Source organism: Capra hircus, chromosome 4 (genome assembly GCF_001704415.2).
Source record: "Capra hircus breed San Clemente chromosome 4, ASM170441v1, whole genome shotgun sequence".
Lineage (NCBI taxonomy): Eukaryota > Metazoa > Chordata > Mammalia > Artiodactyla > Bovidae > Capra > Capra hircus.
The window spans coordinates 60597671-60669759 of record NC_030811.1 but is presented as its reverse complement, the minus strand read 5'-3'; the positions used below and the strand labels follow the sequence as shown (position 1 = coordinate 60669759).

At 39.8% G+C, this 72089-nt stretch overlaps 2 protein-coding genes across 9 annotated transcripts; one reads left to right on the top strand and one right to left on the bottom strand.

Moving 5' to 3' along the window:
* DNAJB9 (DnaJ heat shock protein family (Hsp40) member B9) lies at nt 52202-57969 on the bottom strand. The gene is made up of 3 exons (XM_018047171.1): nt 57791-57969; nt 55491-55716; nt 52202-54555 (listed from the first exon to the last, which is right to left on the bottom strand). The coding sequence occupies exons 2-3, from the start codon at nt 55705-55707 to the stop codon at nt 54101-54103; spliced, it is 672 nt and encodes a 223-aa protein (XP_017902660.1). The 5' UTR covers nt 55708-55716; nt 57791-57969; the 3' UTR covers nt 52202-54100.
* Nucleotides 58125-64258, top strand: THAP5 (THAP domain containing 5). 8 transcript variants are annotated; one of them, XM_018047165.1, is made up of 4 exons: nt 58160-58299; nt 58636-58828; nt 61623-61815; nt 62326-63347. In XM_018047165.1, the coding sequence occupies exons 2-4, from the start codon at nt 58821-58823 to the stop codon at nt 63238-63240; spliced, it is 1116 nt and encodes a 371-aa protein (XP_017902654.1). In that variant the 5' UTR covers nt 58160-58299; nt 58636-58820; the 3' UTR covers nt 63241-63347. The 8 variants fall into 8 exon arrangements, with proteins under 8 accessions (XP_005679238.1, XP_017902659.1, XP_017902654.1 ...); XM_018047167.1 differs by having other exon boundaries at nt 58160-58351; nt 58636-58802; XM_018047164.1 differs by having other exon boundaries at nt 58160-58351.

Sequence of the window (72089 nt, the reverse complement as noted above, 5' to 3'; positions counted from 1 at the left end):
TTAAAATGGGCTCTCTAGACTCTTGGACTGCACATTAGCTGGAGATCTAAAATTAAAATTGTCTTGGGAAGTTCCTCCCCAGAAGCTGATGGCATCCTAAGGCAGACAGCTCTCCCAAAATTCAGGGGTCAAGATCCTCATTCAATATAAAAGCTTGATTCCTTTTGCCTTTTCACAACTTAGTCTTTCTGTTAATGCATGAGAAAACAGAGCTCCTTAAATTTGGCAACTATTGCTGAATCTACTGCTAAGCCCATAGCTGCACAACAAAAGTGCCTATATTTTCTTGCGAAAGTGGTTTTAGGTAATAGAATTGCTTTTGGCTGAACAAAGAAGAGCCTGTGCCATAGCAAATACCTTCTGCTCTACCTGGATCAACACCTCTGGTATTGTAGAAAATAGAGGAAATAAATAAACTGCCTGACTAAAACAGGCTGTTGCCCCTTCAGGTACATTCCTTAATTTAATCGCTAACAACTGGTTTGGTTCATGGGGGCTCTGTCTAAGGAGTATATATCAGTGTCTTGGTATTATCCTCCTAATAGCTATCCTTGAAGTGTCCCTGGTGCACTATGTTCTCCCAAAAGGCTTAAATGAATGTCCACAGTCACCAAGAGTTCATTAGATGGTCTCAGTATGCTTGAGAACCATCAAGATGAACAGTAGAAACAATCTCTTCCACAGATCTGACACCATAACCTATGAGTTTCACAATGAGACAAGAGCAGCTTAGATCTGATGGTGACTGAGAGTGACACTAACACTACATTTTTGGTCAATATCTCATGTATCAGAGGATGACCAAAAGGGAAGAATTGTTTAATTAATTAAACATGGAGGCCATTAGACTGATGTAGCTGTAATGCCTTAGTGGGCTGTTTAAGCAAACCAAAATCTAAGCTTGTAAATGCCTCAAGGTAATGAAATCAAAACACTAAGGACACCAATTATAAGCAGTCAAATAAGCTTTTTGCTGTAACCAATCAATAATTTCTTTAACTTCTCCCTTTTCCCTAGAAAACTATCTCCCTGAGCTCCAAACCACTTTTCATTTGACACTTGTTTTTCAGTCATTCAGTCATGTCTGACTCTTTATGACCCCATGTACTGCAGCACCCCAGGCTTCCTTGTTCTTCAGCTCCTGGAGTTTGCTCAAACTCATGTACATTGAATCAGTGATGCCATCCATCTCATCCTCTATTGTCCCCTTCTCCTGCCATCAATCTTTCCCAGTATCAGGGTCTTTTGTAATGAGCCAGGTCTTTGCATCATGTGGCCAAAGTATTGGAGCCTTAGCTTCAGCATCAGTCTTTCCAATGAATATTCAGGATGGATTTTTTTCCTTTAGGATTGGCTGGTTTGATTTCCTTGCAGTCCAAGGGACTATCAAGAGTCTTCTCTAACATCACAGTTCAAAAGCATCAATTCTTTGGTGCTCAGCTTTCCTTATGGTCCAACTCTCATCCTTACATGACTACTGGCCAAAACTGTAGCTTTGACTAGATGGGCCTTTGTTGGCAAAGTAGTATCTGCTTTTTATTACACTATCTGGGTTTGTAGTAGCTTTTCTTCTAAGGAATAAGCATCTTTTAATTTCATGGCTACAGTCACCATCTGCAGTGATTTTGGAGCCCAAGTCTGTCATTGTTTCCATTGTTTCTCCATCTATTTGCCATGAAGTGATGAGACTGGATGCCATGATCTTCGACATTTGAATGTTGAGTTTTAAGCCAGCTTTTTCACTCTACTCTTTCACCTTCATCAAGAGGCTGTTTGGTTCTTCAGTTTATCTTCACTTTCTGCCATTAGAGTGGTATCATCTACATATCTGAAGTTATTGATATTTCTCCCAGCAATCTTGATTCCAGCTTGTGCTGGAAAAAACGCAACTAGCTATTGAACAACCATCAACTGGAAAATGTTGGATCCCACCAAAAAAAGATACCCTGCATCCAGCCCCAACAAGATGGTAGGAGGGGCGAAATCACATTTAGAATCAAACCTCATTCCTGTCAGAGATGCTCAGAGGGTGCAAACAAATCCTTGTGGACAACCAGAATCCAGGGAAAGGAGCAGTGACCTCCACAAGAGACTAAGCCAGGCCTGCCTTTGAGTGTCTGAGTGTCTCCTGAGGAGACACGTATCAGCAGTAGCCTACTGCAGGGACGGGGCTCTGGCTGCAGCAGACCTGGGATGTGCGGCGTGTGGCATAAGCTCTCTTGGAGGAGGTTGCCATTAGCCCCACCATAGAGCCACCGAGCACACATTCTACAAACTGGAAAACAACCAAAGAAGGCAAAAGTTCTAGGGCCCACAGCAGATTTCCCAACCTGGGGATCCAGCAAAGGGACTAAGAATCCCCAGGGAATTTGAAGGTCAGTGGGATTTGATTACAGAACTTCCACAGACTAGGGAAACCAACTCTTGGAGGGCACAAACAAAACATTGGGCACACCAGGACCCACAAGAGATGAGCCAGACTTGCCTGTGAGGGTCCAGGAGTCTCCAGCAGAGGCATGGGTTGACAGCGGCATGCTGTGGGGTCAGGGGCACTGAATACAACAGTCCTGGGAGCTTCGGCATGCTCCTTTTGAAGGAGGTCTCCATTACTGCCATTATCCCTACCATACCCCTACCACCCCTACAGGGTGGTAACACAGCCCCACCCATCAGCAGAAAATTGGGTTAAAGATTTTCTGAGCATAGTCCCGCCCACCAGAGCAAGACCCAGTTTACCCCACAGCCAGTCCCTCCCATCTGGAAGCTTCCACAACCCTCTTCATCCATCAGAAGGTAGACAGGATGGAAACCACAATCACAGAAAACTAACCAAAACTGATCACATGGATCACAGCCTTGTCTAACTCAATGAAACTATAAGCCATACAGTGTAGGGCCACCCAAGTCAGACAGGTCTTGGAGAGTTCTGACAAAATGTGGTCCACTGGAAAAGGGAATGGCAAACCACTTCAGCATTCTTGCCTTGAGAACCCCATGAACAGTAGGAAAAGGTTTGACACTGCCCAATTCCAATTGATTCATTTTGCTCAAATAAATTCTTAAAATTCTTAGAAAAAGAAAGTAATAAGGCAAACCAGGTCATAAACTAACTTTTAAGCAATTCTGACACTGGATTTTTAAAAATATTTTTGAAAAATATTTATTTTTTCAAATTTGTCTGTAGCTTCCCAAAATAATTCCTTAAACTAACAAGCCTAAACTGAATGATTGCTTCTATATTAATTTTTAAAGTCACACTTATTCTCATCTATTTCATATACCATGTTCATGGATTGGAAGAATAAATATAGTGAAAATGAGGATACTACCCAAAGCAATCTACAGATTGAATGCAATCCCTATCAAGCTACCAGTGGCATTTTTCACAGAGCTAGAACAAATAATTTCACAATTTGTATGGAAATACAAAAAACTTCGAATAGCCAAAGCAATCTTGAAAAAGAAGAATGGAACTGGAGGAATTAATTTGCCTGACTTCAGACTCTACCACAAAGCCGCAGTCATCAAGACAGTATGGTACTGGCACAAAGACAGACATATAGATCAATGGAACAAAATAGAAAGCCCAGAGATAAATCCACACACCTATGGACACCTTATCTTCAATAAAGGAGGCAAGAATATACAATGGATTAAAGACAATCTCTTTAACAAGTGGTGCTGGGAAAACTGGTCAACCACTTGTAAAAGAATGAAACTAGAACACTTTCTAACACCATTCACAAAAATAAACTCAAAATGGATTAAAGATCTAAATGTAAGACCAGAAACTATAAAACTCCTAGAGAAGAACATAGGCAAAACACTCTCCTACATAAATCACAGCAGGATCCTCTATGATCCACCTCCCAGAATACTGGAAATAAAAGCAAAAATAAACAAATGGAACTGGAGGAATCTAATTAAAATTAAAAGCTTCTGCACAACAAAGGAAACTATAAGCAAGGTGAAAAGACAGCCCTCTGAATGGGAGAAAATAATAGCAATTGAAGCAACTGAAAACTAACCTCAAAAATATACAAGCAACTTATGCAGCTCAATTCCAGAAAAATCAATGACCCAATCAAAATATGGGCCAAAGAACTAAATAGACATTTCTCCAAAGAAGACATACGGATGGCTAACAAACACATGAAAAGATGCTCAACATCACTCATTATCAGAGAAATGCAAATCAAGACCACAATGAGGTACCATTCCACACCAGTCAGAATGTCTGCGATCCAAAAGTCTACAAGCAATAAATGCTGGAGAAGGTGTGGAGAAAAGGGAACCCTCTTACACTGTTGGTGGGAATGCAAACTAGTACAGCCACTATGGAGAACAGTGTGGAGATTCCTTAAAATTTGCAAATAGAACTGCCATATGACCCAGCAATCCCACTGCTGGGCATACACACCGAGGAAACCAGAATTGAAAGAGACAAGTGTACCCCAATGTTCATCGCAGCACTGTTTATAATAGCCAGGACATGGAAGCAACCTAGATGTCCATCAGCAGATGAATGGATAAGAAAGCTGTGGTACCTATACACAATGGAGTATTACTCAGCCATTAAAAAGAATACATTTGAATCAGTTCTAATGAGGTGGATGAAACTGGAGCCGATTATACAGAGTGAAGTAAGCCAGAAAGAAAAACACCAATACAGTATACTAACATATGTAAATGGAATTTAGAAAGATGGTAATGATAACCCTGTATGCGAGACAGCAAAAGAGACACAAATGTAAAGAACAGACTTTTGGACTCTGAGGGAGAGGGAGAGGGTGAGATGTTTTGGGAGAATGGCATTGAAACATGTATATTATCATGTAAGAAACGAATCGCCAGTCTAGGTTCAATACAGGATACAGGATGCTTGGGGCTGGTGCACTGGGATGACCCAGAGAGATGATATGGGGAGGGTGGTGGGAGGGGGGTTCAGGGTTGGGAACTCATGTACACCTGTGGCGGATTCATGTCAATGTATGGCAAAACCAATACAGTATTGTAAAGTAAAAAAATTAAATAAAATAAAATGATTTTTTAAAAAATTAATTCTAGGTTCAGACACCAATTTAGATATTCTAGTCATCATTGATGTTTGATATGTCATAAATCAAACCTGAAAATTATTTCTTGTATCAGGTTAATCTCAAGAAATAATTTTTATCTTTGGTTTATTTTGTAGATCTGAGCTGTTATATACAGAATGGATTAACAACAAAGTCTTACTGTGTAGCAAAATAGCCTGTGATAAACCATAATGGTAAAGGATATGAAAAAGAATGTGTGTATATATATGTGTATAAGAAGTAAAGTCGCTCAGTCATGTCCAACTCTTTGCGACCCCATGGACTGTAGCCTACCAGACTCCTCTGTCCATAGGATTTTCCAGGAGATAGTACTAGAATGGATAGCCATTTCCTTCTCCAGGGCATCTTCCCAACCCGGGGATCGAACCTGGGTCTCCCACATTGTAGACAGACACTTTACTGTCTGAGGTACCAGAGAAGTCCATATGTGTGTGTGTGTGTGTGTGTGTGTGTGTGTGTGTGTATTTGAGTCATTTTGTTGTATAGCAGCAGTTAACACAATACTGTAATTCAACTATACTTAAATAAAAATAAATTTTTTTAAAAATCTGCAAAATGCATGGAAAATTATTTCTTGTCATGTACATTCTTCAGGGTTTACATAATAAGGAACAAGTGTATAAGGAATAAGCATATAACATGTAAGAGTACATATGGTACTTTTTTAAAAATTTTTTTAATTGGAGAATAATTGCTCTGCAATATTGCATATGGTACTCTTGATGATTGCTACATGAAGGGCAGATTTCCATAGCCAGAATGAAGGAGAGATTTGTGTTTCTCACCTTGACATTGAGAACAAAATACTCACATAAACGTGTTAAAAATCTTTTGGCTTCAGTGTGATTAAAATAAAATGCTTGCATCAATATCTATTCACTTTGCTGTGAACTCTTGGCCTCAATGAACATTATCAGAAACATGAGACAGGTTTTCTTATTTCTCAAAGTAAGAGGTTTTTCTCCTAGTTCTGACTGCCGTAACTGTCTCCAAGGGGAAAAAAAAAAAAATATATGCCCTCAGCCACAAAGATAAATTATAGAAGAACTAAAAAAAAAAAGGTTTACTGATTTAAGAGGCACTTGGTGAGCTTTCAGACCTCAATTAAGGCTGTGATTTGAGAAAAAGAAAATGAATTTTCCAAGCAATTAGGTGGTAATAGATCTAATGGCTTTGGGGTGGGGAGAAATGGGTATATTTAATTTTGACAAGTGGCTGCCATGCATGTGTTATATAACCTCTTTTGATAAGTATTTTTGCTCCAAATACCTTTTTTAATTATCTGCAAATGCCTTTTACAGGGAATTATAAAGAGTAACAGCCACAAAGAAGACAGGCATTCTGCCCTACTGAGTCAATAGCATTCACTTTTCTAGAAATATCTCATATTAATTTCATAATACTTATTTTAAAAGGTCCAAAAATATGTGCTTACCAGTAAACCATATGGTCTCAGAAGGATATTTTACAAGAAAATGTGTCAGCTTTCATAAACTTCCACAGGGGACCCTTTTCCTTTTGAAAGAAAAAAATCTGACGTTGAAAACACAGTGGAATTTGAACATGAAAAGACTTTTTAACAGCAAGAGAATGCAATAGGATCCAACAAAATCGGTACATTTTATATTGAAGTAAGGTTCTGTGTTCAGCTCATTCGTGGGACAAAAGAACAAACTATTGGTTACAGTGATATAGCACAGGTATTCACATTAATGTAGATTGAAGTTCCTCATTTACTTATTGTTGAAGGACAAGCTAAGATTGAGTCATCTGAAAATAGAACCGCATCACTATACCTTATTCCATAGGTAAAAATCTTTTTTTAAGCTCTTTTGTTCACAGTGTACAATTTTCTTCATTATTTGACCCTACTTTTATCCCTGCCAATTCTTTAGAGTGCCAAAATTTGTCCTCACAAGGAGGAAATCCTCCATCCATTAGTTTTGTATGAGCAGGAAATTAATTCTCTGAGCTTTGGCGCCTGCCTATTCCAGACCCCAGAAGCCTGATCTCTCTGACCTACAGAGTAGCAAAATGAGCTGGCTTTAGGGCACAGAAAATATTTCAAGCTGAATGAGGTTTCTCTAAAAGAAGGCATACAATTAAAACACATAATGCTAAAACACATAATGGTTACACCTAAAATTTGCCTGGAGACAAAAGAAGTTTGTGTCTACTTTGCTGGGGTTGAAATAATTGTTCACAAAATAGGAATTCTGAGGTTATACCAGCAACTAATCAATGAGTGGTGAGTGGGACAATAGCCAATCCATTCAGTCACTTTAACCACAGTGATAGGGAATATTGGTTACTTCTTTTTTAAATTTTATTATTATTATTTGACTGTGCTGGTTCTTCACTGTGGTGCAACAGCTTTTCTTATTGCAGCCCACAGGCTCTCTAGAGGAGCTGGGCTCAGTAGTTGCAGTGCACAAGTTTAGTTGCCTCACAACATATGGGATCTTAGTTCCCCAACCAGAGGTTGGACTCACATCCTCTACATTAGAACATAGATTCTTTGCCACTGGATCACCAGGGAAATCCCATGAATAATGATTTCTAAAGCCAAATCTTTCAGGAGGTGATCATCTGTTTATTCAGATGACAAAACCAATGGGTCAATTCCACTGCCCATTTGGTCCTTTATGTGATGAAATCTGAGGAATGCTTGCTGTTATCTGAGATGGAAGCATAGTGATATTGGTGATAATAGGAAAGCAGAGGCTCTCCTAACCCCAAGAGAGGAAGCACGGGGACTATAAGACAAGCAGAGGATGCACTCAGCTCAAGAAAAGCTGGACAGGACATCAGTGCCACAGAATTAAGCAGGAGAAAGCAGCACAGATCATGCAGCCAAAGTAACAGAGGGTGGAGCTAAAAACAACAATACCTAATTAGTCATAACAACAACTGGCATATGGTGAGCACAAGTATTTGCCAAGAATTGTGTTTAGCTCAGCAAATATTTTTTAACATTAAAAAAAATTATTTATTTGGCTGCACCAGGTCTTAGTTGCATTATGTGGGATCTTTGATCTTTGGGCATGTGGAATCCTTACTTGTGGTACGTGAGATCTAGTTCCCTGACCAGAGATTGAACGTGGGCTCTCTTCATTGGGAGAGCAGAGTCTTAGCCTCTGGACCCCCAGGAAAGTCCCCTATCTCAGCAAATCTTGACAACGACCTTTGATTGTGAGCTTCCCATGTGGCACACTAGTGGTAAAGAACCCACCTGCCAATGCAGGAGACATAAGAGACATGAGTTCCATCCCTGGGTCAGGAAGATCCCCTGCAGGAAGGCATAGCAACCCACTCCAGTATTCTCGCCTAAAGAATCCCATGGACAAGAGGAGCCTGGCGAACTATGGTCCAAATAGTCGGAAAGAGACAGAAATAGCAAAAATGAGCATGAAACTGAAATGAATCAGCCAAACATCAAGGGAGGGGCAAAAGCAGCCAGTGGACAGTGTTTAAGCTGTGGAACCCTACAGCCAGGACAGCAGGTAGGTGTGTGATGCTGCTTCAGAAGCCTGTGCTCAGCCTCACCCAGCAGCTTTAAGCACCTGTATTTACAAGCCACCATCAGAAAGGGGTAACTGGAAATAGCCATTTTGGTAAGCATGGATCATTCAACAGCAAATTCTGCACGTCAAACAGAACTCTTCACTTGAAAAAAAAAATCCAAAATCTTGCTTGAAGAACATACCAGCATGTGGAATATCAGGCCTTCATTTGAGGAGCTCAAAACATTTTATAAACACTCTCACAGTGGCCCTCACAAAAGAATCCTTTTTATTCTGCGCCCTGAAGCTAGAATTGGAATATTAGAGAATCCAGTACCTTCATACAACCTGTGGGATATCCTGTACTTTCACCAAGGCTAGAGAGAAGACAGTGATGATTTAGAAACTGGAATCTCAGTTTGTTTTGCAGGGATTACACATACTTCTAGAACCTCTGAAGGATGTGTTACTTACTGTGAATCAAAGCATCTGTGGTAGAGTGTACCTACCAGATTAATCGCATTTCCTGTGTTGATTTGTTAAGCAATTAGAACATGTGCCATATAAAGTCTTACACCCATTATGCCATGCTGGTAAATAGCCAGCTTTAATCTTCAGTATCTTTAAGCAGTTGCCATTGTGTTATATTGTCCTCAGTGGATCAATGCATTTCTACTTACAATTCCTCTATTTCTAGAAGTGTGGTTTGTAAAACAGCACTGACCTGTCAAATCTATAATATGGAATTGATTCTCTTTACTAAATATATTTATAGCACTTTATATTTAAAAATGGATCTGTTTAGGTAAATGTGGCTATTTCTTTTTTTTTTTTAACTGAAGTAGAATTGCTTTACAATGTTGTGTTTATTTCTGCTTTACAATAAAGTGAATCAGAAGTGTGACTATTTTCATCTTACTCTGGAAGGCTAAAGACGACATGGCTATAATTTACCCACTAAACCCATGATCAAAACAATTAGAAGTCTACTGATACTCAGCACAGTTTTGGCTTATGTTTTTCTTTCACTGAGGCAAAAAAAAAAAAAAAGAAATATGGACAATTAAGGATTTTCACTTAACTAATGATTATAGATAGAAAAGCTGAAAGACTCAGACTAAATCCTTCCCTAATTCTCACTTTATATCAGTATTAGTGTTTCTGGCAAGAATTACTGTCTAAGTAGCCTATGAACTGATATTTCAACTTCTCTTCAGTTATTAAGGTTTAGGTAGACATATGCTTGGACTGTGAAGAAGGCAGAGCACCAAAAAATTGATGCTTTTGAACTGCAGTGTTGGAGAAGACTCTTGAGAGTCCCTTGGACTGCAAGGAGATCTAACCAGTCCATTCTGAAGGAGATCAGCCCTGGGATTTCTTTGGAAGGAATGATGCTAAAGCTGAAACTCCAGTACTTTGGCCACCTCATGCAAAGAGTTGACTCATTGGAAAAGACTCTGATGCTGGGAGGGATTGGGGGCAGGAGGAGAAAGTGACGACAGAGGATGAGATGGCTGGGTGGCATCACTGACTCGATGGACGTGAGTCTGAGTGAACTCCAGGTGTTGGTGATGGACAGGGAGGTCTGGTGTGCTGCGATTCATGGGGTTGCAAAAAGTCGGACACGACTGAGCAACTGAACTGAACTGAGCTGAGACATATGCTATAGAACAAACACTGTAATTAGCTTTAGGGGCCTCTAAGGGCAATCACAGGACAAAAGGCAGGTCCAGCCCTCTTCAAGTGACTTCAAGTGTGCTCAGAAAAACACAGCATAGACACACAAAATATCTCGATTAACCAGTATGCCCAAAGATGTGGGACAGTATTCACATCAAATCCTAATAAATATATCCAACTGCAGAGCTGAGAAAACTTCCTGAGCCACTGTCAACAGCCACTTGGTTTCAAACAATATTGAGCCAAACCAAATTCCAGCATAACAAATGGGTAACATTCTTTAGGCTTTGCTGTGACAATATTTGAAAGCATAAACCGAATGAATACATGCTGAACTATGGTTCCCCAAGTGTGATCTCAGACTCGCAACATCAGCACCACCTGGCACTTGCTGGACGTACATATTCTCCAGGCCCTGCCCAGACTTACCAAACCAGAAACTCTGGGGGAAGAACCCTACAATCTGTTTTCAGAACTTTTCCAGGGGATTCTGAGGCACACTAAAGAAAAGTCATCTGTTTCAGGTGGAATGAGATCAGAAATGTTTCTTGAAGGAAGAGAATCTGTAATCAGATTTGACAAGAATTAGAAAGCTTGCCTGAACTACAAGCAAGACCAGAAAAACAGATTAAACATTACTTTTTCAAAGAAATGTAGGCTCTGTTTAAACACTAAACCATATTATTCAGCCACTTTGGCTGATCTATTTTCCATTGATGTTGCAACCTCAAAAATATATACTTCCCAGCGAGCCATTAAAAAAAAAAAAATCGATCATCATCCCCAAAATATTTGAGAATTTACATGCTATCATTCAAGATGAAAAGTGAAGTATTTCCCATTGCTGATAATTATTATTTCTTTTCTTTGTCCATTTCACAAGCCATATATTTAGCTCAAAGGTGAAATTTGTAGAAAATTTACAAAATAGAAAGAGACTAAGGCTTCTGTAGTGGCTCAGTGGTGAAGAATCCACCTACCAAGGCAAGAGACAGAGGTTCAATCCCTGGTCTGGGGATATCCCACATGCCAAGGAGCAATTATGCCCAGTGGGCCACAACTACTGAGCCTGCGCTCTAAAGCCTGGAAACCACAATTACTGAAGCCTGTGTGTCTATTAGAGCCTGTGCTCCTCCATAAGAGATGCCTCCACAATAAGCGAAGTCCACACACCACGACTAGAGAGTAGCCCCCAACTGCCGCAACTAGAGACAAGCCCACTGCAGTGAAGACTCAGCACAACCACAACTAAAACTACATAAAGTTTTTGAAAAAGAGATTTCAGCTTTCAAAATATTCTTAAAAAATATTATATATATATATACACACACATATATATGAAGGGGCTGAAATTAATGTGAATATGAAGCCACAAAGATTACTAAATTCTAGTCAACTTTTTTTTTAAGTTCTCAGTTTTTGTGCAACAGATTATGTTTCTTCTCAACACAAATGCACTACATTTTTCATTAGCCGCCATTTCATTACAATTTTAGTGTTCTACTTCCCCCTTGTGGTGAAAACTAAAATTTTACTGTTTTTGACATCAAAAAGAATCCCCGATAGTCAACAGCAAAAGCTTATTAATACCCAGTATCAAGTTTAGTAGAAATTGACAGATTCATTCCTCTCATTGTTTCTGTATCCTTTCGAAATACCTGATAGTTTGTAGAATTTGTACTTTTCACCTAGATATAAGTTGTTATCTAGATACAGACAAAAACAACTGATAGGAGCAGCCAATCAATAAATTTTTTCAACCATTCAATTGTTAGTTTTTCAAAGTGCCTGAAAAAAAGAAATTCAATAGTTCAGAATAATATGATTGTTACAGTTAAAAATGATGTCACTAAAACTACACAGAGAAGGTGTGTACACAGAGAATGGCTTCTCACCATTTACTTTGTAAATACTGTACTACTTAACAGACAGCTATCGCTAGGGGGGGAGAAAGCCCAGTTTAATCAAAATTTCATTATAAAATCTAAAATTTGCAGCTCTAGAGCTGTGGCAGTTTAAGTGCCACGACAGCAACGCATTTCATTCACCCATCAGAATGAACTTGGGCTAAATTACTGGGGTTATGAGAGTGGTTTCAAGACTGAGAACTTAAAAATGAAAAAGGGAAAGAACAAAAAAGAGAGAGAGAGAGAGAAATGACAATTTCAACACCTAAGTGTGTTGGCATCTATAATACATCCAGTTTTCAACTCCTATCTTCCTTTGGTATCTGTATGATAACCTAAGGAACCTTGATGATGTGATCAAATTACGCCACACTAGAACCACACAGGGGTTCCATGAATGAGATGAACTGGTTCAACCTCAGTCCAACCAAAAACTGAGAGAACCAACAACGAACTCGACTTTCAAGGAATTCTAGTTTCCTCCGTCTCGGAGACTGTTAGACAATGACATTTATTAAACTGCTATATTCAGGATGCTGAGCTAATGAGATACTCAGAAACCTTCTTGTCCTTGAAGGACCAGCTCAAATGCCAGAGTGTGTCTAAAGCTAGACAAAATTAGTTCTTTCTCTTCAATATATGAGCAATTTACTTTTGCAGCTAAGAATGCACTTCACATATCGTTTTAAAACTATTGTGTGCCCATCTGTCTCTTTCACTAGACTCTGAGCTCTCTAAGCAGAGGAACTATAACTTAATCATATAGAATCATTAACATCTAGCATAGTGCCTGGCAAATAGTTCAGTTCAGTCGCTCAGTCATGTCCGACTCCTTGCTACCCAATGGACCACAGCACGCCATGCCTCCCTGTCCATCACCAACTCCCAGAGTTTACTCAAAATCATGTCCATTGAGTCAGTGATGCCATCCAACTATCTCATCCTCTGTCATCCCCTTCTCCTCCTGCCTTCAAACTTTCCCAGATTCAGGGTCTTTTCAAATGAGACAGCTCTTCGCATCAGGTAACCGAAGTACTGGAGTTTCAGCTTTAACACAAGTATTTACAAGGAATATTCAGGACTGATTTCCTTTAGGATGGACTGATTGGATCTCCTTGCTGTCCAAAGGACTCTCAAGAGTCTTCTCCAACACCACAGTTCAAAAGCATCAATTCTTCAGCACTCAGCTTTCTTCACAGTCCAACTCTCACATCCAAACATGACCACTGGAAAAACCATAACCTTGACTAGATGGACCTTTGTTGGAAAAGTAATGTCTCTGCTTTTGAATATGCTATCTAGGTTGGTCATAACTTTCCTTCTAAGGAGTAAGCGTCTTTTAATTTCATTGCAGTCACCATCTGCAGTGATTTTGGAGCCCCCCAAAATAAAGTCTGACACTGTTTCCACTGTTTCCCCATCTATTTCCCATGAAGTGATGGGACTGGATAACATGATCTTAGTTTTCTGAGTGTTGAGTTTTAAGCCAACTTTTTCACTCTCCTCTTTCACTTTCATCAAGAGGCTCTTTAGTTCTTCTTCACTTTCTGCCATAAGGGTGGTGTCATCTGCATATCTGAGGTTATTGATATTTCTTCCAGCAATCTTGATTCCAGCTTGTGCTTCTTCCAGCCCAACGTTTCTCATGATGTACTCTGCATATAAGTTAAATAAGCAGGGCAACAATATGCAGCCTTGACATACTCCTTTTCCTGTTTGGAACAAGTCTGTTGTTCCTTGTCCAGTTCTAACTGTTGATTCCTGACCTACATACACATTTCTCAAGAGGCAGGTCAGGTAGTCTGGTATTCCCATCTCTCTCAGAACTTTCCACAGTTTATTGTAATCCACACAGTCAAAGGCTTTGGCATAGTCAATAAAGCAGAAATAGATGTTTTTCTGGAACTCTGTTACTTTTTTGATGATCCAGCAGATGTTGGCAAATAGTAGGCACTCAATAAATGTTTGCTAAAAGAATTGAATAAGTGAAGGTGGGTTATACTTCAACAAATAAGTTGAAGTATAATCATTGCCCTTAGCTAGTTTTTATGGCTAATCTTGATAGGTTTTCTAAGATTATATTGATGGTTTGGTCTGTTGTATGATTATAAAAAGTGTGATCTCTCCTGGGATTAAGGAGAGGTAAGAAAGATGTTTTGTTAGCTAAATGCCATTCAAACCAGCTTTTTCAGGTTTTCTTCCACTAGCCCTTCCCTTGAAGCACAGAACTTGTTTGCAGCCAAAGTGAGCTGGGAACCATTTTCTTTCATTCTTTCTTTTTTTAATTCATTTTTGGCTGGCCTGGGTCTTTGTTGTGGAGCACAGGTTTCTTATTGTGGTGGCTTTTCTTGTGGAGCACAAGCTCTAGGGTGCACGGGAATCAGTAGCTGAGGCTCACGGGTCCAGAGCGCAGGTTCAGTAGTGGTGCACACAAGCTTAGTTTCTTTGCGGCATGTGGGATCTCCCCAGACCAGGGATGGGACCTGTGTCCCTTGTGTTGCAAGGCAGATTTTTAACCACTGGACCACCAGGGAAGCCCTGGGCCCCTTTTCTTGATCAGTGTTATTTTCCTCTCTTCACAATAGCTACATGGCCCCCAGCTAAAGGTGCACATGTTCAGAATCAGGAAAAGGTCAATAAGGTACGTTTCTAAAGATAGAAAGAAGACCCCCATTTTCCAGTGATATTTTCCCCACTGCTGCTGCTAAGTCACTTCAGTCATGTCCAACTCTGTGCCACCCCATAGACGGGCTCCCACCAGGCTCCCCCATCCTTGGGATTCTCCAGGCAAGAACACTGGAGTGGGTTGCCATTTCCTTCTCAAATGCATGAAAGTGAAAAGTGAAAGTGAAGTCGCTCAGTCGTGTCCGACTCTTCGCGACCCCATGGACTGCAGCCTACCAGGCTCCCCCGTCCATGGGATTTTCCAGGCAAGAGTACTGGAGTGGGGTGCCATTGCCTTCTCCGCTACTATGTTAATTAAATTCCACAGAAAGAACTGATTCCATTGTGTTATAAATCTCTCTACCATTTAAAAATGCAGTTTCCCCTTGGAAGAGCAGTTCACCCAGTTCTTAGCACTTGGTATGTGTTGGTGTTTATTAAGCTATCTTTTGTCTGCTCTAACAGGAACTGAAAAAGAGCATGAGGATTCTGGATACTTATTAAGGGAGGTGTAACGCTGATGGGTGAGAATGAACATAAAACTGACAGTGACGAGAGGAAGCCCTACCATTCCAGACCCCTGCATTCCTGGGGCTGCTCAGGGACCTGTGAAGGCAGCCTTCCTGGACACTTCCTGCTAGTACCTAGCCACCCACAGTTTATCACTACTGTGCCTCCCCTCCCTTCAAAGTGACAGCTAATCAATTTGACTAAAATCATTCCTAGGAGTACTATGAACTCTCAGAATCTTCTTCCTTCTCTAAGTAACATCTGCTAGCCTTCATGATGTGGGCAGGCTGTGACTAAGCCAGAACTAAATTCCATTCCCAGCAAGAGGAGTTGAAAACTCTGTCACCTAGCCCTGGGGCAGAGTAGTCTCATTGTCCAACAGGAGAGCAGCCAGCTGCAAGTCCACAGACACAAGGTAAGATGCAGAGCGGCAGCTTCATGGAGCCCTGCTTCCTTCCTTCACAGCCTAGCAAAGTAGGCTTCCAGTGCAGTGGGGAAGACAGTAATGAGACACTGTGCCCTGGGGAACTGGCCTGGGTTTCCAGAGGTTATGACTCTTCACTTCAAATGCAGAGGGTACAGATTCCAACTCTGATGGAGGAGCTAAGATCCCACATGCTGCTCAGAGCAGCTGGAAAAAAAGGCACTATGCCCTGAACATCAGCTGATGGTAGTTAAGTCCTCAAAGTTATGCTCTGGGCCAGAGCTTAAATAACGCTAACAACTCTACATGATCAGGTATGCAGATTTCAAAGCAAGAGGTATTCATCATCTCTCAGACAGGGTGCCAAGAACAGCCTTAAATACATTGGAAGGGAGTCACCCTGGATGGATCCCCAGCTCTGAAGAAGCAAGAAGGATTTAGAAGCTAGTTGACATTTGTTGTCATTATTGTTATTATTGTTCTGCTAAAAAGGATTCATTCCCTCTTTCTTATGTTAGCCTAACTCCTTTTAGAAAAATTACTTCTTCACCTCTTTGTAAAGTCTTAGTCAAACTGTACCTTACCCCAATCAGAAGTGGCACCAACTCATGAAATGCAACCCTCTCTCCATGGACTTTGAACACTGAGAAGAGTAATTCAAAGATAGTTCAAATAAATAAATTAATTAAGTTTGGGTCACATTCATACCAGGAGCAGAGCCTGTAAAAGATAGCTAGACAGTTTCCATTGCCTGGAGACCTACCTGCCTGCCCTGCTTTATGTTTCTACCCTGTTATTGTGTAGAAGCCATCACATGTCTAAGTCAGTATATTCTGTAATGAATCCCTCCAATAAATTCTCATTTCTCTCTCTCATTCCCTCTCTTTCTTTCTATACTATATATATAATAAATCTTTATATATACTAAATAATAAATACATATAGCTAAATAATGAGTCTAAGTATGATTATACTTAAATACCTATATCAAGTGGGGCTTTCCAGGAGGCTCAGTGGCAAAGAATACACCTGCCAATGCAGGAGACACAGGAGACATGCATTCAGTCCCTGGGTCAGAAAGATCCCCTGGGATAGGAAATGGCAACCCACTCCAGTATTCTTGCATGGAAAATTCCATGGACAGAGGAGCTTGGTGGGCTACAGTCCATGGGATCACAAAGAGTCAGGACTGAGCATGCATGCACCTATATCAGATATCTCACTTGACTGACTGAAGACACCTGTAGTAGGCAGAATTAGGTACACAATTCTGTCTTAGAGCTTATTTTTCTCTGGATAAGCCACATGCTACATTTTAATTCTATCAACTTATTTCCAGCCTCTCACTCTGGATGATCTCTGCATGAGCCAGGAGACATGAAGCAAGGATAAAATGTTGAGCATAATCCTTTTTACCCTCATCACATAAACCTACTGAATTGAGAATTCAATCTCAGTCTCTTGAAAGGGGGAAAGATATTTCTCAGATGAAGTGAAAGAATCAATAAGCAGTACCAAGCCTGAAGTCTATCTAATCTTCAATTCTCCCAGTCCCAAAGAAGATTTTTCTAGTGATTGAGACACTCTGGCTCAGGGTGGATGTGGCTGGCAACAGATTCACACTAAAACAAGTCTTTTTGGATTATCCCTGGCTGGCTCATGGCTAAGGTTCCCGTGCATGAGTTGAAGAAGCTAAGTTCAGGCAGTTCCTGTGTGCCTTAGTTTGGGCTGCTGTAACAAAGTACTGTAGGCTATGTGGCTTGGCTTATAAACAACAGATAATTATTTCTCACAGTTCTGGAGGTTGGAAGCCCTAGATCAGCGGACCATTATGGGTGGGTTCTAATGAGAGACTTTGTCCAGGCTGCAGACTGCCAACTGCTCCTTGCATCCTCACATGGCTAAAAAGAGAGCAAAAGCCTCTTTTATGAGGACACTCACCCCATTCATAAGGGCTTGAGACCCAATTATTCCCCAAAGATGCCACCTCCTTATGCCACTACACTGAGGGTTAGGATTTCAACATACTAATCTGGGGAAACACAAATATTCAGCCCATTGCACTGAATGGCAGAAAAACCCCAAACACAGCAGTGCCCAGGGGGAGCTCAGACTCAGTTTTCTGGTCCATCTGCCCTATTCTTCTTAAAAGCAGGATTCATTTCCATTGACTTTACTCCTAAGCCCCACTCAGAGAAACAAAGGCAGAATTTAATTATGAGCAGAATTTAACTTTCTCATAGTTCTTGAGGCTTGACATTCAAGATCAAGGTGCCATCAGAACTGGTTTCTGGTAGGGCCTGTCTTCCTGGCTTTGGGGGGCATAATTTAGTCCATAAGAGGCAGACATAAGCACCACAGATTGGAAGGTTTAAACCACAGAAATTTACTTTCTCACAACTCAGATTACTTTCTCCTTATTTGGCTTATAGATGGCCATCTTCTCTCTGTGAACTTGACATGGTCTTCCTTCTATACATGTTTGTGTAAAAATTTCCTCTTAAAAGGACACCAGTCGTATTGGATTGGGGACCACCCTAATGACCTCATTTTAAGTTAATTACCTCTTTAAAGATTCTCTCTTCAGACGTAGTCCCAGTCTGAGGTACAAGTTATGATGTCAACATACAAATTTTAGTCGGAGAAGGCAATGGCACCCCACTCCAGTACTCTTGTCTGGAAAATCCCATGGACAGAGAAGCCTGGTAGGCTGCAGTCCATAGGGTCGCTAAGAGTCAGACACGACTAAAGCAACTTGGCAGTGGCAGCAGCAATTCAGCCCATAACAGTAAAATAATAGATAAGTCAAGAAACTGAACAAACATTAAGAATAGGGAAGACGGTAAGAGAATAAAGAGCAACATTTGTTAAGGCTGGGTTAGAACTCTGAGATTCCCAGGCGCCAACACAGGGAGGGAAATGTGATCAGTTACAAGACACTCACCATGCTCTGCACATGGATTTTTTTTAGTTTTGTTTTTTTTTTTTTAACTGTGGCCCATTTTCAAAGTCTTTATTGAATTTGTTACAATACTGCTTCTGTCTTTGCTTTGTTTTTTCTGCTGCGAGTCATGTGGGATCTTAGCTCCCTGGCCAGGGAGTGAACCTGCATCCCCTGCATCGGGAGGTGAAGTCTTAAACACTGAACCGCTAAAGAAGTCCTTGCACAAGGGTTTGGATGAAGATGCTCTTTCAGAGGCAGTGTGCTTCTTTTGTCTAATAAAAAGTCCTGACTCATGGTGGGAGACTCAAGATGGGAAGGAAAGCAGAATAGAACCATGGCAGCCCAGGATTCTTTGATACAATTTTATTGATTCCTTCGCAACACTGTCATGGGGTCAACTATCTGTACTTCGCAATTCCAGGGTGACAAAGAGTGTCTGCAAAGAAACCAATGTTTCATAAATTATACATGCTTATGTATGCTTGCTTGGAGTGTTTCAAAAATTGTATTACTTCAATTACTTTTAATAACACTCTAAAATTAACTAGTTTTAATTTCTCAACTCAATGACTAAAGTCACAGGGATATTTTGATCTATATAGGCTCTTCACAGTCTCCGGCATGTTTATGTCTCTGGAAGACCATTGCAGCTCCGTGGGCCAAGATGACAACGATCCAGGTGCTGGAGCACAAACTTTAATCTTTGGCTTATATCTTGGCAGACCATTTGGATCACCTTTGGAAGGGGAACCGCATATTTGGGAGTGAGCTGACACACGGGCATACATGAGGATGAATGTCATAGGCTGGGCCTAGATTGTCAGTCTTTCCAGTCCAGTTCAGAGATAAGGTTTATCTGTCAAACTGATAGGAATTATGAAGTAAGCCTCCTTTTCTACCCGCCGACAGAAGTTCTGTGTAGTGCTAAAAGGACATGAACTTGGGGGACAACCTTCCTGGGTTTGAATTCCAGAATCACCACTTATTAACATTTATGACTTTGGGATATTTCATTAAGCTCTGCACCCTGGCTTCCCCATCCAACAAGGAGAACAATTGCACTTATTTGGGGGGCCATGAGGATTTAGTTAAATATGTACAGTGCTCACAACAATGCCTGGTATTTAGTAAATGCTATTATTCTTACACAGTTTCTTAAGTTCTGAAAATTATAGGTTGGTATATTCAAATTTCTGTTGAATTGTTTGGCTAGAAATGATAGAATCAGAACAGTTCTGGCCACGTGTGCATATTCACAAGACCCCAGTGCACTCTGCACCGTGAACAAGGTTCATTTGGTCAGCTGTGTAGTGAAGACCTCGCTCTGTTAGTAAAGAGGGACATAAGCTCTTTTGTCAATGCTTCATAATGAGACACCTCTACATTAAAAACCCCAAGAGGGAACTCTCACCTTTTGGAGCTGTTGTAATACCTTGCAATTCTAATAGTGTTTGCTAACTGCTTTCACGCCACATCCAGGCTTTACACAGGTTTTCTCCAAATAGGCATCTTTACTTAAGATTTTGTTCCCCAGGTGTGTTTGTGTTCACTTTGTTCAGTTGTATCCTGTATTCTTTTTCCTGTTTTTTGGTTCAAGCCTCTGAGCTCCCTTAAGCCTTTGTAAACTATCTCAGTCTGTAGGGTTCTCAGCATCACTATTTGGTGCTAGACTGTAAGCCTTATTGGAACATCTCTCTGCTGGATCATTAATGATGTTTTCAAATTTACATCCCAGTTCTTCTTGGTCTTTTGCTTACATCCCACAAGCCTTTCTCTACAAAATGCCACTGGCTGGCTTGGTTCTTTTTCTCTGTTCCCTCTCATTTATTCTCTTTCTCCCCTTTCTTTTGTCCTTTTAAGAATGAAGGGAAACTTCGTTACCCAAATAGGTTTTATTCCAAGATGGCTTGTCTCTTAGTGTATTTGGTGCAGGTATATAATTAGTGTAGAACATATTTGTATGGGATCTTTTGTTTTATAAATTACAGCCACAGGCTCATCCGTTTTTCTGTATGTTCTCTTTTTTTCCCTGGTACCTAAGGTAACCAGATTTATGCTGCTGTTTATGTTGACTCCCTATGGTTCTTGTGATGTGTGACATCTGTTATTTTACAGCACTTAACTCATGTGCACTGGCAGCCAGGAACCTACTGGAAATAACAATTAAGGGCATAAATAACACACATCTGCATGAGTTTTGGCTCCCTCTCAGGTATTAACTCTGCTTATCACCTTCCAGATTTTTTCTCTTCTGCATTGTGATAACCATTTGATTTTGAAGACTCTAGCTTTCCTCCCTGTGGAGATTTTGGCATACATTTTATGTAATTGTCTGTTTTTGTGGATTGGGACTTGTGTGTACTGTATGCTCTCTGATAATTGAACATTCAGGAAAAAAAGACACTCCCCATCGTGTTCTCGTATTACAGTGTTAGCCTTCCCACCTGAATAGTTTATACAACAACATCAAGCATGACTCACTGGTAATCCCTGCTCACATAAAAATTCATATGCCTGTGTGTTTTCTTCTGAAGGCAACAATTTGCATTTCTGTAGAGGTCTGAAAGAATAAGAGAGTGTCATTATCAGTTATTATTTGCTGACCACCCAGAGCATTCACAATGGGGTACAAGAGACAGAAAGGGGAGAGGTCAGTTCTTTAAAATGTATGTGCAACCAGCTCAGAGCCAATGCAAGCATCTTGGTGGCACTTTAATTAGCAGTTTCCAGGGTGAGAGGACTCCAAAAATTTTCCTAACATCTACTTTGAGTCCATGGAAAGTGCCACTTCACAGACTCCTAAGATGAGAGGGCTAGCAGTGAACAGCTGTGAATTCTCTCTGCTTCTCAGCTAAGCAAGATGGCTAGCCCCACCTCACTCCTCCTTTGTAGAGCTTGAGGCTGGCATGCTCCCTGAATGCCACTAGCACCTGCTGGAGGCCACACAAAAGCTTGAAATGTTTGTTTCCCCTAAAAAAAAAAGAAAAGAAAACCAGAAATGAAGAAGGGAGGAACCATTCGCACACAGTGGTTGAGGGCTGGTGCTTTAGATGGTACTGTAATGGCAGGACAGCCCAGATCCACTGGGAGAGAACGTTGCTGGGCAAGGAGCTATTCTGATGGTTATGTCAGACTAGAATCCTAAACCCATGCTTCCTAAACTAATCGTTAGAAAATAAAGTGGCTTTTTCATTTTTCAAAACAAAAGCATAGCTTGCAACACCAACAGTACCCTTCCTTAGAACATTCTAATTTTTTTCTCTAAAAGCCTCTCAAATATTTCTAAATGACAGAGTATGAGGTCACAGAGTTTCTGTTTATTTTTGTTGGATAACAGGTGAGTGAGATTAAATAGGTCATGTATAAACTGTGGTTTCCAAACTATACACAAGAATCTAGTCTCAGAAATTAGGGCAAAGCTTTATGTCTAAGATGTCACAATATGATAATATTAAAACAAAAATCTAGATATGTAAGCGTCCAATGACAGGGAAATGATTTAGCTATGGTCCATCTATAACTATTAGACAATTATAGAATTATGCTTTCAAGTCATTTTAATGGTTTGCAAAAATGTTCACTATATAATGCTAAGTGAAAGAAATATAAAACAAAACTACTTCCAGTGTGATTTTATTTATATGTATATCTGTACAGATGTATACACACACATACATACCAACACTGGAAGGAAACACACCAAATTGTCAATAACACAGTTATATCCAAATTAGACCATTAGAGATTATTTTTATTTCTTCTATATTTTTTTCAATCTTTCCATGACTAATGTAGTTTACTATTAAAATCAGAAAATAAGTAAATAGTTTAAAATACCTAGCCTGAGCTGGAAAGATAAGTCATTAGCAGGACAAATATGCACTTATGTGATAGAAATTTAACAAGATTTGTAAAAGTCCATCTTACCCCCAGATCTGTTTCATTAATATCCTTCAGGTACCCAAAATTCCTAAGATCAGAATTCATTCAACAGCAGTTGAATTCACCTGCAATGCGGGAGACCTGGGTTTGATCCCTGGGTTGGGAAGATCCCCTGGAGAAGGGAGAGGCTACCCACTCCAGTATTCTGGCCTGGAGAATTCCATGGACAGTTTAGTCCATGGGGTGGCAAAGAGTCAGACATGACTGAGCAACTTTCACTTTCAACAACAGTAAACAATCTCAAGCAAAGAGTATATATTTATGACCCCATTTCTTTTTTTTTAATGAGTATATACTTTAAATCTATTTACTTATCATTTATTTATATTATTATACAAGTGTTGGGGCTTCTCTGGTGGCTCAGATGGTAAGGAATCTGCCTGCAATGTGGGAGACCTGGATTCGATCCCTGGGTTGGAAAGATCCATGGAGGAAGGCATGGCAACCCACTCCAGTATCTTGCCTGGAGAAATCCCATGGACAGAGGAGCCTGGAGGGCTACAGTCCAGGGAGTCAAAAAGAGTCAGACACAACTGAGCATCTAAGCACATACACAGATATGCTGGGAACTGACCCAGTCCCATTTGTTCATAATCATAGGTTCTTTTTCATAGAGAATGGTAGGCTCTAAAGGTTAGAAGTAGGTGATAGTAAAGCACTCTTCTTCCACAACTGCCCCCACTGTGGTTATCTGGTACAACAAAAGCAGGTCTCACAAGAACTTTAGCTCAGAAGACAAAGATTTATTAGTAGGTACAAATAAAATCACACTTACTTCTCTTAGCTCAAAGAATTGTCCCACAGGACAGAATAAAATCCTAAACCTAGTAAAAGAAATTGTTAGTCACTCAGTCATGTCCAACTCTTTGTGAATCTATGGACTGTAGCCCGCAAAGCACCTCTGTCCATGGAACTCTCCAGGCAAGGGTACTGGAGTGGTTTGCCATTCCCTTCTTCGGGGATCTTCCTGACCCAGAGAGCAAAGCCAGATCTCCTTCATGAGCCACTGGGGAACCCAATATAATATTTCTAATCAATTCACATATTTCAAACAGTAATAATCTTACTAAGGGAATATTATTTCTAACGTCCATTATGCTAAAAAATAAATACTCGAGTCCCACCTAGGGTACCAAAAAAAATTGTTTTTTAATTTAAAAAATAAAAAATAAACCACTGGAGAACTAGTTTCTCCAGTGTAGGGCCTTCTGATTAGAACTTCGGTGGTAACTGACCAATCCTTGAACCCTAATCTTGATTAGGATATATCAAAGATTAACTAATCAGCTCTAAAGTATTGATTAAAGCTAAAACACAGGCACAATTAACTAGTTTATAATACATTATAGATCATATAATGATATGCACTTACTTGAAAAAAATTCTGAAAAAAATAGCCAGCAAATTATTATTAGTGATTTTCTCCAAAAAGAATGAAATTAGAAGAGGGGGCATTTTTCTTGATATTCTCCTCTATTATTTGAAATTAAAACAATATTACTTTTATACTGTATTAATACTAATAAGAATGTTTAAAGGATGACATAAATGATAACAGAATTTTACTCATCTGAATTAAAGATTTACCCCTACTCACATTCAAAAGTACACAGCAGTGTGCTGGAAGTTTGCAAAAGCACATGATGGTCAGGAAGATCCCTTGGAGAAGGAAATGGCAATCCACTCCAGTATTCTTGCCTGGAGAATCCCATGGATGGAGGAGCCTGACAGGCTACAGTCCAAAGGGTTGCAAAGAGTGAGACACAACTGAGCATGTGTACACACACACACACACACACACAGTCACACACACAGGATGGACAAGGTATGTATAGAGTGTTTCTGCTGGAAATTTCAGTAGGCTACCGTATTGTTTAGTGTCTAAGTCGTGTCTGACTCTTTTGTGAACCCATGGACTATAGCCAGCCAGGCTCCTCGGTCCGTGGGATTTTCCAGGCAAGAATACTAGAGTGGATTGCTATTTCCTCCTCCAGGGGATCTTTCCCACCTAGGAATCAAGTCTGGGTCTCTTGCATTGCAAGTGGATTCTTCACCTCTGAGCTACCAAGGAAGCCAGGAGCATTAAGTAACCTAAATGATAAATAACTTAAAATAGATTTTTAAAGCAATTTCTCTCTTGCTTTTCTTACCTCAGCCTTACACCCCTGCCTCTCACCCTACATCCCTCAGCCCCATTAGAGTTGTTCATTCACTGTAGTGAATTTAAGATTTTAGTGGAAACATTTGAGAAATTATACTCCTTTCTATTAATATTATCATCCATTAATACTTGTTATGCATTACTATGGCCTTCCCTGGTGGCTCAGACAGTGAAGAATCTGCCTGCAATGTGGGAGATCTGGGTTTGATTCCTGGGTTGGGAAGATCCCTTGGAGGAGGACATGGCAACCAGTATTCTTGGCAACTCTGATATTCTTGCCTGGAGAATCCCTATGGACAGAGGAACTTGGTGGACTAGAGTCCATGGGATTGCAAAGAGTCGAACACAGCTGAGTGATTAAGCAGAGCACATGAATTAGTATGTGATCAAACAGTTACCTGCAAGGGTCAAGGAATAATTGAGAAAAGGATGTAACTGGTGGCAGGTGGTGGTTAAGGAAGCTGAGGAAAAAGGAGAAAAATAATCTGGAATTCAACAGATAATTGAGACCAGGATACCCCAAACCTTAGGATAGCCCAGCCATTAGCCCTCTAGTGACTAGAGCTCTGAAAATGTGTGCCTTGGAGCTAAATTGAAGGAGTGAAGCAGAAAGGACAGGGAGCATTAACACCAAATGATTTTATGTCACAATTTATCCCTCCCCAGGAAAAACAGAGGTACAAATTCAACAGCTATGTCAGTCATAAGATTTACTGCAGATGATAAACATCTGTCAGCTTACTTGTATCGAGCAGAAGAGCTGAAACTACAGTCTGTGTTCATGATAAATGAAGATTTGGAAGACATTTACTTTACCCGCCTTTTGCTTACTTAAGCATCGTGCAGACACAAAAGACACTACCAGAATTTGCTTAGACAATGCTGAACACAGAAAGAAGGGAGGGAGAAAACCACCATGAAATATTGCTACTTCCACTGCTGTTCCAGAACCATCATTTCACATTGCGAACGCTTGCTGCTGCATATGAGGAACAGAAGCCTTTCCTGATCCAAAGGCCTTAGCAGGAAGCTTCATTTATCAAGCAAGGAAAATGCATAATTCAAAATGAAAGTCACCTAGCCCTGATAAGTGGAAACAAATGAAGCAAAACTTCATACTCTGGCTCAGCAGCAGGGAACCACTCCTGTCCCTCCAGAGAAGAAGCCTCCACCCTTTTCTCGCTTACTATCAGACCCTGTAAACCTAGTGAAAGAAGAGAGGAGGAGGTGGGGAGCATCATTGGGCTTATAATATTTAACTGTTTTTTGTGTATTTGACTTCAGTGGTCTTAGGAAGTCTCTCACTTGCTCTTAATCTCTCTTCCTCTGTCACTGCAGAAGGAGAGCTTTCATTCTGCACCCCCTGTGTCCAAAAGATTACAAACCACTCCAGAATGTCTGCTTCCTTCTTTCTCCTGGCATCCCCCTTTCCCTCCCCTTTCTTTTTTATGGCAACTTCTTTTCCCAACCTCCCTCCCCATCAACCCAAAGTTTAACTCAGGCAGCTGGTGCCTGATAATGAGTCATCCTTTCATCCATCCCCCATCTTTTTGACAAATATTTATTTATAGTCTGTTATGGGTGAGATGTTTCAGAAGGGAGGAAAGGCATCCTCCTGTGCCCCCTTCTGCAGCTTATATTCCTGTGAGATTCTGAAAACTCTGCCCCCAAAGTGACTGTAAACAGTTTGCAGCTGTGATCTGTGTAGATCTATAAAGAGGAAGTATTACATAAAAATTACAGATCTATCCTAACAATGCTCAGTGATTCCTGGTTGAATGCTACCCTCCTCCTTCAGCAGCTTAGTCAAATGAACCAGCAGAGCAAATATGATCTGGTGGCCATGGCAACATACATTCCTGCTTTGAACTTGTCAATCCACCACAAGGAAATCATATTAACGGGATGTTTTTCTGCTACAAATAGCTTTTGTCTTCACATTTTAATTACAGAAAGAGATTTTTCTTGATTTCTAAATTCTTCAAAGACCTGGACAAAAAGGAAATAATAATAACAATAATAATGTTGTTTCAAAAATATTTTTTGAAATTCCAATTAGCCTTTTAGTTGAGGAAGGAAAGGTAGAGAAAGAGAAACCATCCATTTGTCCCTGTTTTTTTCCCCACCATATAACTTGGAAAATCAGAAATATAGTCAGATACTCTCTAAGCAACTTGCTTCTTAGTCTTTTTAAGATCATTTCCTCATCTGTAAAAATAGAGTAAACAATATCTGCCTCACAAGAGTGTATAAGGTCTAGTTAATGCTTGCAAAGTGCTAAGGATAATTGCTAGGATTATGAATTAATGTTGCTGGTTAATGCTGGATAGGGGACCCTTGGTTTCACCTGAGGCTCTTAGCTACTTCATTCAGTTATTAATGCCAGAAAAGGCTCGTTTTATCTAAGTTTTATTGCTTAAATGTGGACCGTGGCTGTAGAAGTTTATCAACACATTTTATGAGAAGTTAGTAAGCTCATAAAAAGGGCTAATTTAGGACTAATTTCTACCATTGATAAAGCTGAGGAAATAGGATGGCACCTATGTGCCACTGCGCTCGATAGGAAGCCCAAGGAAGACAAAATTGGACAATGAAAGAAGAGAATCCATGGACATTTATGTTGCAGGTTTAAGTAGTCTTCATTCTGACCACAAAACTAGCCATATGATAAAAGAAGACAAAAATTAACTGCTTGCAAATGAGAGTTGATAATTTCTGAGTTTGTGAAGGTCTGGCTCTATAACTCTTCCCATCTTTTCATACTGATTTTTGAGAAGAATAAAAAGGACAAATCCGTACAAAATAAAGAACTCATTTGCAGGCCTTGGTTTTACTCACTTTGCCCATCTGTAGGCACAGAAGATAAAAAGAGGTGGAATATGGCCCAGAGCTCTGGGCCCTCCACATTCTCAGGTTTTGGTTTTTTTTTCCTAATATTTATTTTTATTCATTTATATGACTATTAGTTACAGCACATGGAATTTTCCATCTTCATTGAGGCATGCAGGATCTATAAACTGCAGCATGGGAACTCTTGCAGCGTCTGGGATTTCTTTCCCTGACCAAGGCTGAAACCCTTTGAATTGGGCTCTTGGAGCCTAAGCCACTGGACCAACAGGGAAGTCCTTTGTTCTTAGTTGCTAAGGAGAAAAGCCAGTGCCTTAGGATTTTGTTGACGGAGGAAACTGAACCAGCTTCAGCTACTTCCTAATAGTCAGTGCCATCTGACTGCTTCCAAACCAGGCCCCATAGGGTGCAGAGAGCAGTAAAAAGTAGCTAACCTCAACTAAGGTTGAGGTTTAGTCACTCAGTCATGTCCAACTTTTGTGACCCCTGGACTGTAGCCCACCAGGCTCCTCTGTCCACAGGATTTCCTGGCAAGAATACTGGAATGGATTGCCACTTCCTTCTGTAGGGGATCTTTCTGGCCCAGGGATTGAACCCATATTTCCTGCATTTCAGACAGATTCTTTACCACTGAGCCACTGGGGTTATCAAATCAAAACTTGGGTCTTCTCCCCAATGAAGCCTGTTTACTAACACTGTAGTGTTTATTTCAGGGCACCAAGCAAGGACTCCAGAGCAGCTAGTGCTCAAAACACCTGAGTTCCCCATGGGATTCTGGGAAGCATTTTCAAAGGCCAGATGAGGGAAGGGAGTCCCAGGGTCAGTGATCAACTTGTGTACAATTCCCTGATTGGTTGATTATAAGCTAACAGGGCGGTGTCACAGGGGTTAACATTATCAATCCTTAGTTTCCAATACGCCTGCAGGCTATGTACACTGTCATCAAGTAGCTAACATCTTCCATTTGGTGGGGGCTTTAGTTTCTGTGAAACAACTCAGGAAATGTGCATTAGATACTATTATCTTAGGTACTAAGGTAATATGCAAAGATTATGCAAAGGTACACAAAGAGAGTCAGACATAACAATGACTACTACATTTCAACAATCTTAGGTACTTAGGAGAAGAGAAACAGCAGAGGACTTGAGGGGAGGCGTCTGTTCTGGGAAGACCCCATAGGGTCCTGCCTTGTTACACTCCACTCAATCCTTCACACTCATAACTTGCTCTTCTGAGTCCTTGAAGAAAATTATGGGCTGATCCTGCAGATATTCATGTGAGTATAGATAAGAAAAGGTCTTGTTGGTGAGGATGTGGAGAAATTGGAATCTTTGTGCTTTTTTGCTGGTAGCAATGTAAGGTGGTGCAGCTATAGAGAAAAACAGCTTGGCAATTACACAAGAAATCAAACAGAATTACTGTATGACTCAGCAATTTCAATCCTAGCTATATACCCAAAAGAATCAAAACCAGGAACTCAACAGTAGGCCAATGTTCATAGAAGCATTATTCACAACAACCGAAAGCGAAAGCAACCCAGGTATTTATCAACAGATGAACTTGTGGTATATACATATGATGGAATGTTATTCAGCCTTAAAAAGGAAGTTCTGACACAAGCTACAACATGGATGAAGCTTGAAGACATTATACTAAGTGAAATAAGTCACTCACAAAATGTCAAATACTATATGATTTCACTTACACAGAGTATACCCAAATAGTCAAATCACAGAGGCAGACAGAATAGTGATTATTGAAGGTTGTGGGAAGGGGAATGGGGTGATATCATTTAATGGGTATAGAGTTTAGATGAAGAGCAAGTTCTGGAGATGGATACTGGTGACAGCTGCGCAATGTGAATGTACTTAATGTCACTGAACTATACACTTTTACATGATTAAAATGGCAAATTTTATATTATATATATTTAACCCCTCCAAGCATTTTGGGCAATAGAATATCTTGCCAAATTCAATACTAAAACTTTACTCTTTATTCAGTTTTATTGTTAGGCAGGCTGGTCGGCTCAATGAGGTGCATAACAGCGCTGGGGACCTGAGTCACGTTTCCTGTTTTCTTGAAGAACATTACTTAACCAAATAAGGAAAAATTTCTATATGCGATAGCATAAGGAAGGCGTTGCATGAGCTCATTCTGCCTGTCCAATCAGGTATCGCCAAGTACCCTGTAACTGAGACAAAGAGCTGACTGTATATAAACCGCCATATTGCTTTGTTCGGGGCTCTCTGATTCCGCTGCATCAGATGAGGCTTGAGCCCTAGCATGCTAGAAATAAGAAAATTCCCTTCTTGCCTTTGCATTACTGTGGTGGACTTGTTCGTTCTCTCGGTCGGTTCGGAGATATGGGCTCGGTGCATAACATTTATTTCCTCCAATCCCACCCCAACCCCTACTTGTTCCATCTGCAGGTTAGACAGCCCTAAGATGAGAAAACATGGAGTGGGAAGCCCAGGATATGGTGGAACACTTCATCTTCCTTGCTGTGGTTGCTATTACCCTCTGGGGCACCTCAAGGGAGACCAAAGTGAGAGGAGAAGGATGAGTGGGAAGGAAAGTCTGGGTCCAGCTGTCTTTTTTGCCTTGGAGCTCAATGAGTTGAGCAGATGGCCAAAGAGAACTGCTTTGTGAAAGGCTTTGGTAAACTCTTCTGAGATCACTCCTCATGAGAAACACACATGCACTCACACACAGGACCTCTTCTCTGTAGTTCTCTTGGTGCTGAGGGACTCCTGCAATGGCTTCCGTTCAACTTCTTGCTCAGCCCCCTAGTTCCCAGTTCCCAGTCAAGAGGTGGGCATTGGAAAATGGGGTCAGAACCAGACTTCATCGTGTCTTAGCACATCTGCCCTTTGCTGGTAGTACTCAATATCTACTGTGTTGCTACCAGCCTTTGAAGCCTCAGCCTTCCTCTGAAGCAAAAGCAAGAGCTGCATTTAGTGTTCTAAGAGGTTTTTGTTTGCTTGTTTTGGACTTTCAATTAGATGTTCAATGATGCAGAAGTGAAATAAATAATACACAAGTAGGTTATGGGGCGGTGGGGGGGGGGGGTGGCAAATAACAGTAGGGGAAACTCCTGAAGGATGCTGGAAGATAACAAATTTGTGTAAGCAGCATAGAGGTCTTCTGAGGAAAGAAGGACTCAAAATCTCAATCTTTTGTCTCAAGATTCAGTCAACGAGATATGGGACTACATTGGTGGCTAGTCGCTAAGTCGTGTTCAAGTCTTGGGATCCCATGGACTGTAGCCCGCCAGGCTCCTCCGTCCATGGGATTTACCAGGCAAAAATACTGGAGTGGGTTGCCATTTCCTCCTCCAGGCGATTTTCCTGACCCAGGGATCCTGCATTGCAGGCGAACTCTTTACCGACTGAGCTACTAGGCACTGACCAAAGGTCAAGGCCAAAGACAGTCAAGAGGTCCCTGTGATTAAAAAAATCACTGAAAGAGAGGAAAAGAGCCAGGGAGTGGGGACAGCACCAAGTCAGGTAATCAGTGGGGTAACACTATCAGGTCTCATCTGAGGCTGACTCCAGCGTTTCTGCTGGCAGAGCTCTGCAGATCCTTATCCTTGGAGAATTGTGAAACTTGCGGCTTAATTTTCCCCGGGTCTATGAGCCCCACTGTGACATGGAATATCTAATTTACTGAAACATTAGTATTTATTAATATATTATACAATGTAACCTTTAGATTAAAAGGTATGTGTTAGTATTCATGATCTCCAATAAATATGAACCATTAGATGAGACAACTTGGAGCAAATGAAAGACATAATCCATAATCCAGGAACTGGTGATAGAGAATTCTCCTCTATAACACCACTGGTCTAAACCTGATGAAGTACCAGGAGGTACTCACTTTTTAATACACATGCAATGAAAGGTGACATGAAAGAGATGCTGCAGCTGGTAGCTTCCATCCTACTCACTGCCAGGATGGCAAAGTTTTATCTGCTCTCCTAGAGATCTCACTAACTCCTAATCCCTTTCTTCCTCATAATTCCATGAGGATGCTAGCTAGAGCTAGAGTTACCTCAAGTAATATTTTTAATGAGGACAGTTGATCTCCAAGAAGAATGTTCTATACCTGAAGGTCGTTAGACACCAGACACATAAGAAAGACCAGCACCCTCATGGAGCAGAAATATTACTAATAGGTGAGGGAGTGAAGACTTCTCACAGCCAGTCATTGTTAAAGACTCAGGGAAATTCTGCAATAAATACATGGTTCTTTATAGTGTCTATCACCATGTTCTCCAAGTTTATTGAACACATTGAAACATTGTGGAAACAGCCATGACACATCACTTTGGAAAATCTTTTAGCAAATTACAGTGCCAGAATAGCTGACAGCCACCTGGCTGAGAGATGGCCCATAACCTTTGCCCTCATAGAATTCTGGTGAGAATGAGATGAAATGGTTGGTGTGAAAGTTTCTAGTACAGAAGGAACAGTGAGTAGGATCAATGAGTACAGTATTAGAAGAACCAAAATATGAATCAAAATCCTTATGAAGAAACAAGACACTGAAAAGGTGTCCTGATAAATATATCAGGAATGCCCAGGGAAGTGAGGCCTCATGTATCCTGCGTGTCCAAAAGCAGGGTAGTGGATACTGATGAGCAAAATGGGAGGAAATAAAGGAAAATCTCAGCTTCCTCATAATGCGACTTGTGGTAGAACCAGTTTTAACCTCTGATTTTCCAGCTCTCCCCGCTTCTGACTTAATCCTCTCATTCTCTATGGCCCACTCTAAAGGCTAAAAGCTTGCACAAGGCACAGATGATAGCTAACAATTAAAATAGAGCAATGGAACACAGAAGGAAAAAGAAAAACCCAGAGGATGTTATTCATTTTTACAACACACTGCAGCACCCAGGCGGTCCATGGCTTTAAAGCAAAGCAAGGCCTCCATCTAGTGGAAAAGCGGAGGTGTCTGACATTGCAAATGTTATTTGCAAATGTTATGAAACCCTCCTCCACCCTCCATATTAAATTTGGCAGCTGTTAAAGCTATATGCCAACTAAATCATGCTTGACAATCATATTTGTTTCTGGCTACTTAATTCATTCATTTAGTCCAGTAATAGATATTAACAACATTATATTCCCTACAGCAAAGAAAACAATTACAAACATTTGTAATGTTCCAGCTTCTGCTGTATCACAAATACTAATGCATCCGTGAAAATAAATGAAAAAAAATCTGTCCTTCAGGCAGTAGGTTAAGTAGAATAAAGGTAATTTTTTTTCTCTTTTCTAATAATAGTGGGGAAAAATGAAACATACAATCATTTTGAAGAAAGTCTTTTCACCTTTGGATGAAATATATTTTTTAATCCATCTGATTAAAATGAAAACTACATTTTAAACTACAATTCAATCAATATATGTCAATTGCTTTTTATAAGAATAATAGCAAGAATAACGACTGCAAAGTTACTCTTTATGTTACAGTTTAATGTGGAAAATATTGGATACTTTAAAATATATGAAAAATAGCACCTGATCACCCAAGACACAGTCAATAAGTAAAATTAAATGTCTGAGAGTTCTTATCATTACTCAAAGTATTTGGCAAAAGCAAAAAGATGTGACCTGGTATCACCAATATATGAGCTTATCAACCCAACTGGTAATATGTTTCCATTTGAAATGACATTGAATTGCTTTTGCATTTTAATTATATAACAGAAACTGCAGAAGCTGTTTCAAATCGATTTAAAAATTTGAGAAGCTGATAGACAAATGATGCATACATGCTTAGTCGCTTAACAGAAGAAAATAAAGTATGTAAAGGTCAGAAAATGGGTGGGCTTTAAAGAATATGAAGACTAGTTAGAATCCTAACAGAGGATAGATTCATGATCTTTCATGATGATTAGTGCCTTTTACGGAGAAGGCAATAGCACCCCACTCCAGTATTCTTGCCTAGAAAATCCCATGGATGGAGGAGCCTGTTGAGCTGCAGTCCATGGGGGTCACTAAGAGTCGGACACGACTGAGCAACTTCACTTTCACTTTTCACTTTCATGCATTGGAGAAGGAAATGGCAACCCACTCCAATATCCTTGCCTGGAGAATCCCAGGGATTAGGGAGCCTGGTGGGCTGCAGTCTATGGGGTCGCACAGAGTTGGACACGACTGAAGCGACTTAGCAGCAGCAGCACAAGCAGCAGTATCTTTTAAGATAACAACAGGATGTCTTCAGAAATGAGGATGGAAGAGGGAGGGCTTGGGCCTAAGAGCATTCACTGAGGTGGGAGAGACAGGCCAAGAATAGAAGAAATGAGGGAATTCCCTGCTGGTCCACCCTGCTGCTGGTTAAGACCTAGCACATCTACTGCATGGGGTGAGGGTTGGATCCCTGGGTGGGGAACTAATAGCCCACATGCCTCAAGGCAAAAAAAAAAAAGAAGAGATGAGATTTGTAACTAGTTGGCTACTGCTCAAAGTGGGTGCAAGTTGAAAAAGGAAAAGAGAGAAAATGAAGTCACTCTTTGCAACCCCACGGACTGTAGCCTGCCAGGCTCCTCCATCCATGGGATTTTCCAGGCAAAAGTACTGGAGTGGGTTGCCATTTCCTTCTCCAGGGGATCTTCCTGACCCAGGTATCGAATCTGGGTCTCCTGCATTCCAGGATGACTGTTTACCGTCTGAGCCACCAGGGAGAAAACGAGCTCATAAAAGTTTGGCTATGATTATTAACGAAGATGGAATAGTGCTACTGCTGGTAAAAATAATGTCAAAAGGGAGAAATGCATGAACTTCATACAGTAGAAATCCTCCAGGAAAAGCACAATTAGGGGTTTTATAGACACAGTTGTAAAGACTGTGATTAGTTCAAAAAGTGACTTCAAAAGAGTATAAATGAACAAAATTCAAAATTGATGTTATACAATTAATAACATTTTCATTGTTCCATGATTTTCTGATACAAGTACATCATTTTCCAAATAAAATTAAATCTGGTTTGGATCTCCCACCTACCTGCTGATGGGATGGTAAATACCATTACTGGTGCACCTTGCCATCCTCTGAGAAATGTATGAGAATCCCAGGACTCAGACAGTGACAGCAAAGTGGGGCAGGCCTGGCCCTTAGTCACATCTGTCTTCATCATCCACCTTCTGCTGCTTTATTTTTCCACCAAGCACTGAGCCTCTGTCCTCTATGGGACCCTGTCTTATTTTCCTACTGTAGCTGGAACAAATTACCACAAATTTAGTAGTTTAAAAACACAAATCTATTATCTCATAGTTCCAGAGGTTAGAAGTCTGAAACAAGCTTTACTGAGCTAAAATCAAGGAGTTGGCAGGCCTGTGTTCCAGTCTGGAGACTCTAGGGGAGAATCCATTTTCTTGCCTTTTTCAAACCTTGTAGAAACTGCCTTCATTCCTTGATGAGTAGCCCTTTGCTCCACCTTCAAAGCCAGCAATGACAAATTGAGTCTTTTTCAGAACACCATGTCTCAGATTCTTACTCTTCTGCTTCCCTCTGACCCATTCAAAGACCCTTGTGATTGCGTTAGGCCCTCCTCGATAATCCAGGAAACATCCTTAGGTAAAAGTCAGATGATTAACAATGGTAGTTCAATCTTCAACCTTAATCTTCCCTTGTCACCTACCTGAGCATATTCATGGGTTCTGGGAATTAACATGAACATTTTGGGAAGGCCATTATTCTATCTGCTACAGACACTATGAGAGAAGACCCATGATGTAATCCTCTCTAGGCTTTCAAACCTCTTTTTTACATCAGGAAACTCAGTGAAAATGAAAATATTTGATAGCATACTGGGGCAACTGGTTAACCCTATCATGCCTCAGCACAATTTTGGGGAAGCAGTCTACATTGACTGTAGGACTGGTCACAGGGCTTACAATAATGCCATTGAGACTGAGACTTAATAACATTATTAAGGGGATCAAACCACAGACCTACATGTGCTGTCTCCATGAAGTCTTCCAGGACAACCAAGTGGGAGGGGAAGTTCTGCCATCTTTAATCTGCCACACTTGCTACCTTCCAGTCTCAGAGGATCCTTCTCTCCATGAGGCCAGCACACATTCACCTTTTTATCCAAGCAAAAGAGCCAGACATGACTGAGCAACTTTCACACACAAACACACACACACACAAGCTTTTTTTGTCTTCCTATCCTCCCCTTTCCTTCCCCAGGACAACCCAATGTAGTTCCTCATTGCTATTGACACTCAGTGAAGGATTTGTGTGACAGCTGCTAGACCTCAACTACCTCAGTCTAACTAATATAAAAAGAAGACTTTTGTTTGTTTGTTTGTTTCACATAACGAAGACCCCAGGAGAAGTATTGGCTTTAGGCATAGTGGGATCCAGGGATAAATGACTCTGGATCTGTTTATCTAAGCTTCTTCCATGGAAGCTCTTTCTCTGTTTCCATAATGTAGCCCTTGGCAGCATGAGGTTGACATCATTTTTCCTATTAAAAATCTCAGCTGAAAGCACATCCTATAAATTTTCTGAACATGAATTCACTAAGATTTCCTTTGACTTATTTTATGATCAATTTAAAAATTTTCCAGAAGTGTTGAAAGAGATAGAATTCTTTTGTTTATTTCTAATTACCAAGTAGGGGATATTTTCAGTTCAGTTCAGTCACTCAGTTGTGTCCAACTCTTTGCGACCCCGTGAATCACAGCATGCCAGGTCTCCCTGTCCATCACCAACTCCTGGAGTTCACTCAGACTCACGTCCATTGAGTCGGTGATGCCATCCAGCCATCTCATCCTCTGTCGTCACCTTCTCCTCCAGCCCCCAATCCCTCCCAGCATCAGAGTCTTTTCCAATGAGTCAACTCTTCGCATGAGGTGGCCAAAGTACTGGAGTTTCAGCTTCAGCATCATTTCTTCCAAAAAAATCCCAGGGCTGATCTCCTTCAGAATTGACTGGTTGGATCTCCTTGTAGTCCAAGGGGCTCTCAAGAGTCTTCTCCATCACCACAGTTCAAAAGCATCAATTCTCTAGTGCTCAGCTTTCTTCACAATCCAACTCTCACATCCATACATGACCACAGGAAAAACCATAGCCTTGACTAGATGGACCTTTGTTGGCAAAGTAATGTCTCTGCTTTTGAATATGCTATCTAGGTTGGTCATAACTTTCCTTCCAAGGAGTAAGCATCTTTTAATGTCATGGCTGCAATTACCATCTGCAGAGATTTTGGAGCCCAAAAAAATAAAGTCTGACACTGTTTCCACTGTTTCCCCATCTATTTCCCATGAAGCGATGGGACCAGATGCCATGATCTTCGTTTTCTGAATGTTGAGCTTTGAGCCAACTTTTTCACTCTCCTCTTTCACTTTCATCAAGAGGCTTTTTAGTTCCTCTTCACTTTCTGCCATAAGGGTGGTCTCATCTGCATATCTGAGGTTATTGATATTTCTCCCAGCAATCTTGATTCCAGCTTATGCTTCTTCCAGTCCAGTGTTTCTCATGATGTACTCTGCATACAAGTTAAATAAGCACGGAGTTAAATAAGTTAAATAAGAACGGAGGTTCGTGACATTGTACAGGAGACAGGGATCAAGACCATCCCCATGGAAAAGAAATGCAAAGAAAAATGGCTGTCTAGAGAGGCCTTACAAATAGCTGTGAAAAGAAGAGAAGCAAAAAGCAAAGGAGAAAAGGAAAGATATAAGCATCTGAATGCTGAGTTCCAACAAATAGCAAGGAGAGATAAGAAAGCCTTCCTCACAATCAATGCAAAGAAATAGAGGAAAACAACAGAATGGGAAAGACTAGAGATCTCTTCAAGGAAATTAGAGATACCAAGGGAACATTTCATGCAAAGATGGGCTCAATAAAGGACAGAAATGGTATGGACCTAACAGAAGCAGACGATATTAAGAAGAGATGGCAAGAATACACAGAAGAACTCTACAAAATAGATCTTCATGACCCAGATAATCATGATGGTGTGATCACTCAGCTAGAGCCAGACATCCTGGAATGTGAAGTCAAGTGGGCCTTAGAAGGCATCACTCCAAACAAAGCTAGTGGAGGTGATGGAATTCCAGTGGAGCTATTTCAAATCCTGAAAGATGATGCTGTGAAAGTGCTACACTCAATATGCCACCAAATTTGGAAAACTCAGCAGTGGCCACAGGACTGGAAAAGGTCAGTTTTCATTCCAATCCCAAAGAAAGGCAATGCCAAAGAATGCTCAAACTACCGCACAATTGCACTCATCTCACACACTAGTAAAGTAATGGTCAAAATTCTCTGAGCCAGGCTTCAGCAATACATGAACCATGAACTTCCAGATGTTGAAGCTGGTTTTAAAACAGGCAGAGGAACCAGAGATCAAATTGCCATCATCCACTGGATCATGGAAAAAGCAAGAGAGTTCCAGAAAAACATCTATTTCTGCTTGATTGACTATGCCAAAGCTTCTGAGTGTGTGGATCACAATAAACTATGGAAAATTCTGAAAGAGATGGGAATACCAGACCACCTGACTTGCCTCTTGAGAAACCTGTATGCAGGTCAGGAGGCAACAGTTAGGGGATATTTTCAGTACATCATTATTATAGCTTTAAAGTAAAATTTAAATTGCACATTTATGTCCCTGTGCACACAGCTCAAAGGGGTTTCAAGAAGGAAGAGTTATCATTTTCAAAGTTTTTGAAAGAAAAGCTCACATATCCCCATTCAGTAATGAGTGTCTATATAAAAAAAGTTAACAGCTGATTTTAACTTCTTAGCTCAGTAAAAGTTCTTTTAAAGTTCGTCTTTGATCTTCTTATAAGTGAGGAGACATGTCCTAGTTTTCTGAGTATCTAAAGATCCACTAGTATCAATATATAAACTAATTTTGTCTCCTTTCAAAAATAATTTCTTATGAGATATTATCTCTGACAGCTGAGACGATAGTATTTGAACAGAATATTACTTTCTAACACTATAATGTCTGAAAGAAAAATAATGAGAAAAAACTAATAGCAAAAGAGATGTTATCATTTGGCAAAAAAATCTGCTGGATGACTACATTAGATTCTCAATGTTTTTATGAACAGATATCATTTATCTGGTATAATCAAAATGTCCCTATTCAGATTAACCCCTTTCTAAGAGATAAATGAAAGATACTGCAATGTTTCCAAAAATCAAATTGCTGTGATATGCCATCTTATTGAGATGTCTAATTCATTCATTCAGTAAATATTGAGTGTCCAATCTATGCCCACCACAGACCTAGGTACATAAGACACATGAGTGAACAAAACAAAGATTCCTATCCTCATGGAACTTAAATTCTATCAAGAAGAAAAGTGACAACATAATAAGTAAACAAATAAGAGGGCATTTTTTAAAAAATGAAAAAAAAAAAGAGATGAAAAGAATGGGGAAGGTGGAGGAGGGACACTTCATAGTATTAAATAGGATGACCCAGGAGGTTCCAATGAAATGGTAACATTTGAGCCAAGAATGAAAGGAGGTGAAAGCATCAACCGTATGGTAGAAGAGTGTTCCAAAGAGAGGAAAGTGCTAGTGCAAGAGCACTAAGGAGGAAGTGTGCCTGGCATGTTCCTGAAAGATTAAGAAGCCCAGCCTAGCAGGAACAGAGTGAACAAGGGGAAAAGGAGTAGAAGACAAAATTAGTGAGTTAAGGAAGAGGGTGGGCTGATTGTGTATGACCTCATGGACAGTTATAAAGGATTTAGCTTCTGCTGTTGGAGAAAGCAATGGCAACCCTCTCCAGTATTCTTGCCTGGGAAATTCCATGGACAGAGGACCCTGGCAGGCTACAGTCCATTGGGTCACAAAGAGCAGGACATGGCTGAGCCACTAAACAACAACTGGCTTCTACTGAGAATGAGAATGGAGTAAATAGAAAACTTTAGGCAGAGAAATATCAAGTTCAGACTTACCTTTTAAAAGAATAATCTTAGTTCCTGATTTGATGACACACTATAAGGAAAAAAGGATGAAAATATACCTTTTTCAACTACAAACTGGCACTTACCAAGAGCATTGCAAATGACTGAACAACAAGGCATTTGCCATCTGCCTCTATGAAGAATGAACCCAGGGCTGCTATGGCTGTTGACCTTCAACAACCCCTGCGGGATTTCAGGGTGGAGTGAGGCACTCTGTGCTCCAGGGAATCTAGTGGGACAGTTCAGTCGCTCAGCAATATCCGACTCTTTGCAACCCCATGGACTGCAGCACACTTGGCTTCCCTGTCCATCACCAACTCTCAGAGCTTGGTCAAACTCATGTCCATCGAGTCAGTGATGCCATCCAACCATCTTATCCTCTGTCATCCCCTTCTCCTCCCACCTTCAACCTTTCCCACATCAGGGGCTTTTCCAATCAGTTAGTTCTTCGCATCAGGTGGCCAAAGTATTGGCGTTTCAGCCTCAGCATCAGTCCTTCCAATGAATATTCAGGACTGATTTCCTTTAGGATTGACTGATTGGATCCCTAGTGGGAAAGGTCTTTGGATAGCTGGATGTTTTTAGGAACAGATTTTATTATCTCAATCCTTCCATCTCCTCATATCTAGAGAAGTACTAAATCCCTTCATGATTACATCAGATTCTCATGACTAACAACAACAACAACAAATCTTTTGTAAAATGAGGGCTTCACAGGTCCAGATGGCTTCACAGCTGAATTCTATCAAAAATTTAGAGAAGAGCTAACACCTATCCTACTCAAACTCTTCCAGAAAATTGCAGAGGAAGGTAAACTTCCAAACTCATTCTATGAGGCCACCATCACCCTAATACCAAAACCTGACAAAGATACTACAAAAAAGGAAAACTACAGGCCAATATCACTGATGAACATAGATGCAAAAATCCTCAACAAAATTCTAGCAATCAGAATCCAACAACACATTAAAAAGATCATACACCATGACCATGTGGACTTTATCCCAGGGATGCAAGGATTCTTCAATATCTGCAACTCAATCAATGTAATTCACCACATTAACAAGTTGAAAAATAAAAGCCATATGATTATGTCAATAGATGCAGAGAAGGCCTTTGACAAAATTCAACATCCATTTATGATAAAAAAAACTCTCCAGAAAGCAGGAATAGAAGGAACATACCTCAACATAATAAAAGCTATATATGACAAACCCACAGCAAACATTATCCTCAATGGTAAAAAATTGAAAGCATTTCCCCTAAAGTCAGGAACAAGACAAGGGTGCCCACATTCACCACTACTATTCAACATAGTTCTGGAAGTTTTGGCCACAGCAATCAGAGCAGAAAAAGAAATAAAAGGAATCCAAATTAGAAAAGAAAAAGTAAAACTCTCATTGTTTGCAGATGACATGATCCTCTACATGGAAAACCCTAAAGACTCCACCAGAAAATTACTAGAGCTAATCAATGAATATAGTAAAGTTGCAGGATATAAAATCAACACACAGAAATCCCTTGCATTCCTATACACTAATAATGAGAAAGTAGAAAAAGAAATTAAGGAAACAATTCCATTCACCATTGCAATGAAAAGAATAAAATACTTAGGAATCTATCTACCTAAAGAAACTAAAGACCTATATATAGAAAACTATAAAACACTGATGAAAGAAATCAAAGAGGACACTCATAGATGGAGAAATATACCATGTTCGTGGATCAGAAGAATCAATATAGTGAAAATGAGCATACTACCCAAAGCAATTTACAAATTCAATGCAATCTCTATCAAGCTACCAGCGATATTTTTCACAGAACTAGAACAAATAATTTCAAGGTTTGTATGGAAATACAAAAAACCTCAAATAGCCAAAGCAATCTTGAGAAAGAAGAATGGAACTGGAGGAATCAACTTGCCTGACTTCAGGCTCTACTACAAAGCCACAGTCATCAAGACAGTATGGTATTGGCACAAAGACAGAAATATAGATCAATGGAACAAAATAGAAAGTCCAGAGATAAATCCACACGCCTATGGACACCTTATCTTCGTCGAAGGAGGCAAGAATATACAATGGATTAAAGACAATCTCTTTAACAAGTGGTGCTGGGAAAACTGGTCAACCACTTGTGAAAGAATGAAACTAGAACACTTTCTAACACCATACACAAAAATAAACTCAAAATGGACTAAAGATCTAAATGTAAGACCAGAAACTATAAAACTCCTAGAGGAGAACATAGGCAAAACACTCTCTGACATAAAGCACAGCAGGATCCTCTATGATCCACCTCCCAGAATTCTGGAAATAAAAGCAAAAATAAACAAATGGGATCTAATTAAAATTAAAAGCTTCTGCACAACAAAGGAAAATATAAGCAAGGTGAAAAGACAGCCTTCTGAATGGGAGAAAATAATAGCAAATGAAGCAACTGACAAACAACTAATCTCAAAAATATGCAAGCAACTTATGTAACTCAATTTCAGAAAAATAAACGACTCAATCAAAAAATGGGCCAAAGAACTAAAGAGACATTTCTCCAAAGAAGACATACGGATGGCTAACAAACACATGAAAAGATGCTCAACATCACTTATTATTAGAGAAATGCAAATCAAAACCACAATGAGGTACCACTTCACACCAGTCAGAATGGCTGCGATCCAAAAATCTGCAAGCAATAAATGCTGGAGAGGGTGTGGAGTAAAGGGAACCCTCCTACACTGTTGGTGGGAATGCAAACTAGTACAGCCACTATGGAGAACAGTGTGGAGATTCCTTAAAAAATTGCAAATAGAACTACCTTATGACCCAGCAATCCCACTTCTGGGCATACACACCGAGGAAACCAGAATTGAAAGAGACACATGTACCCCAATGTTCATCGCAGCACTGTTTATAATAGCCAGGACATGGAAACAACCTAGATGTCCATCAGCAGATGAATGGATAAGAAAGCTGTGGTACATATACACAATGGAGTATTACTCAGCCATTAAAAAGAATTCATTTGAATCACTTCTGATGAGATGGGTGAAACTGGAGCCAATTATACAGAGTGAAGTAAGCCAGAAAGAAAAACACCAATACAGTATACTAACACATATATATGGAATTTAGGAAGATGGCAATGACGACCCTGTATGCAAGACAGGAAAAAAGACACAGATGTGTATACCAGACTTTTGGACTCAGAGGGAGAGGGAGAGGGTGGGATGATTTGGGAGAATGGGAATTCTAACATGTATACTGTCATGTAAGAATTGAATCGCCAGTCCATGTCTGATGTAGGGTGCAGCGTGCTTGGGGTTGGTGCATGGGGATGACCCAGAGAGATGTTGTGGGGAGGGAGGTGGGAGGGGGGTTCATGTTTGGGAACGCATGTAAGAATTAAAGATTTTAAAATTAAAAAAAAAATAAAAAATTAAAAAAAAAAATAAAAACAGAATTCATGTCAAAAAAAAACCAAAAAACAAAAATCTGCAAGCAATAAATGCTGGAGAGGGTGTGGAGTAAAGGGAACCCTCCTACACTGTTGGTGGGAATGCAAACTAGTACAGCCACTATGGAGAACAGTGTGGAGATTCCTTAAAAAATTGCAAATAGAACTGCCATATGACCCAGCAATCCCACTGCTGGGCATACACACTGAGGAAACCAGAATTGAAAGAGACACATGTACCCCAATGTTCATCACAGCACTGTTTATAATAGCCAGGACATGGAAGCAACCTAGATGTCCATCAGCAGATGAATGGATAAGAAAGCTGTGGTACATATACACAATGGAGTATTACTCAGCCGTTAAAAAGAATATATTTGAATCAGTTCTAATGAGATGGATGAAACTGGAGCCGATTATACAGAGTGAAGTAAGCCAGAAAGAAAAACACCAATACAGTATACTAACACATATATATGGAATTTAGAAAGATGGCACTGACGACCCTGTATGCAAGACAGCCAAAAAGACACAGATGTGTATAGCGGACTTTTGGACTCAGAGGGAGAGGGAGAGGGTGGGATGATTTGGGAGAATGGCATTGAAACATGTATACTATCATGTAAGAATCAAATCACCAGTCTATGTCCAATGCAGGATACAGCATGCTTGGTGCTGGTGCACGGGGATGACCCAGAGGGATGTTGTGGGGAGGGAGGTGGGAGGGGGGTTCATGTTTGGGATCGCATGTACACCCGTGGTGGATTCATGTCAATATATGGCAAAACCAATACAGTATTGTAAAGTAAAATAAAGTAAAAATAAACATTTAAAAAAAAAAAAAGAATTTTCTACATTAAAAAAAAAAATGAGGGCTTCATGGTATTGAACTCCCTCTTCACCAAAACCTTATATATTGACCTTCACCCACTGCCACTTTGGAGCAGTCACTCAGAGCTATCTGAGATGCTGCTTTCCAGGCTGCAGTCCTCATTTTGCCCCAACTAAAACTTAACTTGCAACTCCAAGCTGTACATCTTTTTTAGTCAACACTTTGACCCCACTAATTCATGTGAGAGATGATGGTGTTATTAAAATTAGGGTGATAAAAAGTTGTGAGATTCTGAAAATATTCTGAAGATATGGCCAGTAGAACTGGCTATGTGGTGGGATTGCAATAGAGCAAGAAAGAAACCAAGAATCAACCAGAGCACCTGGAAGGATGGATTGAAAATCAGCTGAGATGAAGCAGACTTGAGTTGGAATATCTTGAATTCTATTTTAGATATGCTGAAGAGAGCTGTAGATAGTTGAATATATGAATCGGAGTTTAGGAGAAAGAGTTGGCCTAGAGACAGAAATTTGAAAGTGGCAGTTGTACCGATGACTTTAAAATCACAAAAAGAGGAAGAGAAGAGAGGTAACAGATGAAAGGGGAAGGGAAGAAGAAAAAGGAAGGAAAGAAAGAAGAGGGAAGAAGAAGAAAGAGAAGAGGGAAGAACCAAGACTGAGAAGACACAAAGAAGAGAAGAATCAGCAAAGATAACTAAGAAGCAATCAATTAGGGATAAGAAAAACCAAGAGTTTGGTGTTCTGGGAGCTCAGCCAAGATATATATTAAGGAAGAGAATGTTGAACTGTGTGTAAGATGAGGCCTGAAAAGTGGCCAATTTATTTGTTATTTGACATTGATATGCAATGTGGAGCTCATCAGCAACCCTGATGAGAGTAGTTCTGGTAGAGAGTTCTGGTGGGAATGGAAACTCTTTGAAGAAGTCTCGCTACAAAGATGAGAAAAAAAATGAGACAGCAACTGGTTGGAAAAGTAGAGTCAAGAGAAAATTTTCTTTTAACATAGAACTAGCAATAGGTTTGGAGAAGGCAATGGCACCCTACTCCGGTACTCTTGCCTGGAAAACCCCATAGACGGAGGAGCCTGGTGGGGTCGCACGGGGTCACACAGAGTTGGACACGACTGAAGCGAATTAGCAGCAGCAGCAGCAGCAGCAATAGGTTTGTTTCCTGGTAGGAGTTATTGAATGGAAAGCAAAAAACTGATAACAGGAACAAGAGGGAAGAATTTCTGAAGAATATTTTTGAATGTTCTGAGAGATGTGATCCAGTCTATGGTGGAGGGGCTGGCTTTAGGAGGGAACACAAGGAGTTTACTGATGATGGTGGGCTCCTAGAAAGGCAGAGGAAGTGGAGCAGCCTCTATTGGAAGATGATGGGAAACTTGGGGAGTTCTTTTCAGAACTCAGTGAAGAAATTTTCTCAGTGAAGAAAGAAAATTGCCAGCTATGAATGAGCATGGATGCATTTATCTTTGCACCTTTTTTTTTTTCATCCAGGTGAATTTTCTGATTTCTCCAATACTAGTTTATTATATGCATATTTTTTATGTCATTTTCCAGGTGGCAAACCAACACAGAGACGTCAGTGGGCATTCTGAGAATAAGAAAAAGAGGACTTTTAGGCTTGGATCCCTTAAGGTGCATTACTATGTATAATGTAACTCTTAAGCATATGTATTCTATCTTGATGACCAAAATCTAACGTTAATCCAGAGCTTTGTAATGTTTATAACAAAGACAAGCAAAGTAATACTATACCCATGTGCTTTACACTTTCAATGACATGACTGTCTCTTCAAATCACTCTTCTAATAAATTTTCTCTACTGCCCATAGTAGTGCTATAAGGGACACTAATCCTAACACTTATTTATGGAAAACTTTTAAAGTTTTTAAAAGTTTGCCTTTTACACAAAAGTGTGTTCTTATTAGATTTAAAGGTATTGGTAGTCCAGAGTTTCCAGAGTGTTAATGGAATTCTTTTACTTAATTGGTCCAGAGAGATGCTCCTAGAAAAAGGGTTTTTTTGATCATAGATTTAGAAATGCTTCAAACTATATTTGCTTCTCGGAGCTATGCATGTAAAAAAAAAAATTGAGAAGTCTTAGGGGAATACAGGATTTCTTGGTGGCTCAGAGGTTAAAGGGTCTGCCTGCAATGCGGGAGACCTGGGTTCAATCCCTGGGTCGGGAAGATCCCCTGGAGAAGGAAATGGCAACCCACTCCAGTTATTCTTGCCTGGAGAATCTCATGGATGGAGGAGCCTGGTGGGCTATAGTCCACAGGGCGCAAAGAGTCGGACACGGCTGAGTGACTTCACTTTCACTTCGGGAGAATAAAGAAAACTAGTGTTTCCCATACTTATTTTCATTGAACACACAAATAACACAGTTTACAGCTATTCTTTTTTTTAAATATAGCATTAAGTAATACAGTCATTAGGCATATTTATTTTGATATTATTCCAATATTTAAGAAAATGAATGTGACTGATATATTATTACAGTGTAGATTAGCCTATTCCAACTAACATAGCACATCTACCTACAAGAAACGGAGTGAAGGAACAAAAACCCTCTCTGAAAAGGAAAGAAAAATGTTTTTCTCTGTATCTTACATCTCTAATGTATGTGGGTCTATATTCCTGATGTGTGTCAAGGAATGAGAATCAGTATTATCTAAATTATAAGAATGAATACAAATAACCAAGTAATTATGCATTAGCAAACACCAATTCATTCCATTTCTAATTATGAAATATAATGTAGAAAATAGTAAAATTCATTTAAAACAAGAAAATGTTATTGCTCTTTTAATACCAACATATTAATACATTTCATTGTCACTAAAAGTAAACTGTAAAATACTAGCAAATAATTTTAATGACTTTTCCCTAATATGTGTAATCACTCATGTAATTTTTCAAGTGGTCATTATTACTTGAAATTATATTTGAATAATAAGAAATTAAGTTTAAAAAATTAAATAATGGAAAGATTTTTTATTTTAAGCTGCTAATTTAGTGAGTGATAATTATATAATATGTTATAACCCAAAAAAGACTACCATGAAGCATCTTTGAGAGGTCAGCAGCAAAGATTGGTGGAGGGAAGGTGAAAACAATGAGTTTGCAGGTGTAGATTTGACTCCCTCCAGGCCAGTAGTTAAAATTCAAAACAGGTATTCAAATAAATGAGGGAAATTGAGGTTTGACAGAGGCAGGATGGGGCAGAATAAAATGCAGTGGGTACAAAAGATTTGATCTGGTAAATGGATCATGGTAGCAACCAATCTTCACATGAAAAAGAATACAATAGCCTCAACTTTGAAGAAGGAGACTTATATCTCTAATTTAGTGAACACCATTAGCATATGATTTCCTTCTTTAAATGCCTACACAATTATAAATACAAGCTATTCAAAGATATTTTGATTTGTAGATACTGGATAGGTGGCTAGTCTACTTACTACCTAGTAATACACTAGTATGGTATGGAATTTCATTCTATACCTCAAAAAAATCACAAATTCTTATACTATAGAAATTTGGAGTCTGTCCCAAATAGTTGAAACCACAAACATTAAACCTACCAATGCCAAGATTCTGTAACATTTAAGATGAAGTTGGTTCCTAACTGAAAAATTCAGCTATCAGTTCAGGGTACAAAGAGAAAAGCCCAGTCTTCTTTAAAAATCTCTAATGGTGAGGCTTCCCTGGTGGTTCAGTGGTTAAGAATCCACCTGCCTACGCAGGGGACATGGATTCGATATGGAACAGCTAAGCCTGAGTGCCGCAACTCCTGGAGCCCATGAGCTCTAGGGCCCTCGAGCCTCAGCTGCTGAGACTGTGTGCCCTAGACCTCGGCACTGCAACTATGAGCCCACGTGCTCCAACTACTGAGACTGGTGTGCGACTCAGGCTCTAGAGCACAGGCTCAGTAGTTGTGGCACATGGGCTGTGTTGCTCTGTGGCATGCAGGATCTTCCTAGATCAGGGATCAAACCTGTGTCTCCTGCATTGGCAGGCAGATTCTTCACCTCTGAGCTACTAGGGTAGCCCCATTTTCTACTTCTTGATAAACTTTTTTTCACTTTCTCCCAAGACACAAAACTCCTAACTCCTGGCTGCCTCTTCTGAGATATCTTTCTGTATTCCTCATTTCTCCTCATGCTTTTTTTGGGGGGAGGGGAGGGGCTGTTTTGCCTTTAATTTTAGAGCACTTGAGGGCTTAGTTCTTGAATTGTTTCTTTTTATATCTATAAATATTCCCTTGGACTTAGACTTGTGGTTTAAAATATTCCCTATATTTTGACAATTCAAAAATATACATCTTCAGCTCAGCTCTCTCCAAATTCCAGGCCCATCTCTAAGCCTGTATATACATTATTTCAAAATTGTATGTCCAACTGAACTTCCCATCTTTCCCCTTAAATGTCTTCTTGCAGCTTTCCCCATCTTAAGTTACCGACAACTGTCCTTCTGGTTCTCTAAACACTAAGCTTGGAATAATCTTTTTATCCTCTTTCACGCCTATATCCAATTGTTAAACAAATCCTACTGGCAACTGCTTGCAACCATTCCCACTGGTGCAGCGTGTGAGCTGCATTAATTTCTCATCCAGGAATATGGAAACAGTCTAACTGATCTCTCTATTCCACCATTGCCCCTCTATCATCTACTATCAACACAGCAGCCAGTATGATCCTTCTAAAATCTATGAAAGATACTCATTTATTTGCTCAAAACTCAGCTACCACATTCCAATGTCAAAAGCTGACAAAGCCCTGCAGGATCTGTCCTGCCCACCTACCTCACTATCTTTATAGACTCATCTCCAAATACTCCGCCTTATCAGTGACCTCCAGCTATACTGGCTTCTTCACTTTTCCTAGAACTTGTTACACATTTCCATCTTTCATACACGTAACTCAAGTCTGTAAATTCACCGTCTCAACGAGGCCTACATAGACAACCAGTAAATACAGGGTTCAATGTCCAGGCTTCTATTCCCTACCGTTGGTTTTCCTTAAATGTCTGAATTCCTTGAGCATATGTATGTGTTTATGAAGGAATCATTTGCCCAGATGAGAAAAACTTTCTTCAACAGTAATGTATGCCTGCATTACAGTTCCTTTTTCAGTAGGAGCTACAGTTTCTTGTAAGTTGTCAGGGTATTTCAACCTGCAGGCAACTGCAGGTAAGTATGTAGTCAGGATGCAGAAAATCTTGCTCCCTACACGTCAAAATAAGGTTTTATTTACTCTGGGAGTGGAGTGTTAGTATTATTCAACACCACCCTCTCCACTACCACGTGAAAATTCACCTCTGGTCAACCTATCATGTCATCTCAATGCCCACAACTGGGGAGCCTGCCCAGAAATAATCTTTTTCTTTGAAGAGTTACATTAAGTCTCTGACCTTAAGAAAAAGCTGTCAATAGTCTACCTGAAGGCAAAAGGGGAAGGGTTCCCAACGCAGTTCCTCAATGAATTAACATAATTGAGCTCTGGCCCATTTCTTCCTAAAAATCTGACTTAAAAGCTTCTCCAACACCTTAACTATGGTTCTCGGATTTACCTCTCAATTTAACCTCTTTGCCCTATACCCCTTCTTTTATAATCATGCCTCAAAACTCCTGGATGTTATTTTATAAGCATGTTTATGGCTTCGTTTAGATTAGATCTGATAGAGTGCCTGAAGAACTATGGACTGAAGTTTGTGACATTGTACAGGAGGTAGCGACCATCCTCAAGAAAAAAATGCATAAGGCAAAATGGTTGTCTGAGGAGACCTTACAATTAGCTGAGAAAAGAAGGGAAGCTAAAGGCAACAGAGAAAATGAAAGATATACCCATTTAAATGTAGAGTTCCAAAGAATAGCAAGGAAATAAAAAAGCCTTCCTCAGTGATCAGTGCAAAGAAATAGAGGAAAACAACAGAATGGGAAAGACTAGAAATCTCTTCAAGAAAATTAGAGATACCAAGGGAACATTTCATGCAAAGATGGGCTCGATAAAGGACAGAAATGGTATGGACCTAACAGAAGCAGAAGATATTAAGAGGTGGTGGCAAGAATACACAGAACTATACAAAAAAGATCTTCATGACCCAGACAACCACGATGGTATGATCACTCAGCTAGAAACAGACATCCTGAAATGCAAAGTCAACCGGACCTTAGGAAGCATCACTATGAACACAGCTAGTGCCGGTGATGGAATTCCAGTTGAATTATTTCGAATCCTAAAAGATGATGCTGTGAAAATGCTGCACTCAATATGTCAGCAAATTTGGAAAACTCAGCAGTGGCCACAGGACTGGAAAAGATCAGTTTTAATTACAATCCCAAAGAGGGGCAATGCCAAAGAATGTTCAAACTACTGCACAACTGCACTCATCTCACACGCTAGCAAAGTAGTGCTCAAAATTCTCCAAGCCAGGATTCAACAGTACGTGAACCGTGAACTTCGATATTCAAAAAAAGGCAGAGGAACCAGAGATCAAATTGCCAACATCCGTTGGATCACTGAAAAAGAAAGTTCCAGAAAAACATCTACTTCTGCTTTATTGACTACACCAAAGCCTTTGACTGTGTGGATCACAATAAACTCTGGAAAGTTCTGAAAAAGATGGGAAAGCCAGACAACCTTATATGCCTCCTGAGAAATCTGTATGCAGGTCAAGAAGTAACAGTTAGAACTGGACATGGAACAACAGACTGGTTCCAAATCAGGAAAGGAGTACTCAAGGCTGTATACTGTTACCTGCTTATTTACCTTATATACAGAGTACATCATGCGAAATGCCAGGCTCAATGAAACACAAGCTGGAATAAAGATTGCTGGGAGAAATATCAGTAACCTCAGATACGCAGATGACACCACTCTTATGGCAGAAAGCTCCGATGAAAATGAAAGATGAGTGAAAAAGTTGGCTTACAACTCAACATTCAGAAAACTAAGTTCATGGTATCTGGTCCCATCACTTCATGCAAATAGATGGGGAAACAATGCAGAGACTATTTTGGGGAGCTCTAAAATCACTGCAGATGGTGACTGCAGCCTTGAAATTAAAAGACGCTTACTCTGTGGAAGAAAAGCTATAACCAACATAGACAGCATATTGAAAAGCAGAGACATTACTTTGCCAACAAAGGTCCATCTAGTTAAAGCTATGGTTTTTCCAGTAGTCATGTATGGATGTGAGAGTTGGACTATAAAGCTGAGCGCAGAAGAATTGATAATTTTGAACTGTGGTGTTGGAAGAGACTCTTGAGAGTCCCTTGGACCACAAGGAGATCCAACCAGTCCATCCTAAAGGAAATCAGTCCTTAATATTCATTGGAAGGACTGATGCTCAAACACCAATACTTTGGCCACCTGATGCAAAGAACTGACTCATTTGAAAAGACCCTGATGCTGGGAAAGATTGAAGGCAGAAGGGGACACAGGATGAAATGGTTGGATGGCATCAACAACTCAATGGGCTTGAGTTTGAGCAAGCTCTGGGAGTTGGTGCTGGACACACAAGCCTGGCATGCTGCAGTCCATGGGGTCGCAGAGTCGAACACAACTGAGCGACTGAACTATGGCTTCATTATATTTTGTCATTGGAACCAAGGCAGGAAACAACCATGAGTGACTTTATTCAGTATGTCACATGGAACTAAAGGTGCCAGCATTAACATGAACAATATAAACTTTAGAGACCTACTGCCGATACAAATTTCTGTATTCTGTTCAACAGTGGTCTCATTTTCCCCTGCTGCTGCTGCTAAGTCGCTTCAGTCGTGTCCGACTCTGCGACCCCATAGACGGCAGCCCACCAGGCTCCCCCATCCCTGGGATTCTCCAGGCAAGAACACTGGAGTGAGTTGCCATTTCCTTCTCCAATGCAGGAAAGTGAAAAGTGAAAGTGAAGTCGCTCAGTCTGTCCGACTCCTCACGACCCCATGGACTGCAACCCACTAGGCTCCTCCGCCCATGGGATTTTCCAGGCAAGGGTACTGGAGTGGAGTGCCATTGCACCATTTCCCCTAGTGTGCTTTTTATTTAGAAAAATTAAAATAACCACTTCATGAATGTATAAATTCTTAACTGACCTTAGGCAACCTAAATTTTCATGGAACTGATCTCAGAATTCGATCTGAAATTTAGAGCACAAAACCGCCTACCAATTTAGAGCACCAAAAGAACTTCAAACTACCACATGCACTACAGTACCCAATGCAAGACGTACTCAATCCCCAAACTTGGAAGAATTACACGTTAGCTCAAGAAAAATATAAAGTCATGTTATGTCACTATTTTATGTAGAAGGAAAAAGGTGATAGATTTTGTGTTGACTTATATAGGGAGTAAAGATTAAGCTATCATATTGGTCATGCATAACTACAGGAGTTCACTGTTCTCTTTGTACATTCAACCTATACAAACTATGAAGAAAAAAATTCTAAATTATGGAGGAAACTGTTATACTGATTACTGCTCTAATTTCTAGTTGCTTACACAGCTAATTACTCACACACACATACCTACAGATTATCTAAGCATCTTTCTTTATATTTAGCTTGTATCATAAGTGTGTATGACTCATGGTACATTTTCCCTTGCAAAAAGTATGCCAAAGAGCCAAATGGGAAGTTAAAAAAAAAGGGGGGGGTCAAATGTTTAAAACTAGATAAAATAATCTTTCATGTTTGTGATTTGAATTTTTTTTGGGGGGGGGGGGCTTATGTTTTTGCCTTACTTTTTCTGTTTAATAGGCCACAGAGAATTTTTAGACCAAAATTCAAGGCAGGCGATTTTCTTATTATCAAATGAAAGTAGTATGTATAACTTTTAGGAACTAATAAAGGTACCTAAATGTAATATTCATTTTCTTTGCAGATTTCAAATTAAAGACGATTACTAACAAATATAGATTCATGCAGTCTTTTTCCCAACCAAGCCTGAAGCGGAACGAACCAGTGGCAAGAATACTTGCTCCTAGCAAGCAAATATACCAAAATTAACAAGGTCTTCAAACTTCTAGAATACAGTCTATGATCAGTATTAGCAGCTCAATTGCTTATATACCCTCCAGAACTGCAGAATAAACTTTTAAGAATAAAATGACGAGATCATATTGTAAATATTATATTTCTCTCACTCACAAAGCTGTATGAGATATTTACTAGTTTTAATATGTATCCATAGGATTAGTACTCATATGGAGTACAACACGGAACAAGTGCAGTACTAAAGTCCATCTGAAAACAAAAGCACACATTTCTTAGGATTTAAAAATATTGCACATAATAAGGTTGCACAGAAATTACTGGCTGTTTTTATAAACAGAATGAGGTATTAGTCAATCTCTAAAGATGAGTGCAAAGAAGAAAAACCACACACACACAAAAATACATAAATCGACACTAAGATCGAGAGGGCCAACTAAGAAAGAAATGTGAAAAGATGTGTAAAACAGCTATGACTTCAACACTACAAAATCATTAGCCAGGGATCAAACAGATAACAATCTCTTGGCAATACTTCTGAAGCTTTCAACTGTCTTTTGGTGTTAAATAAGACTATGAGCAACACGATTATTTTCTTTACTCGAATTCTTCTGCATGGTTCTTATTAAACCATACTTTTTTCAAGCTTTCAGTGGAAATTAAACAAGATACTGCTTGTCATCCTTTGCTGAACAACTGAATTATACAGTTTCACATATATTTTGCAATCTAAGTCAGAGATGCCACAGAGCATGCAATTTTAAATTAGCAAAGGTTTCACTCCCCAAAAATAATTCATGTTCACACAATTTAAATCTAGAATAACTTTTAAAGTTTAACCTTTAAATATTTATCAGGCAAAGTCAATTCTTTCCTTGGTAATGATACTGGTCATGTTAATAAGCCCAAGGACAAGTAGAGAAAAAAAGACCAGGCAGAATTATAGTATCTTTTTGTAAAGAATCTTTTCTAATCAGGGAAATTAATTAGCTATTGGTCTCCTAATTAAATGTTGCTGAATTGTCAAAAACAATTTAAATATATTTAATAGCTATATTAAGTTAAGTGAAATCATGCACTTGTCAAAATAGTTCACAGAAAAATTCTTTCTGCATCAAAGATACTGAAGAGGAGTCAACTAATTGGGTTTAATGAGAACAGAAAAAGAACCAACTACTGTCCTGAACAGTCAGTGTATGTAGTAACCATATTTCCTCTTCGTTGAGTGACAGTCCTACAGTGCTTGCTGGATCCATGGAATCTATTTTCAGTCTGTACTGTATGTCGATTGTTGGTGGTGTCAAAACCACTAAAAGAAAACATTTTCTCCATATCTTCAAACATGTCATCAAACAAACCACCTCCAAAAGAAAACTCCTGGAAATGGTGCCTTTGTCTACTGGAACCATCTTGGCGTGTCTGGAAGTGATTTTCAAAATGCTTCTTGGACCGAGTATTTTGGTTTTGACCAAAAAAATCAAAATCCTTAAATAAGTCATCAAAATTGAAGTTAAACGAGTGCTCAAAAGGACTTCCACTAGCTCTTTGTCCTTTACCATTAGTAAAAGCATTATGTCCAAGTGTATCATATTCTTTCCGCCTATTAGCATCTGAGAGAGTTTCATATGCTGAAAAGAAATAAAAATACTTTAGTAACTGAAGAGAAACAAAATTACATATATCCAAGCCTTTTAAATTTATCTATTTTAGAAAAGATTTCATAGCACAAATAAAACCAAAGCCTACAAGCATAAGAGTAAAGTTAAGAGTCACAAAAGGCAGAGACTTTTTGTCTTATCCACTGTATGCTATCAGCAGTTAGCACAATACCTGCTTCTAGTATCTATACAATAAATGTTAAATAAATGCTACCATTACTAAAAATAATTATTATATGGGCAACAATTTCAGAGTTATTCTTCATACTATTTGTGTAAAGTCACTACTTGCATTAAAGAATTTAATGAGCAAATTAAGAGGAATTCAGATTTTTCACCTCCTTACTAGCTGAAGTAAATGTTTAACTCCAACTCCCAGTTACCACCACCCAACTATTAACTACTGAATGCTCAGGAGATGCAATCTGTTTCAGAATTAGTATTAAATCAAACCTTGTTTAACACTTTTCCTTTAAGGACAAATGTGGCTTTGAGATGTAGACCAAGTGAGGAAGAAAAAAAAAAACGGCACTTAAAATCTATTTAATTTTTTTATGCTCAATAGTTTTATATTTAATCTCCATATTTCATAAAAACTTTAAATTTGAAGTATCTAAAGTTCCCTCTAACATAGAAACAATAAGCAATTTTACAAATAATAAAAGAATGAAATAATACATTTTCAACATTTTTAGATCTGAATGCCCAAAAAAGTATATACTTCCATACATCCAGGATCAAAATGTTATAAGAAAACACCCTTGAGACTCTCACTACATTTACATATACATCCCACTTTACCTCGCATCTCCAACAAAACCTTCAAATATATACAAACTTCTTACCTATCATTTTTCCTTTACTACTTAATACCTTTGAGACCTTGGAGATAGTCATTTACATACCTTCTGCAATCTCTCTGAATTTTGCTTCAGCATCAGGGCTCTTATTTTTATCAGGATGGTATTTCATGGCCAACTTGTGAAAGGCCTTCTTGACTTGGCGCTCTGAGGCCGACTTTGGCACACCTAAGATATCATAGTAACTTTTGGAAGCCAAAATTAATTCTGTTATCATTAAAATGCAGATTGCAAAGATGAAAACTGATTGGGGAGTAGCCATTTCAATATCCTAAAAAAGAAAAGAAAAAAATTATGGAACTAATCTTTAGATTTTTCTTTTAAAAGGAACTGAGTGAGCTTTTAGGATTTAAAGTACACTAATGCAGTACCAAAATGTTAAGCCTATATAGTGTATCTTGTTTCCATGTTATTTAATTTGTACAGGCTTTACACTCCCTTAATTGGTAGTAATCTTCTTGAAAGCAAATATAATTCAACCAAATTGAGAAAAATCTTTCATGGCTTTGCCTTTCCACTAACACTCTGGCCATAAACAGACACAAAAATATTCAATAACGGATATTTGATCAGTTACTATCAAAGCCTCATTACATGCAAGCCTTGTAAAAAGGGTGGAAAATCAAAATACTTCCTGAAAGAATCCTAATATTCAAGAATGTATATTCTGCTGCTGCTGCTGCTAAGTCTCTTCAGTCGTGTCCGACTCTGTGCAACCCCATAGATGGCAGCTCACCAGGCTCCCCCGTCCCTGGTATTCTCCAGGCAAGAACACTGGAGTGGGTTGCCATTTCCTTCTCCAATGCATGAAAGTGAAGTCGCTCAGTCGTGTCCGACTCTTCCCGACCCAATGGACTGCAGCCTACCAGGCTCCTCCACCCATGGGATTTTCCAGGCAAGAGTACTGGAGTTGGTTGCCATTGCCTTCTCCGATGTATATTCTAAAGGGGTTTAAAGAAATTGAATGGGAAAAAAGTTCATTACCAAGGTAAATAGCTCCGTATGTCTAAATTAGTAGTAATCTTCCCTCCCTAAGAAACAGGCTTCCCAGATGGCTCAGTGGTAAAGAATCAGCCTGCGAAGCAGAAGACGCAGGTTCAATTCCTGGGTCGGGAAGAACCCGGAGAAGAAAATGGCACCCCACACCACAATTCTTGCCTGGAAAATCCTATGGGCAGAGAGAAGTGTGGTAGGCGACAGTCCACGGAGTTGCAAAAGAGTCCGACACAACTTAGTGACTCAACGGCAACAAAGAAATTTTCAGTTTTCATTTCGGTAAAAGGAGCCAAGGATTGCACTTAGAGAATCTCAATATCACAATAATATTGAAAACTCACAACAGAACGTAATCTCTTTAAAAAAAAAAAAACTGTAAGAGCTCAAACATTTAATAGAAAAGCATGGATATATGTTTTGTTAAAAACTAGTAATTAACAAAATTTAGGATTTCTGCTAAGGTTGCCAAAAGAAAATGAACTTTCATTGTTTGTACTACAGATAAGGTAAACTTACTTTCAAACTTCTCAGGAGTCATTAAACTATTTCTCTAACCTCAAAGAAGTTTCCACCTAGAATACAACTTGGAATTCTCGAGACTACAGATTAACTGGTTCGCGATTCAAAAAGAATTGATCCTGTTTTTCGAATATAACACGTCTGACGAAAGACACTCTGGTTTGTGGCAACTGTCTGCCTTGCTCTCCTGTGGCCCGTTTGGAGCGTAATTAGCAGACGTATCACTTCTTTCCAGAGAGTTAGTCACAGTCACGGGTACCAAGGATCAAGTACAGACTCCTGGTTAAACGAACACAAACCGAGCATGTACTGCGGCCGTTGCCAAAGGGCGGGTCTAACACTGGCAGAGAGGTACCTTCCTGGTTTAATAAACTTCATTTCACAGTTTCAAGGTGAATATCCCGTACTTTCCTATAAGACTGACTGCCTTATACTGACTCCTCATTCCTAAGAGGGACCAGGCAGACAGTCCCGGGGGTCTCTCTCCCCAGAGCCGGTGACTGCTTGGGCTAGACCGTCAGCCCTCACCCATACTCGCCCTAGCAGACCAGATGCAGCCATTGGGTTGAAGGGCTCGGAGTCCCACCCGGGGTCTGAGAAGAGCTGCCCGACGCCCGAGAAAGCCAGCAGCACAACCCCACAACAAACCGCACTACGCTGTGTTTCTGCCATCACCTTTCCCCTATTATTTTCCTCAAGAACACCGGGCAGCCCGAAGCCCTAGCGGCGGTCGAAGAGGACACCGAGGCCTAACCCCCCTCCCCGAGACCTCGGCCTCGTCTCTCGTCCGCAGCCTCCAGCTGCTGCTGCTCCTGACCGGCGACACTAACCAGCGACTCCACACGGCCGCTCGGCTCGGCCTTCACCCCGGCCTCAGCAGCTTCCGTGAGCCGATACGGGCCCACTGCCTCCTGTGCGCCGACCTCACACGCCTCTCACAGCCACCTTCTCGCACAGCCCGCTCCCCACTGGCTGGCCGGTAGCTGCGGGCGCCTAAACCTCAGGAGAAGACCTACACGAAACGCTTTTCTATTGGCTCCCGCCTCCCCACCTGACCCTGGCGCCCTACGCGCACGTGGAAAACTGTTGTTGCTGATCAGCCCATGCGTCACTTCCGGCTCCAACCCCCGAAAGGGCCGAACCGAAGCCGGCGGAAACGGAAGTGAGTTCAGGGTTGCTGAGTCTTTCCACTCTACGTCGCCTGGCGCAGGCGCGATACCTCGGGCAGCAAGGACCTGCAGCTCCGCCTCGGTGAGGAAGTCCATCCTGTGCCCCTTGGCGGCTCGGGTCTCGTGTGGCTGCGCTGCAGCGATGCCCCGCTATTGCGCAGCGATTTGCTGTAAGAACCGCCGGGGACGAAATAATAAAGAGCGGAAGCTTAGTTTTTACCCGTAAGTTGCCCCTAACGCGGAAGCTTCAGCTTGCCTTTGGGTCGCTGTAGTGTGGCGTTTGGGGTTAGGGTTTGGCGTCTCTCCTGTCTGCTCTGTAAATTTGTCCTCGGTTCTCCGGGAGTGTTTGATTTCTGCGCAGGAGGAAGACGCGAGTTGAGTCTATCTGGAAATGTTCTGACATTTCTAGGGAGGACGCTGGGCGTGTGGCGAGCCTTGGGGGTCTGTTGAGTGTATTAACAGGGCATTTTAAGCGGTAAAGTTTGAGCGATACTTCTGGTTTTCAGAGCGTTTCCCAACCTCCCCTGACATTTCATTGAACAACGCTAGTGGACGTGAGTTTGAGTGAAGTCCGAGAGTTGGTGATGGACAGGGAGGCCTGGCCTGCTACAATTCGTGGGGTCGCAAAGAATCGGACACGACTGAGCGACTGAACTGAACGGAATCACTTCAGGTGCATCAAACGTGCCGAATGGGAAGGTGCCCTCCAAGTTTATCTTACACCTCCTGTGAGTTAGGTCGCGTAGATGTTATTCCATTTTTTCCTGAGAAAACTGAGGCTTTTCAGAAAAGATCAGGTAACTTATCTTGAAAGTTTTGTGGCAGAGGCGGAATTATAATCTGTCACCTGCTCAGGGCTCTAGATAATTCTTCATTCATACAGAGAGCAGGTAAGTAAGGGCTAACAGATTTTCCCCCCTCTCCCAACGTAGAGCGTTCCTAGGAAGCCTTTTCTAAGCGAGGAAGCAATTGGTTTTATTTCGTAAAAGCGAAAAATTTGTTTGGGTCTGTTAGGCCTAACTTTTCCTAAAAGTGAAGTGGCAGAAAGCGAACTCTGGAAAAGTAGGGAATATTCCACTTTATTCCAAATTACTGTATGTATTCCAAATAACTATAGCCACGAAATATTTTTTTGTGGAACCCCAAAAGTACTCATTTTTATTTGGAACAATAGAGAAGAAGTATTGTGTACTACTTATTAGTAAGAGACGCGGCTCCAAAGCCAGATTTAGGTTGAAATACTGGCTCCATCACTTTGAAGCTGAACGACCTGTAAATTACTTAACCCTGCTACCTAAGACCTTCCATCTGTAAAGTGGACACGTTAATAGTACCGAATTCACACGTAGCGTCTAAAAACATAAAATAGCACTTGGCATTCATAACATGCTTCATGTTTGTGAAAAATCAACGTGTTTAAACTATTCTATAATTTCCTTTATTTCTTATGTGAAAGTGTTTGTCGCTCAGTTGTGTCCAACTCTTTGCAACCCGTGGACTGTAGCCCACCAGGCACCTCTGTCCATGGAATTCTAAATAATTTAGCTCTAATGTGAGTGTCTTTAAGTTCCTTTGAAGTTTCACTAGCTATTTTGTGAAGCTTTTTTGATTTTAGACCTAAAGCTCCTCCTTCAGTAATGATTTAGCTGCTCTCCCTTATCTTACCTAATGAAAAAAAAAAAAAAACCAAAAAACTGATAACTCCAAATGATTCGCACTATGTGCCATATTTCCAGAATTATCTTCCTTGAAGCCCTTCCACAGGTTGCAGAGATGTTTTAGGGGGATAAACATACTCTGGTATATGAATATCACTGGCTCTGAGGAGGTTTGTAGCAAAGAATCATGTTGAACTTAACACCATATTTCATGTATTTATTTGGCCTTGGATTTGGGGGGCTCATAACCCAGACTAGGACTTCTTTAGTCTTGTGGACTGCATAGTTATTATTTTTAAGGAGAGGAAAATAATAATGCCAGAGAAAGTCAATTATAGATTTTTATTCCTCAAAATGTGAATTTACTGGAAATGGAACTTTTTATTGACTTTTTAAAATTTTATGTGTTCAGTCCCCTAATAGCAGCCAACTTAAAAATTTTCTTACACTGTCGCGTTCTGCAAAATAAATTTATATTATTAGGAAATTAAATGAATATAGTGCTCAGTTTATAGCAGTGATTATTCTAAGTCCTCTGAAAGTAAAATTCTTTTTGCCACTAAATGCCTTTTCTCATTATGCTTATCATATTTATAATATAAGTTACTGATATATGTAAGGTTAAAAACTTTTCAAACTGTGTATGAATATTGTATCAATGGTAAAAAACTTCCAAAAGCAGATAATACGATTTTTTTCCTATGGAATGATATCAGCATTAAAAATTAGTTCCTACAAAGCACCCAGACTCTTTTCATCTAGCATCTTACTAAGTTATCAGTATTTATTTTTTATAAAATCTTACTACTGCAAAGCATAAATGGTTGTAATTGGGAGAAATGTTTAACAGCTGCTTCTTGTATGAGAACCTTTTGTTACTCCTTTTTAAAAATAGGAAATTATTATATAGTATGTGTCTTGGCCTGTGTTCCTATAAAATTTTCAAAAAAAATATGAATCACTGTTGTTTAGTGCAAACCTGTTTACACTGGTAGAATAAAGTTTTCTGTCAAATTCTGCAGCAAGTCCAAATTTTACCCTAAAACATGTAGTGTGTTAGCCAACTCTGAATATCCAGGCTATTTGGTACAAGAACAACATATATAAAGAGCTCTCTTGCCTTTCTCTGTCTTTTCTATTTGTTTCCTATTATAGAATATGAGTCTGCCCTCTTAACATGTTTAGTTCACTTTCAGAACTTGAATACTTGAATTTTAGAGTTCCCAAACCACTGGCTAAAGAAGACTAGAAATGTTGGGCTAGATTACTGATGGTTGGAATTGAGGCTGATTTCAGTAAAGAGAATGGAATATTAGTAGTTTTATAAGATATAGTATTCATTTTATGTTAACTAAACCATTTTCTGAATTAACATCTCCTTATTTTAAAAATATTAATATAAAAGCCTTAGGTTTAATTCTTCTTACAGACAGGAAACGGTTTGTTATATTACTATGAAGTATATTTGAATAGGACTTTTTAGTTAACAAAACTCTTACCTAGTTCTACAGACTATACAACAGAATGAAAAAGAAACATAATCCATAGAAAATATGAATAGACTTTATCCTTTGTAGTAACATATATGTTTTACTTGAAGGGACCCTGGGTTATGTTTTACAAACCAGTCTTCTCAGACAAAAGCTTTGGCTACACATCTCATATCTTAGCTTTCTTTGCTGCAGAGATGATATGACAGTAGTTGTCATGAAGATGCTATTGTATGGTAGGAATGGTTGTCTTGTCTTTGTGGCCCTTAGGTTACCCCTATATACAGGCCTGGAGTTTGGCGTTATTGTTAAAATATAGCAAAATTTTCCTTTTTTTAATTTCAGGTTTCCTCTCCATGACAAAGAAAGACTTGAAAAATGGTTAAAGAATATGAAACGAGATTCATGGGTTCCAAGTAAATACCAGTTCCTGTGTAGTGACCATTTTACTCCTGACTCTCTTGACATCAGATGGGGTATTCGCTATTTGAAACAAACTGCAATTCCAACAATATTTTCTTTGCCTGAAGACAATCAGGTATTGGAGGCAGGGAGTAGGGGAGAAGGGGCTAATACTGATTATGATGGCAGATTGCAGGGTGGCAGGTAGTCAGGAAGAGGGGAGGAGAGTGAAAAATAACTGTTGGGAAAACACATACTTGAGAAAGGAAAACTAATGTGTACTTTTACTGAAAGTGATAATTTTTTAATAAACCATTCTGAAGCATAGCTTAAGAGGAGCCAGAGATAACACATACATTAATTATCAGGTTGAGTTTTTAATGTAAATTAATGATCTAAGATTTTTTTACTAGTCTTGTGAATGATCTGAGATTTTTCTTCATATATTGATTATGCATAATTTTTTTTAAAAAAATGCTTTCACGTATATTTTGAGCTGTTACATACTGAAAACATTTTTTAACTGAATAAATTTGTTTGGCCAGTATACTACTCAAAGTTGTACTGAAATAGTCAGCACTATCTAATAAGAGAATAAAGCCTAGTAAGGACATCTTTTTTAGAATTTGAAAATGTTATTTTATAGGAGAAAGATCCTTCCAAAAAAAAATCTCAGAAGAAAAAATTGAAAAGTGAGAAAGAAGTATGCCTAAAAGCCAAGTCAGAAGAATCTTTTGCATCAAATGAGCCAAAGAAGCATCCAGTTAATACAGATCTCCTCCCTGAACATGCAGAATTACTTGAATCATCTGCCTTGGTAAAGCTACCAGATCCAAAAGCAGAAAGTGTGCAAAGTAACATATTAACTCTTAGTCTAGTTAAACAAGATACCAGAAAACCAGAATCTACCTTGGAAACATCAGTTAACCAAGACATGGGTATAGGTGGTTTTCACACATCATTTGAGAATCTAAGTTCTACAACTATTACTTTGACAACTTCAAATTTAGAGGGTATTCAGCAGCCTTTAGAAACCCAAGAAGTGATTGAAATAACTACTAATCATCTTGCTAACCCACACTTTACAAATAATTCTGTGGAAATTAAGTCAGCACAGGAAAATCCATTCATATTCAGCACAGTTACTCAAACAGTTGAAGAATTAAATACAGATAAAGAGTCCATTATTGCCATTTTTGTACCTACAGAAAATTCCAAACCTGCAATTAACTCTTTTATACCTGCCCCCAAAGAAACAGTGGAAATGGAAGAAGATATAGACATTGAAGAGTCATATAAGGATGTAGACTATGAGACAGAAGTTTTACAGATTGAGCATTCTTACTGCAGACAAGATGTAAATAAGGAACATCTTTGGCAGAAAGTGTCTAAACTACATTCAAAGATAACTCTTCTTGAGTTACAGGAACAACAAACTCTAGGGAGATTGAAGTCTTTGGAAGCTCTTATAAGGCAGCTAAAACAGGAAAACTGGCTATCTGAAGAAAATGTCAAGATTATAGAAAACCATTTCACAACGTATGAAGTTACTATGATATAGATTAAGAGGTTTCCAAGTTTGTGACTTTCATGTAAGATTTCTGTTAGCCAAACCAAATTCTGTGTAAAGTGAACTTTTTCCTGTGTAAAGTTCTTAACCTTAATGAAGCTAAGCAAGCGCTCTAATGTTATGAACTGCATCCTATTATTATTATGCTCATTTTCTGAAAACAACTCAAGAGTTGTTGGGTAGATGACATTTCATTGCTTGTTAATTTTGCAAATTTAAAGTAAAAACATAGTGAATAAGTAATACGATTCAGTCGTAAAATGAGAGAACACAGATATGGTAAACAAGAGCCCAGAATAGAAGTCAGGTTCCAGAATCAGTCCTGATTGTACCACTGAGGTGTGTCTTGGACAAGTTACTTATTAAGATTGAGTCCCAGTCTCTTAATTTGTAGAAGGAGGGCACTTAACTAGATCTTACATAGTCTGTTTCTTTATAGTTTCTTCCCTTTCTAGAAGATACTTTTAATAGAAAAAGTTTTCTGTATGATAATCTTACACAAAAGTAGATGCTGGCTAGAATTTTCTATTACCTGTTAAATTCTTCCCAATATGTATTAAATTCTGTGTTGCTTGACCTTTGGGCTGTAATTTTTTGTATTATACAGCTTCCCTGATGGCTCAAGCAGTAAAGAATCCACCTGCAATGCAGGAGAGCCAGGTTTGATCCCTGGGTCGTGACGATCCCCTGGAGAAGGGAGTGGCGACCCACTCCAGTATTCTTGCCTAGAGAATCCCATGAACAGAGAGGAGCCTGGAGGTCTGCAGTTCATGGGGTCACAAAGAGTTGGACATGACTGAGCGACTAATAGTTTTTGTATTTTACCGGAAAATACTCCTGTTAGGTTTCATTCCAGTTGAACTAAAATAAGGAATCAACCATTGGCCTAATTTTTAGGAGAGGTACTTTAAACTTGAAAGAATATGTACTTTATATGTAGCTGACCATCATAATACACAGTTATTTAAACTTGACACCCTGCAATAAAGTTATTTTTATAAACCAAAAATTTCAATGAGGTTAATTTTTTAAATATTTTTTAGGAATTAACAGTTTGTATCTATTTAAAATGTATAACCTTTAAATGTGTGCATGTGTCATTTTAAAATTCCAGAATAATAGATTAATTCTTATACCTTCCCACTTAACATGTATTTTATTAAAAGAAATTATAGATAGGTGGTGATGACCATGGCTTTCCAGGTGGTGCAGTGATGAAGAATCTGCCTGCCAGTGCAGGAGATGCAGGTTGATCCCTGGGTTGGAAAGATCCCCTGAAGTAGGAAATGACAACCCACTCCAGTATTCGTGCCTAAAAAATTCCTTGGACAGAGTAGCCTGATAGGCCCATGGGGTTGCAAACAGCTGGACGCGACTGAGCACGCGCACATGGTAATGACCTTAGGGAGACAACTAAGAAAGAGAGGAAGGGTGGTTTTTCTGATTTCTGTAAGGTAATAAATGGGTTTTGGTGCTGAAAAATAGGACGTGCTCAATAAATAATTGACTACACAGCAGATAGTATTTTAATTGTTTTTCTAAGTCGATGATGATTATTTGGGGTTATATTTCACTTAGCTTTTTAGGCTAATAAAATTAATTAGTATTATATGAATGTGTGTCAGCTCATTATAAAGTTGATCAGAGGTGTCCTTATAACCATGGGGGGAAAAAATGTAACATTTTTGCATAAATTATGTACATATAATTAATAAAGTTGATATATTAAGTTCTGTTTTGATAATATTTAAAATACATTCTCAATGTAAATAGCCCTTTTAAGTCATTATAAAGTGTTGTACATTATAGTTATTTTCTATTTATAGTTTACTCAGGAATAATTTAGGAGAAGGCAGTGGCACCCCACTCCGGAGGAGCCTGGTAGGCTGCAGTCCATGGGGTCGCTAAGAGTCGGACACGACTGAACAACTTCACTTTCACTTTTCTCTTTCATGCATTGGAGAAGGAAATGGCAACCCACTGCAGTGTTCTTGCCTGGAGAATCCCAGGGACGGTGGAGCCTGATGGGCTGCCGTCTGTGGGGTCGCAGAGTCGGACACGACTGAAGCGACTTAGCAGCAGCAGCAGGAATAATTTAGGAGAAGGCAGTGGCACCCCATTCCAGTACTCTTGCCTGGAAAATCCCATGGACAGAGGAGCCTAGTGGGCTGCAGTCCATGGGGTCGCTAAGAGTCTGACACGACTGAGCGACTTCACTTTCCCTTTTCACTTTCATGCATTGGAGAAGGAAATGGCAACCCATTCCAGTGTTTTTGCCTGGAGAACCCCAGGGACAGGGGAGCCTGGTGGCTACTGTCTGTGGGGTCGCACAGAGTCAGACACGACTGAAGCGACTTAGCAGCAGCAGCAGGGATAATTTAAACTAGTTGTATTTCTTTAAACTACTATATTACAAGTATCTAAGATACTCTTGTATATTCTGTTCAGAATGTTCCAGCCTAACTCAGTTAACTGTTAAATTTTATTTGGGGGTTTTGACCAACTTTGTTTCTTACTTGGATTATTATAGGAACTTCTTAACTAATAGTACCTATATTTTGGATCTCTGCTTTTGTATCTTTCTGGAGTCTACTGTTAAGTTTTTTACCTAAACTCTACATCTAGCTGTATCACCTGTGTACCACTTAAATTTCCTAGCTCAGAAATCGGTAATCGCCCTTTAATACTTACAGAATAAAGCAAAACTTGTTTCCATCATGTATATAATCCTCTGTGATTCTGTTCATCCTGTGTTCTAGCCATACTCGAATTCTTAGCATTTCTCAAACATGCTGACTTTGTTTTTCTGCTTATTTTATTCTTTAAATTCAACCAGTTAAAATTACATTTCAGCTTTGTGGGAATATCATCCCTTTTACCAATCAAAATTGTTTTTTCTTTGTTTCTACAGGGTTTGTATTACAATACTGTAGCAGTATTTACACATTTTTTAAATTAATTTTTATTGAAGTATAGTTGCTTTTGTTTATCCTTTTTTTAATATCATGATGTTATGGCTTTCTGTTTAACTTCACTATGCTTTTTTTTTTTAATTCTAGTGTTAATTGAATAAATGAAAGTACAGCTTTTAAGGATCAAAGAGACATGTTAACGTGGGATGGGGGAAGGTAATGTGATGAAGTAAAAAGTAAAAGCAGACAAGAGAGAGCATCCCTGGCTTCATAGCCAGGGCTCATCGTCACTTTTATTTCACTGATAATGTAATATTCACTCAATAAAGGTTTGGATGAATATTCTGAATTTGCCTCCTTAGAATTTCTTATTATTTAAAATAAAGTACCTTCTTAACAAATATGTCCTTCATACTTTGAGAATGTTCAGGGAAGGATATTGATCTTCATATAGTCTTTGAAACATTCTATGTTTCCAGTGGACAGTACAATTTACCAGTTATGTGCTATGCCACCTATTAATTGATTTTTGTTGTCAAAGGCTATCCCCACCACAAACTATTTCCTCTTTTCTATCCCAGATAATTAGAAAGGATATTAAGTCTAAGCTGTGTATCTTCATGCCTACACTTCAGGGTGATTGGTAAGTCAAATTTAAAAAAATTTCATCATAAATAATACATGGCATTGATCTAAACACCAAACAGGAAATTTTTCTGCATACTTTTGATCTTGAAAAAAATGAGTCATCCATCGAGAGTTGAAATATTGATGTGCAGATTAATTTTACTATTACTAGCTAAATTGAACAGTTCTGTCAACTAATTTGGTGTTCAAGTACATGCTTTTTTCTTTTTTAGATTATACTATTTTGTTTTTCTGTGGATGAGGTGAGTGGGTTAAAACAGCTGTCAGGGAAAAGCTATAGAGAAGGGTAAGGGTGGAGATACTGACCAAGATGCATTTGTGTTAGAGAAACTTTCTTCAAGGAATGATCTGTTTCATTTATCACTTTTAACCTATTCACCACCCTCTGTTTTTTTGGTTGCTTGACCACCTTACTTCCAGTGAACTTTTCCTCCATTCCTTCTCAGCCACCTCATTTCCATGGTAAGTTGTAGACCTTTGTCATTTCCAGTACTTGAATCCGCTTTGAAAATTGTCAACTTCAAGCTCTTCATTCTGACCACCAGCTTCTATTCTTTAGCATAGTTTTTGGAACATCTTGCATTGCAACCAACCTTTTCCATGAAGGATCGAACCCAGGTCTCCCGCGTTGCAGGCAGATTCTTTACAATCTGAACCACCAGGGAATGAGGCCTACCTATATTGGGGAGGGCAATCTACTTTACTCTGTCTACTCATTCAAATGTTAATCTCACTCAGAAACACACACAGATTGACCCAGAATAACATTTAACCAAATATCTCAGCACTCTGTGGCTCAGCCAGGTTGACACATTAACTGTTACAGGTAGCAATAGAAGACCAACACTATCCCCCTTCTGTATTCACCTCCATCCTTACTCTGATGCTGTGAACCATCATAACTACTCTCCAGTAAAACCTTAAACAGTATTGATTCCCTGTCTACGGTTCTCACTTGCCTAAACTCCATCTCATTGAATTCAAATACCTGTCTGCTTTTTGCTACATCAGAGTAGTTAGACTTAGCTGGAGAAGATCACGTCAATGGACAGGCTTAATTCCACATTCATATCCAGAAACCCCAAGTGGACCCAGCAGCATTATTGTACTTCTCAAGTGAGTTCATATCTCCAGTCTGATTCTCCCTCACACTGCTCCCTTCGCCTCCTACTACCCCTTCCTACTCTCCCAAGGTGAGGATCCCATTTCATGCTTCACTGAAAAAGAAAAAATCCAAAACACCTCTATAAACCAAAATAGACTGTTACACAGTAGTAGTTGAATGAACTACATGTACATGTATCAACATGACTGCTCAAATTATGTGAAAAAGGTAAATTGCAAAACATCTGACAGCAGTCTACTATGTGCTGTGCTGTGCTCTGCTTAGTCTCTCAGTTGTGTCCAAATTTTGTGACCTGGTGGACTACCCCACCAGGCTCCTCTGTCCGAAGAAATTCTCCAGGCAAGAATGCTGGAATGGGTTGCCATGTCCTCCAGGGGATCTTCCCAACCCAGGGAACAGTCTACTACTTAATTAAATTTTTAAAATACACAAAACAGTAACATGGTGCTTATGTTTACATTCCAGCATAAAAGAAACACACCAACTTCAGGATAATGATTACTTCTCAGGAGGCAAGAAGGGGTGACGGTGGAGAGACTATATGTTATTCCTTTAAAAGAGAAAAGTGAGGAGCTGAATAAAGATGACAAATTTTGTTACCCATTTAAATAATAGGTACAGGTCTACTATTTTTTTAAATGTTTCAGAGTTTAAAATTACATATTTTAGTTGAAATGACAGAAGACTGTTAGGTTTATTAAAGTAACTAAAGAAATGATAACCCACTCCAGTATTCTTGCCTGGAGAATCTCATGAACTGACCAGCCAGGGGAACTACAGTCCATGGTGTCGCAAAGAATCATATACGACTGAAGTGACTGAGCATGCAAACTTGGATTTGAAGTTAGGCACTGTGCTAGGCAGAACAATAGTCCCTCCTCACTAACTCTCTGACAAGGGGCAATTTCCCTTTTTAGTAAGTGGCTAAAGTGGGGTGGAATGGGGTAGGGGGGAGCAGGTCACAAACTTCTTCAGCTCTCTGCAGCAGTGAAATAAGAGCCAAATGAGGATGACATTTTGCATATCATTTCCCCACTTGCTAGCACATTTCAGTTTCATGTCTCTCCTTGAGCTTGTAGTAACAGACTGGCCCACTTTTCTATTCCCAGGGAAATTCCCGGATCTACGACCAAGATGGGGTTGAGATGCACCAGGAGTAGACCTGATGGCGTCCCGGACCAATGTCCAGTTTCTCACCGTTAAAAACTTGCTTGCCTCTGATGTCACACAAGGTGCAATCAAAGTAACCTTCCAGAATGCCTCCCAAGCTAAGATCAGTGGGGAAAACATTTGTCACCTGAGTGCCAGTGTGTGACCCTGAGTATATTCCTTACCACAATAAGACCGATACAAACATAAAACCGCAGTGTTCGTTCCCAGCGTCACCACACGAGTATAAGTGATAGCAAAAGAGATGGTGAAGGGCTGGCCAGTCAGGAAAATGTGATTTTTTTCCTTGAGTTATTAGGCCCAGTCCTTCAGTTCATTCCCACAGATTCCACAGAAAGAATATCTGAGTAGTTGGGACAGAAGTTACAGGAGAGCCTCCTCTGGTCCCACTAAGAGCTAGTGTTACCAAAGGAAGAAGCCTGCTGTACTTCCTATCTGAGTAACCTTTAACCTGAGAGATGCTCCTGGAGCTTGAGCTCCATCTAGCTTCTGAATTTGGATTCTTAGCGAGGCTGGGCACTTCGGGACTACCAATCCAAGTTTGGAACATAAGTGACAGTACACAGTAACATCATGGACAGCAAATCCCTTGAAAATCTATGATCTGACAGATGAGGTTAGTAGTTCTAATTCCCAAGAAGTTATGAAATTGTCAAAGAGACCAGAAAGCTTGACCGAGAAAGGAGTGTTCGGTCCACACGCTTTGCCCATTTCTGGTTGCTCCCCTCACAGGAAGGTTGGATGTCCTTGGCATTGGCAGGTCGGTATAAACCTCCAACGAGGCGCCCCTTTTTGAGGCTGCCTTCAGTAATTATGAGGCATCTCATTCAAAACAGCAGAGCGGACTCCTCACTTGCTTTGCCCAGGGCATATCATTCATTCACACAAGCACACCTTAGAGTTAGTAAAGTACAGCAGAAAACGTGTTTGCTAGGAGAACAAAGAACTAGAGCTCCAAGCATCCTTACCTTGTCCTGAAGAATCCCAGATGATCCTCCAAGGTGAAAGGTCGTTGCTAAACCACGAAGATGCCGGGATTCTTGGCCTCCGGAGAAGAATTCAATCCGGAGCCAGAGATGAGGCTTGATCGCTCAGAGCTTTTGTGTAATAATTTTTTCTTTAAAGTATAAAAGAGATAGAGAAAGCTTCTGACATAGACATCAGAAGGAGGCAGAGAGTGTGCCTCCCAGCTAGTCTTTAGCTGAATGTTACATAGCTACTAGCAAGCTGTTAATTATAGAAAGGAGATGTCTCAAAACTCAAAACTGAGTGGCACCAGGCCCCTCACCCACAACATGCATTTTGAGATAACATTAGCACCAGCTGAGTTATCCCAGGCCATAAAGCAGTTGACATGAATCTTGAAGAAAGGCAGGTTTCCAAGTAAATACGGAGTTTCATTAACATAGATTAGGAGAACAATGTATGAGTAAACATAGTGGTTTGTCAAGTCAGTTCTGAATCTTAGGTGGAACTGACTTGAAGACACAGTCTAGGGCAAATACATAGTTCCCTGGTGGCTCAGTCGGTAAAGTGTCTGCCTACAATGTGGGAGACCTGGGTTTGATCCCTGGGTTGGGAAGATCCCCTGGAGAAGGAAATGGCAACCCACTCCAGTATTCTTGCCTGGAAAATCCCATGGACTGAGAAGCCTTGTAGGCTACAGTCCATGGGGTCACAAAGAGTCGGACACTTGACTGAGTGACTTTCCCTTCCCTTCCTTAACATAGCTTAAGACAAATATTTCCATAAGAAAAACGCATTGTTTAGCTCAAGGTTTGAGAAAAGTTAAGATCTGGTGGAGCCAGGTGTCATCATGGCAACACAGAATTTTAAGGGAAACCTCTTTTTAAATTTGTATAGAGAAGGGGAACATTTGTTTGTTTCCTCCTGCTGCTAAAGAGAGAGATTAAAAAAATGTCTGACATTTGCAGCCTATTACCTCTGTTTGGAGACCTCTAGCCTTCCTGCCTGTTACCCTCTCAATTTTATATCAAAAGTCTCAAAATATTGCCTCCTCTGTACCCTTTCCAAGGAAGACATTGGAAAATGTATCCTAAGGAAATTAGGACATAAAAGAAAATCAAATCTAGAATGGTTTCCTAGATGATAATTTCTCATTCAACTGAAATCCCAAGTTGTTGGTGAAGGGCAGTTCCAACGTGACAACTGGACTACAGACCTAGAGAGCCACCGATACAAATTGGAGTAGGTCAGATAGCTCAAAGACAGATGAACATTGATAGAATAATGTGTTGAACATCTTCAGAGGAAACTTACATATCTATGGTAGCACTTAGAGACGACAAAATACTAAGTATAGGGAGAACAACATACAAATCAGACAAATATTGATGCAAAATGGGTAGCAAAGATTAGGCCATTGTATCTTGGTACATTGTTGTAGCCACCCGTTCCGGGAAACAAACTCACTCAAAAGGACAATGCAGATCAGTTCAGTTCAGTTCAGTCACTCAGTTGTGTCTGACTCTTTGCGACCTCATGAATTGCAGCACGCCAGGCCTCCCGGTCCATCACCAACTCCCAGAGTCCATCCAAACCCATGTCCATTGAGTCGGTGATGCCATCCAGCCATCTCATCCTCTGTCGTCCCCTTCTCCTCCTGCCCTCAATCTTTCCCAGCATCAGGGTCTTTTCCAATGAGTCAGCTCTTCGCATCAGGTGGCCAAAGTATTGGAGTTTCAGCTTCAGTATCAGTCCTTCCAGTGTACACCCAGGACTGATCTGCTTTAGGATGGACTGGTTGGATCTCCTTGCAGTCCAAGGAACTCTCAAGAGTCTTCTCCAACACCACAGTTCAAAACCATCAATTCTTCGGCACTCAGCCTTCTTCACAGTCCAACTCTCACATCCATACATGACCACCGGAAAAACCATAGCCTTGACTAGACAGACCTTTGTTGGCAAAGTAATGTCTCTGCTTTTGAATATGCTATCTAGGTTGGTCATAACTTTCCTTCTAA

Coding starts and splice junctions, on each gene's coding strand:
- DNAJB9 (XM_018047171.1), bottom strand. CDS start 55,707: ATGGCTACTCCCCAATCAGTTTTCATCTTTGCAATCTGCATTTTAATG. Junction 54,556..55,490: donor ATTCAGAGAGATTGCAGAAG/GTATGTAAATGA, acceptor ATTTCTTTTCAG/CATATGAAACTCTCTCAGAT.
- THAP5 (XM_005679181.3), top strand. CDS start 58,272: ATGCCCCGCTATTGCGCAGCGATTTGCTGTAAGAACCGCCGGGGACGA. Junction 58,352..61,622: donor CGGAAGCTTAGTTTTTACCC/GTAAGTTGCCCC, acceptor TTTTAATTTCAG/GTTTCCTCTCCATGACAAAG. Junction 61,816..62,325: donor CTTTGCCTGAAGACAATCAG/GTATTGGAGGCA, acceptor GTTATTTTATAG/GAGAAAGATCCTTCCAAAAA.